General features: G+C 49.4%; 1 protein-coding gene across 1 annotated transcript; it reads left to right on the plus strand.

The window, feature by feature from the left end:
* Nucleotides 1–3,270: 3,270 nt before the first annotated feature.
* SEMA7A (semaphorin 7A (JohnMiltonHagen blood group)) lies at nt 3,271–55,424 on the plus strand. The gene is made up of 14 exons (XM_083630428.1): nt 3,271–3,496; nt 35,345–35,478; nt 38,386–38,430; nt 39,324–39,419; nt 39,894–39,978; nt 40,977–41,087; nt 44,641–44,786; nt 46,009–46,187; nt 47,737–47,845; nt 48,893–49,079; nt 49,484–49,599; nt 50,570–50,736; nt 51,214–51,281; nt 51,925–55,424. The coding sequence occupies exons 1-14, from the start codon at nt 3,349–3,351 to the stop codon at nt 52,305–52,307; spliced, it is 1,974 nt and encodes a 657-aa protein (XP_083486554.1). The 5' UTR covers nt 3,271–3,348; the 3' UTR covers nt 52,308–55,424.
* Nucleotides 55,425–58,531: the final 3,107 nt, after the last annotated feature.

Below are 58,531 nucleotides of genomic sequence, written 5' to 3' on the forward strand. Positions count from 1 at the left end.
ACGTTTGCTTCAGGTTAAATCTTTTCAGGTTGCGTCCCATGGCGACCCAGAAGTAACGGAACGGGTTACTTGTGGGTTTCGCTGCTCAGACGCTCAAAAGGACGTCACATGCATGCACAGAAGTGGCGAATCACGACCCACGCGGTCATGGGTTGCCTTCTGCTCAGGTTGCAAATGGGGCTCCAGAATGGATCCCGTTCGCAACCAGAGGTACCACTGTATTTAATTAATTCCAACGAAATTGATTAACTTCATCCAGTGATACCAGGTTTTCAGATTCATTTACACCCCCAGCTTCCCCGTGCTTTGCCTCTTAGTGACCTCCCCCAGGTAATCCCACTGCCCACTTGAGGAACCACTGGTCCAGGAAATTGCCGCTAGGGGTGTGTGAGAGACAATCCTCCCCCCAGCTGTAGTCTCCAAGAGGCTTGCCCCTACTGCAGCAATTATTCATTCATTCATTTAAAAATACAAGCTGCTTCTTATTCAGAATCTCAGAGTGGTTTACGATAAAGGAAGCAGAGCAAACTGCACAATTACATGTCCACATTTGAGAGGTCACTTAAAAGCCGGCCTCCATGTATTGGGAGAGCTCATGCCAAAAAACTAAGGGACTTTTTAAAGCACCCATGTTGTAAATAAAAATATGCCCTTTTCCCTTATGGGGGATCCAAGAGCCCATATAGAGTCCTTACATAGGTTCCCTATTGGTAGGAGAAAATAACAGAGGCCAACCAGAGAATATTGAGAAGCAAAGCTGCTAGTAAGCTTGATCTTTATAGATCTATTGCAACAGGGTGCTCCCATCACACGCAGGAAAGGAGGAGGACCCAGAAAAATAGTGTGCAAGGCCTTATAAAGACTTTTGAAGTTGCCACCCTGTAGATCAAGACCACCCCAGAAACATCATACATACATCACAGAAGGGGTGTAACCTAAGACCACCCCCCAGATACATCACACCTTCACAAAAACAAGCTGTCTAAAACAGAACACTTGCATGTTGTTTTTCTCCTGTCGCAGTTTATCTCCTGTCTGGCAAGTTACTTGATTGGATTGCCTTGGGAGCCTGGCCATTCTTTTGTAGTGGTAAAATACTTATTTCCTGGGCCAGGTCACAGGCTCACACCCTATTCATATCTTAAATGTGTCCTTAAGACAGGATTTGTGAGGAAAGAGACAATGGGGAGACCTTGCAGAGAAACCATTTGGTCAGTTTAGGAATCAAAATGGTTCCAGGTTGGTCCTCCTGTGCTGATCTATGTACGTGCGGTTATGAACATTATCATATATCTAAGACCATAAAATTCCTATCACACCCACCAGGAACAAACAGTCAAGTGCCTGTTGCATCGTAGGTAGGCACCACAGCTGCCTACACACAATACACGGAAAGCACATTCAGTCCCTCAAAGGATTCTGTGCACTGCAGTTTCCCCCACGCCTCCTGCCCCAACAGAGTTGCAAGTCCCACCAACCCTGAACAAACTGCAGTGCCCAGAATTCTTTGAGGGGGAAATGTGTTTCAAAAGTGTCTTAAAGGTACAGTGTGTCTGCAGCCAAAGAAATGCCTGTCTGGTGGATTTCTGTCCAAAGGTGGATTCATCATTTCATCATCATTTTTTAATTTGTATACCGTCTTTCTATCTTACAATACTCAGGGCAGTTTACAAGCTGAAGAAACCAAAAATGTACATCTTATAACGATCTAATGCAATACAAAAACGTGATAATAAAACTTTAAAATAGGCAACCTACATCAAAAAAGTAACATTCAATAATCATTAGAATAGTATTAAATAATAATAACATATAAAAGTTAAACAGAACTCCACTCAACAGTTACAATAAATAATTTCTAAACTGTAATAAGTAAAACAGCAGAAAGCCACAGTACATAAAATAATACAATACAAATTGAGAAGGAGGCCTTGCCTGATGGAGTCTCTCCCCTCCACTCAAAGGATTTCGCACCTTTGATAATTATTGGCTTTTAATAGAGTTGTAAGGACACATGACCGCCACCTGCTGGCCATAAAATGTTTTCTCCTAGACTAGAATCACCTGCAAAGCCTCGTGTTCCTTATTTATTGCATTTCTATCGGGCCTTTCTTCCAAGGAGCTCAAGGTGGAGTATGTAGTTCTCCTTCTCATTAAATCCACACAACAACCCTGTGAGGTAGGCTAGGCTGAAAGTAGTAGTGACTGCTGGGTTAGGGTCGTCCAGTGTGCTTCGTGAACAAGCGGGGATTCGAACCCTGGTCTGACACTTAACCACACCACACCGGCACACACTTTCTTACTTATTTACTTACTTACTTAATTTCTATACGGTTTTTGTAAGAACTGTGATTAGCCAGTGCCGGCGTGACAATCCTGGGCCCGACCCAAGGATGCCTTTCACAATAAAACTCTTTGGAGTCCAATGATGACAATTTAAGGATGTCCAGGCTCGCCCGACCCTCTAGCCCCTACGCCACACTGCATGTGAGCCCAAATCCTCTGTGGGCTGCGGTGGGCACCTATCTGAAGGAGCGTCTCCAACCCCATCGTTCTGAGGTCCAGCTCCGAGGGCCTTCTGGCGGTTCCCTCCCTGCGAGAAGCCAAGTTACAGGGAACCAGGCAGAGGGCCTTCTCAGTAGTGGCACCCCCCCTGTGGAACGCCCTCCCACCAGATGTCAAAGAGAAGAACAACTACCAGACTTTAGAAGACATCTGAAGGCAGCCCTGTTTAGGGAAGCTTTTAATGTTTGATATATTACAGCATTTAAAAATTTCTGGAAGCCGCCCAGAGTGGCTGGGGAAGCCCAGCCAGATGGGCAGGGTATAAATAATAAAATATTATTACAGTGGTACCTCGGGTTAAGTACTTAATTCATTCCGGAGGTCCGTTCTTAACCCGAAACGGATCTTAACCTGAAGCACCACTTTAGCTAATGGGGCCTCCCGCTGCTGCCGTGCCACCGGAGCACGATTTCTGTTCTCATCCTGAAGCCAAGTTCTTAACCCGAGGTACTATTTCTGGGTTAGCGGAGTCTGTAACCTGAAGCGTCTGTAACCCGCGGTACCACTGTATTATTATTATTATTATTATTATTGTTATTGTTATTGTTATTATTATTAATAATAATATCTCTGCCTCGCCCCCTCGCAGGGCTGTTGTGGGATGCAAACCCAGCAGCCGCGAGTTCCGCAGGCGAAGGGAGCGAGGGGATCCCGCGCGGCGCGCGCCCGCCGCTCCTTCCCCAGCCCCGCCCCCTCGGCTAGCCCCGCCCCTCCCCGCGCAGGTACTTCTGCCCGGCGCGATGCTCGGCGCGGAGGCTGCTCTCGCTTTTCCCGGGGGCGCAGATGGGATCCGAGCAGCGCCGCCGCCGCGTCGCCTCCCGCCTCGCCCGGTGGACCAGCCGCCTGCTGCTGCCGCTGCTGCTACCGCTGCTGCTTCCCTCCGCCGTCGCGTCGCGGCCGGCCGGGCCCAGGATCGCCTCGCCGGCGCTGGGTAAGCGGAGCACCGGAGAGGATCCTGCTGATCCGCTCCTCCTTTGGGCGCCGGCGGCTCGCTTTGGGAGAGAGGGGATTTCGGGAAGGGGCGCGCGGCAGTGTGGTATAGTGGGGAGAGCGCTGGGCGGGGACCGGGGAGAGGCCCGGGTTCAGATCCCGCGCTCAATGACCTTGGAGGCCGTTCAGCCTCGCCTACCTCGCAGGGTGGTTGTGCGGGGATTAGATGAGGCGCGGGAGAACGATATACACACATTGCCTTGAGCTTCGTGGTCGGAAAGGTGAGACAGAAGTGCAACCAGGCGATCAGTAAATATTGCTTAGCGTGTTTCACTACATTTCCTTCAATAGAATTACTGTACAGAGAAAAGGAAGGTTCAGCTTTTTAGTTCTGTTTTTTTAAAAGAAGATATTTATTAAGATTTTCCATTTTATACAAACCAAAAAGAAAAAGAGAAAAGGGAAAAAAATTAAAAAGAAAAAATATTAAAAACACATAAATTTCATATCATATTTTCCAATAACATATTTCCCTGACCTCCTCATACCTCCCCTTCTTGTATTCCAGTTCAAATTGTTCATCCAGCAAATCCTTATCTCATAGCATTACAGCTATAAACCTTATTTTCTATCCATCTTCTTAAATTATTGTAACTTATACTTTTACTTATGTACAAAAAAGAACTATTTTTTCATATTCTTTTGTACCATTACAGCTGATAACCCCTTAATTTCAATCCAACATCACTCAGTATTCCTTAATGTTACAATATTTTTGCAAATAGTCGTTGAATTTCTTCCATTCTTCTTCTGCCGATTCTTCTCCCTGGTCACGATTCTTCTCCCTGGTCACGGACAGCTTTTTAGTTCTTAAGCGTGCCTGCTTTGACATGACCTCTGCAGCGTTCAGTGGTGCCTCCTCTTGTGTAAAGGGCTCCAAGCACACTGGCCTTCTTGCAGTTAAGTTAGTGAGCTTAGTCAGGTTCCCCACCCCAAAGGCTGTAATTCCCTGTGTGCTTACCTGGGAGTAAGCCTCATTGAATTCAGTAGGACTTGCCTCTGAGCAGGTGCACACATGATTGTATGGGTACATTAGGGAAGGAAGTCTCTGTGTAGTTACTCAGAAGTAACTGCACTGCTTTCAGTGGGTTTACTCCCTGGTAGGGATGACTGAATCCGTCCATTTTGCTGTCTTGATTTTGCAATCTTAATTTCAGTTCTCCACATTAGTGTTCTTTTTATATATTTTTCAAGAAAAGGTACTCTTGAAAATTTGTCAGCATTTTAGTCTGTGTTTCTCCTAAAATGCACATTTCTTTGTACAGTATGTTGTTTTGCCTAATACATCTTTGCAAAGCAATTATCTGCATGCATAAGTTACTTTCACCAATATGCAGTTCTAATTGATATGGGACCCATGTGCCCACACTTACCCGGGAGTAATCCCCACTGAACACAGTGCAGTTTGGATCTGAGCAAACGGCACAGTTTGGCCTAGTAGTCTGAGTCTTTGCCTAAAAGCAAGAGAGCTGGGTTCAAATCTCTCTCCCGTGTGTGAGACCCACTGGACAGCCCTGGGCCAGCCGAGGACTCACCCTCTGCTTTAACCTCATAAGAGGGAGAGTCTGCACTGCGGGACACAAAGTGTTCAGCCTGAGTCTTTTCTGTGCCAAGAACTCACTTAGTGGTCCTGTGCGGTTCAGCCTTGGCTGCCTTATCCGCTCTAGGGAGACAATACTAGCCTAAATAAAGATCGGGGAAGGACTTTTCTTTCTGGCATATTTATGCCCTCCTCCTGCCAAGGACCCCTGGGTGCCTGGCATGTAATTTCCCTCCTTTCCCTTTATTCTCTCGACAACCCTGTGAGGTAGGAGGACGGGGGCTGACCCATGGCCACCCTGTGGATTTCATAGCTGAGCAGGGGTTCAGCTGGCCGTTCTTGCCTTCTGCCTATTGCTTGTGAAATGATTCAAACACTTCCAGAGACTCCTTGCGGGTAACCAATGTGGTGCCATCTAGACAGTGGCGTAGCGTGGGTTGTCAGCACCCGGGGCAAGGCAAGTAATTTGCGCCCCCTTACCCGTGGATTTGCGCCCCCTAACCCGTGGATTTGCGCCCCCTAACCCGTGGATTTGCCCTAACCCCAGATGTTGCGCCCGGTGCGGCCGGCCCCCCCTGCACCCCCCACGCTACGCCACTGCATCTAGATGTTGTTCCTAAGTGTATTGCAGGCACGTCCAACTCCCAAGAGACTGTGATCTACTCACTCTATACAAATACTGGCTGTGATCTACCCATGGTTATTTATTGACAGGCAAAGTTATTGAGCTTTTTTTAGAGGAGCCAAAGCATTTTCTGGTGGTGGGGGAGAAGAGATCTACCGTGATCTACCACAGGCGCCCAGTGATCTACTGTAGGTGTCCAGTGATCTACCGGTAGACCACGTCCTACTTGTTGAACATGCCTGGTGTATTGCATTTCTATACTGCCTCTTTCTGAGCTCACGGTGGCAGACCCCGTCTTCAACAACAACTCTGTGACAGGCCGGGTGGGCTGACAGGCAGAGAGCGGCTCAGGATCAGACCCAGTGGACTTCATGGATCAGTGGGAATTTGAACATGGGTGTCTCCAATGTTTTAGCTCCTCTCTCTCCCCCCCCAATACATTAAAAATAAGAATAAATTTATTACTTGCGCCCCAGCCACTCTGGGTGGCTTCCAACAGAATCTAGTAAGAACACAGCAAAACATTCAGACATTGAAAACTTCCCCAAACAGGGCTGCCTTCAGATGTCTATGGAAATTCATAGAATTGTTCATCTCCTTGACATCTGAAGGGAGGGCACCACTACCGAGAAGGCCCTCTGCCTGGTTCCCTCGTAACTTCACTTCTCGCGGTGAGGGAACCGGCAGAAGCCCCTCGGAGGAGGAGGACCTCAGTGTCCGGGCTGAACGATGGGGGTGGAGATGCTCCTTCAGGTATACTGAAGGTCAGAACCAACACTTTGAATTGTGCTCGGAAACCTACTGGGAGCTGACGTGGATCCTTTAGGACCGGTGTTATATCGTCCTGGCGGCCGCTCCAGGTTACCAGTCTAGCTGCTGCAATCTGGATTAGTTGTAGTTTCGGAGTCAGCTTCGAAGATGGAGAAGCAGGACTACTGTTTTTTTCCACTGTTGGGTTGCTTAGGAATGAGAAGTGGGGGAGAATGTTGGCTTCCCTGCAGTGTTTGCACGTAGACTCTTCTTCAGCACCGCTCTGCAGCAGACATACAGCGTTTTATTTATGTTACACAATTTATACAGGGAAGGCACCTGCTTGATGCCAGTAGGCAAGGAGTTCCAAAGTGTAGGCCCTGCCACGCTGAATGATACATGTCAAATAACCTCTGGATTGTGGGGGTGGCTCTCTGGAGGAATGATGATCCCTGCCCTATATCAGAGGAGATAAGTAGGTGAATCTCTGGCCCTTTGGCTCTTATATCCAAAGGACATTAACAGGGTTTTGGAGAGCTGATCCTTCTGAGCTATATCAATGAGGGTTGTTGTTTATTTTTTAAAAGAAGTGTCCCACCTTGTTTTAAGGGGGTGACAGACGACCCGGTCAGGGACCTATAATGTGGGGATCCATAGCATAGAAAATGGGTTGCAGGGGTCCCCAAACTAAGGCCCACGGGCCAAATAAGGCCCGAGGGACTCGTTTATCCGGCCCGTGGAGACGCCCGCTGCCGCTGCCCACTCTCACCGGCGCTGCGCTGCGTGGCTGTCCACTTTCAGGTTGGAGGAGCACCAGAAATAGCTTGTGCACATTATTTATGTATGCACAAGCATTATTTGCGTATGTGCAAGCATTATTTCCGGTGCACATCCGGGTCGGAGGAGGCCCGTGCACATGCGCACAAGCTATTTCCGGTGCTCCTCCGACCCGGAAGTGCACCGGAAATAGCGTGTGCGCACACGTATGGGCACGCGCTCCCCCGCCTTCTGGCCGGCCATGCGATCGGCGCTGGAGACACCGGCCCGAGGTGCGGTAAGTTTGCTGACCCCTGGATTAGGGGAATGGTCCAGCGAGTTCTGCTCAATGTATATATTTCCTGACGGATGACCCCTCTCGGTGTTTATTCTGTAGCTGCATGCCTGAGCCCACTTAGATTTTTATTTGTGCATCCCTAGCGAGTATAATTAACTTTGGCAATCAAGGAGGGTATTTCTCCTAAAATTGCACTGGCCATAATCACTAGGTTCAAATTATAGCAGTTGCTGGAAACCACTGGAGGGGTGAGCTCAGCTCCTGTGCCCTTCGGGTGCTGCTGCCAGTTTCGCAGAAGTTGCAACTGGTTGGCCACCGTGAGAAGAGGGTGCTGGACTAGCTGGGACCCCTTTGGCCTGACCCAGAAGGCTCTTCATAAATACACTGGTCTGGGTGGTAGCGGGGGGCGTACAGGCCAAGAGGTATATTTTTCCATGCATTGTTTTGGTGGAAGGGGTGTGTGTGCCTTTGGGTTGTCTGGTATTTTGACACCTCTGCTGGGGTTTAGTAAAGAATTATTTTGGCACATGAATGTTCTCTGCCGTGTCTGTTGGACATTGAGAGTATATAACAGTTGCTATGTTCTTGCTTCGGATGCAGGGAGGAGGATTCTGGCTTTTGGACCTCATCTCTATTTACTGCACTTGGTGTTTAACAAAAGTTGCGAAGGAGACTCATACAATGCACAATGTAATATGAGATCAGGAACTTTGCACGTCCGAGGGTCCTGCCTGTGTGGACAGAGCAGTAGTGAAGTTGGATAATCTTAGACCCTGGACTTATCAGTCTTGCTTATTTATAAAAATGCTTATATACCGTGTATCATTAAAAAAAATATCGCAGTGGTTTACAATTATATAAAACCATAAAACTGTACAGTAAAATTGTAAGAAAGTTAAAAGCAAAAGAATTACAAACAAATGTCAGTAGACCATTGTGGAAGATGTACTCCTGATTGCCTGCATAGGGTAACAGAATAGAAAAGTTTTCGGTAAGTATTTAAAAGTTGGCACAGAGGGCACCTGCTGAATCTCTAGTGGCAGCGAGTTCCACAGGGCTGTGCCTTGAACAGGAAACTGCCTTACACTGAGTCCATCTAGCTCCCAGTGCTCTATCACAGGGGTCAGCAAACTTTTTCAGCAGGGGGCCGGTCCACTGTCCCTCAGACCTTGTGGGGGGCCGGACTATATTTTGAAAAAGAAAGAAAGAAGGAATTCCTGTGCCCCACAAATAACCCAGAGATGCATTTTAAATAAAAGGACACATTCTACTCATGTAAAAACACGCTGATTCCCGGACCGTCTGTGGGCCGGATTGAGAAGGTGATTGGGCCGGATCTGGCCCCCGGGCCTTAGTTTGCCTACCCATGCTCTATTACATAAGGACATAAGAAGAGTCTTTGCTTCATCGGGCCACAGACCCATCTAGTCCAGCAGCCATGACTAGCCCTCGCCTCCTCGTGACTCCCCAGGTTTCAGGCATGGGGCTTTCCCAGCCCTACCTGCAGATGCTGGGAGGTGTGCCTTCTGCATGCCAAGCAGCTGTTCTGCCACTGAGCAGCAGCCCTTTCTGGAAAAAGGTGGGCCAAGGAGTTCTGTAGCTGCGCAGGCATATTCCTTCACTTGTTTTCAAAACGTGGGGAGCCGGCCCTGCTGTGTTTGGGGCCCGCCTGATGGTGCTGCAGGAGCAGAGCCCCCACCGACCCACATGTAGCCCCCCCTACCTGTTGCCGTATATGTTGCGGTCCAACCTCAAAGGATGCCTCCATCAGCCATGATACCAATTTGGTTGGCATTTGCATTTTACAGTGATATCACTTTGGTTGGCATTTGCATGTTAGCATTTGCATGTTACAGAGAGGCCCAGAGAGGCGTTTGGCTTCATGGCTCTTGCTTCTGAGAAAAGAGAAGTGAAAGACCAGAGAGCTGACCTGGAAAAGCACCTTTTCCTCTCTATTTCTCTTGAATCACAACTGCTTCTGTGTGCAGAAAGGTCTCCTGCCATGACTTTGTAGGGGGTTGGACTAGATGGTCCCTTCTGACTCTACAATTCACTCTCTCTCTTTCTCTCTGGGAAGAGCAGGAAGCTTTTTGGAATTGGAGAAACCTATTAGAGACAAAAGGGACGCGGGTGGCGCTGTGGTCTAGACCACTGAGCCTCTTGGGCTTGCAGATCAGAAGATCGGCCGGTTCGAATCCCCGCGACGGGGTGAGCTCCCGTTGCTCGGTCCCTGCTCCTGCCAACCTAGCAGTTCGAAAGCATGTCAAAGTGCAAGTAGATAAATAGGTAAATGGGAAGGTAAATGGCGTTTCCGTGCGCTGCTCTGGTTCGCCAGAAGCGGCTTAGTCATGCTGGCCACATGACCCGGAAAAACTGTCTGCGGACAAATGCCAGCTCCCTCGGCCTGTAAAGCAAGATGAGCGCTGCAACCCCAGAGTCGTCTGCGACTGGACTTAACTGTCAGGGGTCCTTTGCCTTTTTAATTTTTTATTTGAGACCAAGGATGTGGCACATTGAGTCCCAGAGTAGGCAGTGTTGCCCCCTGGGGGGCAGTGGGGCACTGGAGGCGAACCCCTCCAAGCATGCTGATTGCTTATTCACAATTGACCAGGCTGGAGCAGTGGCAGAGCAGGCTTTCACTGCGCCTGGGATGCGTGGCGCAGAGGGCGAACACAGCACTTCCACAGTAACCCAGTTTTGAAGTAACCAGTGCATGAACTATTGCAGGGAGGCTTTCAGTGATCAGTGAGTGGTTTCCCCCCCCTTATTAAAACCTGCACAGTGAGGTGGTGATCCCTTGCATCACTGATCCAGAATGATGAAAGGATTTGGCAGTCAATGTGGTTTGTAATCTGCCAGGATACTGAACAGCAAAACCAGAAAAGCTTAAGACAATGGGTTTTGTAATGCTTTGTGCTGCAGGCCTTGAAAGCCAGAGCTGTTAAAGTAGTACCTGATAAGCCTGCAAGGCATGCCAGGAATTGCATAACCCTGAGAAGGTGAGCCTGACTCATGACTGGGTTTAGGAAGCCTCTGAAGGACCTGCGTGTCAGGATTAAGATGTTGTTGTTGTAGTAGTTAAAATTTGTATACTGCCATTCATCTGAAGATCATGGGGTGGTTCACAACATAAACATGCAAAAATGAGAACACAAAATACATAATTAAACAACAAACAAACCAATAAGCTCCTTCCCACAGACACATTTAAAAGGCCTGGGACAAGAGGAATGTTTTTGCCTGGTGCCTAAAGATATGTAATGAAGGCAGCAGGTGAGGCTCCCTAGAGAGAGCATTCCACAAATGGGGAGCCACCACAGAAAAGGCCCGTTCTCAGGTTGCCACCCATTGGACATGAAAAAGGGCCTCAGAGGATGATTGCAGGGTCTGGGTCGGTCCATATTGGGAGAGGCGGTCCTCCAGGCCCTTTATCACTTAATGCCCAACACTGCCCTTCAGGTTTCTGCAGTGTCACCAGGTAGGAGGTGTGGCTGATTTGGTTTATGGGTGCTCCCCTTGCACTTGTTTAATTGCCAAGATCATAGACTCCACAATCTGCACATTATAAAGAAGCAATGGGTGCAGAATCCTGTGCATTTCCAAAAACAATTAAAAAAAAAGTTGCGAAGGCAGGTTTGAAAGTGCCTGGCGACATTTCTGAAGCAAAGAAGCAGGGAAGGTGCCTTCTCTTGAGTAAGGATAATGGGCATCTAGCTGAGTATTGTCTACACCAGGGGCTCCCGAAGTGGGTGGTAGTATCCCTTGGGGGGCAGTGGGGTTGCCTGCCGGGGTTGCTGAAGGTGTAAATGACTATTAAACTTTGCAGAGAAGGTATTGATGGATCATGCTCATCCATTTTGTTGAATTAACGGAACTAAATCACTTTAATTGGATTTTGAGTCAATGCGGCATTGATTCTTACAGTGTTGAATTTTCTTGTGTTACTGTCTTCCTTGGTGGGTTGGGCAAACCAATTTCCTGAGTGGGGATGAGCACATGGGGGGGGGGGATGAGCACATGGAGCCAAGGTGGGAATGGCCCCCAAAAGCTTGGGAACCACTTGTGTACACTGGCAGGATGTTGACGGCTGAACCCAGGACCTTCTCTCTGCAAAGCAGGTGCTAAACTAGGGCCCCTTCCCTGAGCCCTGCTGGCTTTGGAGTCCTGCACAGCTCTGACCCTCAATTCAACCAATTATTTCATATCCTTCTGCTGCTATGGGGAGTGTGCCTGTGTGGCAGAATGCCCTCCCAGGATGACCGCAGCCCTCCCTCCCTTCTGGGAGACAGACTGACCTCATTGCTGCCTTGCAGGGTGTTGCCTCATTGCTGACCTCTCCTCTCCGTTCTGGAAAAATGCCACACTTCAGCCAATGTTGTTGTGGATGACTGGGGAAGGGCTGTAGCGCAGTGCTAGAGCAGGGCCAGTCCTCCATGGCATCCTCACATAGGCCTCTCCTGGCTTGAAACTTCGGAGAGCTGTTGCCAGTCTGTGTGGGGAATACTGAGCTAGATGGACCCAAGTGTCTGACTCTGCATAAGGCATGTTCCACATTAAGATTGATAGAATCGTAGTTGATCAATAGGTAAAGGTAAAGGGACCCCTGACCATTAGGTCCAATCATGACCGACGGGGGTTGTGGTGCTCATCTCGCTTTACTGGCTGAGGGAGCCAGCGTTTGTCCGCAGACAGTTTTTCCGGGTCATGTGGCCAGCATGACTAAGCCGCTTCTGGCTTAGAGCCAGAGCAGTGCACGGAAACACCATTTACCTTCCCGCCAGAGCGGTACCTATTTATCTACTTGCACTTTGACATGCTTTCGAACTGCTAGTTGGGCAGGAGCTGGGATCGAACAATGGGAGCTCACCCTGTTGCGGGGATTCGAACCACCAACCTTCTGATTGGCAAGCCCTAGGCCCTGTGGTTTAACCCACAGCACCACCCACATCCCTAGGGGCCCAAAATGGAGCCCCCCTAAAACAGCTTGGGGTTCTCTCCTCTTCTGGCACACACCACACCAGCCCTGATCTGCACCCTCCTCAAGGGTTTTTACCTGGCTGGTATGCCTCCTCCCTGAATTCCGACAAAGAGTTGCCCCAAACATTAAGACGGTGCAGCAATAACAAAACTTCTTCCGGAAATATTGGACAGTAAGGAAATTTTAAGCACATGGCTACAGCCTGACGATTAACAGTGTCTGTTTCAGCATAACTTCCTCTGTAATTTCTGAAACTGCCACACATTTAGCAATTCTATTCTTGGGAGATCGCACTATAATCTGAACTTCTGCATTTAGTGAGCCGGTTAAAAATTAGCCATGGCTTCCTCCATTGATGGGTATGTAGCCTAGACCTTAGTGCTGAGCGTCTTATATACATTTACATAATGCAGCACATGGCCTTGATCCATTCTTTGTTGCTCCATCTTGAGCAATCTGCCACCCATTTGAGATTTTCATTTTAATGCCCCAGTTACTTCTCTGAAGTAAGCCTATGCATACAATTCCAAAGCAGCATCTAAGAGACCAGCTCATTGCAAGGGATGCTCTTTCATCCTGTTTGTTTGTTTATACCCTATCTGCTTGATTCCAAATTCTGATCCTTCACCTCTCAGGTTTTTAGCTTGCCCTGTGTTAATAACTTTGCCAAATCAGGCTTTGTTCCAAGATAAGAGCATTTTCCAGGAGAGTTTAATACACACAGACTAAAGTTGGAAAACCATGTTTAGTGTGGTTGTCGTCTCCTCCTCCTCCATTTTTCAGTGGCACACCACTTTTGTTGTGAAGTGAAAGCAGGCCCACAAAGTCGGTAGCATGCAATCAGTTTGCATTGAGACTCTGCAATGTTTTCCCATAAAAAGTAACCAGCCCCACCTCCCCACCCCAAATCCCAAGCTGCTGTTTGCAATAAATGGCAAATTAAAGGGGCAAATAGCAGCTGGGGGAGGGCAATTTGGGATGGGGAAATGGTGGAGAGACTCACTCCAGATTTGCAGCATGCTCCTGATGGAGGTTCCATGTTCCTGCTTTCTATGCATGCTACTCTAGGCAATGGAGCGCATAAATGAGCCCTTCTGGACCAAACCAAAGGTCTCTCCAACCCAGCATCTTGTTCTCAAAAGCAGGACTTGAGTGCGACAGCAGCTCTCCCCACTTGTGATTCCCAGCAACCAGTGTTCAGTGTTCACGGGTAGGCTGCCTCTGACAGTGGAGGTGCCAAACACACTAGTAGCCTCTGGAAGTCCAACCCTCTTTCTCCCTGTTCTCTCCTCCGTAGGGTGAGGAGGTAGCTAGCATGTTTGGTTAGCTGTGGATTGGGCCAGTAGCCCAAAGTTCAGGAAAGCTGTGAGCTGATCTGCTTACAGCCTTCTTGTTTCCATCATGGTTTTGAGGTTCAAAATAAATGTGCCCACAGACAGTCGCTGACTCATCTGCTGTAAATGTGTGTGCAGATCTATCTATTTTGGCCTCCCAGCAGACGGACTGAACTTCCTCTTGCGTCCCGTGCTGCTTACTTTTGTAATGGCTTTGTCCTTTTATCATTATGCCACAGTTTTAAAAGCCCTGTTGTAATGGGGACTATAACTGTTTTTAGGCTCCAGGGTTTCAGGCAGCGGGGAGCGGGGTGTCTCTCCCAGCCTGATGCGGAGACACCAGGGATTGAGCTTGAGACTTTCTACACGAGGCCAGAGGCTCTCGTACTGAGCTGTGGCCCTGCCATAATATAGTCTATTGAGGCATGCGCAGCTCTTGGCACCCTGCATTGGACTAGATTGGTTAGACTAGATGACCCTAGAGGCTCTGAGTTCTGCCCTGTAACTTCTCCCCTAGGGAAACCTTGCTTATTGATCACTCACCCTGATTTGTTTGTGTGTGTGGGGAGTTTAGCCTTGGCCAATGATTTATTGCCACTGAGTACACATTACCCCATGCTTTCCAGTGGATCCTCTTGCAACTCACCTTATCACAAAAATTATTTGGGGTAGGGCATTGGCAGTGGCAAAAGGTTTGCTGCTCCAGAGCACTCAATCAACTTTAGTTGTGCAACCAGGCTTTGTCAGGATGTGATTAAAACCCACATCGGAATTAGTAACCATCTAGAAGTGCCCTTTGTACACTAATCCTTGAGGCAGCTTCTGAAATAGGGTAGCCAGAGAGGCCTTCCTCACCTCTGGCAATTGCATGGGAGGCGCAGTTTCATCAGGTGTTACTGGTTAGGCTGAAAGTCCCTTTTCTATCCAACTATTAAAGCTGCAGCCCTGTGTTTCAGAAGATGTCTTAGCTATGTGCTCCTTAACTAAACTGCAAACATGGCACCTCACTAATGTCGCTTTATGCAGGCATGGCCAAACTTGGCCCTCCAGATGTTCGGGACTACAATTCCCAGCATCCCTGACCACTGGTCCTGTTAGCTAGGGATGATGGGAGTTGTAGTCCCAAACATCTGGAGTTTGGCCATGCCTGCTCTACAGCCATGGTGAGAGGACTCCAACTCCCATCAGCCCCTGAGCCAGCAAGATGAATATTCCATGTTCAGCTCATAGCATCCTCTCATTGTGACACTTTTTTTGGTTGCACACTCCTAGTTATAGATACCAAAGGTGTTTTGCAGCCCCCTTCACAGACCATGAAATTGGGAGCCATTTTGGTGGGGATGGGTGCACAGTTGTCAGAGCAGCGGGGAGACTCACTTGTAGCTCTGATGGGACTAGCAGCCACAGTCTTGTCCATTCAGGGGGGAAAGGCAAGCAAGGAGCTCCAAGCAGTAGGCTAGAAGCCAGTACACCTGAACTGGGAGAATTTGCCCAAGTTCTCTTCCATTTCTTTCCACTTTTGCTCCCTAGGGCTCTGAGGTCCAGCCAGCTCAATTCCAGCCTTGCTAGACACAAAATCCCATGTCATGGATGTGGCCTGCAGGCCACAGACCCAAGAGATTGCTGGTTCACACCATGGTGGCCTAATTGCTGTCCCCAGCTGAGGAAACAGCAGCCCATTCTCAGGAACCCTCAGCCTGCCTACAAGACCCTAGGCTTATTCCTAAAAGTATTTCTAAATTGTTTTCTCTGAAATATGCAAAAGCAACAGTTAAGGTTCAACAGTACCACCCATACAGAAGTACTAAATAACAGCTTAATTACATGTAATTGTAAACCATTTCAGTTTTTAAACAAAGGTATCACTCCACAAGTTGCCACATATCCTCAGAGGCCCCTAGCTCTGTTTTCTTGATGTTGCCTATGTTATAAAGCCATGTCAGGTGGATTGAAAAGGAGTGGGTTTTTTTTGTCCGTTTGACTCTCTCGGATGCTGGTTGTCAGTTTGCCCAGTAATACTCCGCTGTGGTCTAAACCACTGAGCCTCTTGGGCTTGCCGATCGGAAGGTCGACAGTTCGAATCCCTGCAATGGGGTGAACTCCCATTGTTCGGTCCCAGCTCCTGCCAACCTAACAGTTCGAAAGCACGTCAAAGTGCAAGTAGATAAATAGGTACCGCTCTGGCGGGAAGGTAAACGGCGCTTCCATGCGCTGCTCTGGTTCGCCAGAAGCGGCTTAGCCATGCTGGCCACATGACCCGGAAAAACTGTGGACAAACGCTGGCTCCCTCAGCCAGTAAAGCGAGATGAGCACCGCAACCCCAGAGGTCCTTTACCTTTACCTTTTAATACCCCAGTAGGTCTGCATTTAGAGTCTTCCACCCTTAATTTCTTTTGACTGTCTGCTTTTGCCTGTTGGAAGAGCAATGGAGATCTTGGCTAATGGAGGGCGGTGACTTGAGCCCTGTGAATAGTTAGCTGTTTGGACACAGCTCTCCACAGGCCAAGAACATGCGGCTGTGATAAACAAAAGGACCAACCAACATCCTCCGTGTCCCATGTTCCCGCAGAAGCTGTGCCAATCTTTGTCTGCAATCTGCTTCTGGCCCTCTGACCTTGGGACGTTTGCTCCCCCGCAGGGTTAGCTCCTGTTCCGGACATGATGCTATCTGACTTCCCACCCCAGATTCAGATCGGCAGGCCAGGGAGCCTTTTGTGAGAGATCCTTTTGTTTTTTGGAGCTTTTTTTTTTTTTTTGCAAAGGGAGTATTTTTAAAAAGACAATGCTTTATCACAGCATCATAAGTTGCCGAATTGTGAGGGATCCCCCAAGAATCACCTAGTCCAGCCCCCTGCAAGTCAGAAATCACAGCTGCAGAATACCTGGCAAATGGCCATCCAACTTCTGCTTGAATACCTGCAAGGAATCACAGAACCTTAGAGTTGGAAGGGACCCTTAAACGGTCAGCTGCAGTCTCCTTTCTTGTCCTTTGGTTCGGGTCCTCCCTTCTGGTAAAGGTAAAGGGACCCCTGACAGTTAGGTCCAGTCGTGGCCGACTCTGGGGTTGCGGCGCTCATCTCGCTTTATTGGCCGAGGGAGCCGGCATACAGCTTCCGGGTCATGTTGCCAGCATGACTAAGCCGCTTCTGACAAACTAGAGCAGTGCATGGAAATGCCATTTACCTTCCTGCTGGAGTGGTACCTATTTATCTACTTGCACTTTGATGTGCTTTCGAACTGCTAGGTTGGCAGGAGCAGGGACCAAGGAATGGGAGCTCACCCCGTTGCAGAGATTCGAACCGCCAACCTTCTGATCGGCAAGTCCTAGGCTTAGTGGTTTAGACCACAGCGCCACCCGCGTTCTGGAGCAGCCGACAATAAGCTGGCTTCATTTTCCAGCCCTTCAGATATTTGAAGATGGTTATTGTGTCACCTCTCTGTCTTACTTTGCAGCTGCATCTCCTTTGGCAGCTGCTTCAGAATACTTCTGCATGCCTACCTGGGCAAACAGCTTTTTGCTGTGGGTGGTGTGAGCAGTCACCCTCTCTCTGGTGGATGGAGGCACCTGTGGTAGAGGCAGAGGGGCTTAACTATGTCGGAGTTCATATGAGTTTCAAAGCCCTCTTAAAGAGTGGCAAGCCTGTTTGATTTTTTTCAGTGCCAATTGTACTGGTCCGGCTTGCAGGTTGGCCACTGTGAGAGCAGGATGCTGGACCCCTTTGGCCTGATCCTGCTGGCCCTTCTGATGTTCTGAGGTGTCCAAAGCATGAAGCACAAAATCTGTGTCCAGATGGAAATAGCAGTGCTTTGCATTCATGTCTTTGCTTTTAATGCAGACATATTTCAGTGGCCAAAAGACTTTGCTTTGCATCCTGCCTGACTGGCAATGATGGAAGGGCTATAACCGGGAGAAAAGTATCAGCAGAATACCCTGTGTAGGATGATATGCATTCTGTATCCTTGACTAAAAGCCACAGTAGCACAAATGGGTCTTAAGAGGCTTCTGTGTGGACGAAATGGGTCGGTCCTTCCTAATTGTTTATTTAAAATCCCAATGAGCAAAAATGTCCGGAAGAACCAATTATCGCAACCAATGTAACAACAAGCCTGACTTTGGCTTTGCAAGAGATTGCTGTTCCTTTGTCAACCCACTACTTAATACTTTGCTTCCTCTTGGTCCACACAGTTCTTTCTGCTCACAGTCTGTGCCCTTCCTTCCTCCCCCTCCCTCCCTCTCTGAATGCATTTTGTTCCCCAGCAAATGGATCCTATGACTCCCTTTGCACAGCACAAAGTGTTCATTCTTACCCCTGCTGCAAACCCTTCTGGGCTATCGCTGGCTTTGTGCAAAGGCCAGGGGAAAGTTCAGAGGGGACTTGCAGGGCTCGCTGATAGGTTTGACCCAAGGTGACCAGTGAATGCAGAACCTCAGCGGACCCTGATAGGCTTTATCCAGGGTGAGCTTCCGCATGCAATACATGTGGGGAACTTGCTTCGACTGGAGGCGATGATGGCCACCTACGTGGATTGGGCAGAAGGATGGAGGGCAAGGGGGTCAATGGCTGCTAGTCACAGTGCCTCTGCTGTGTCTGCATGCTTCTGAAAACCAGTTGCTGGAAACCCCAGGAGGGGAGAGGGGTCCTGTGCGCGGGTCCTGGTTGCAGGTTTCCCTTTTGGGCATCTGGTCGGCACCTGTAAGACGAGGATGCTGGACCAGATGGGCCATCCTGATGTTCTTACCAATGAATGGAGACCTTTGGCGGACAGTGATAGGTTTGACCCAAGGTGACCAATGAACAGAGACTTTGGGGTATGGTTACCAGGTGCCCCTGTTTCCTGGGGCAAGTCCCCGGATTTACAAATCTGTCCCTGGACAAAATCCGTCCCTGGATTTCATTTAATGTCCCCTGATTTATATTTTAAGTGTTGTCGATTTATTACACCCTCCCTTCAAATGTGAAGGAAATAAGCAGCTATCTTATCTTTAAAAGACATCTGAAGGCAGCCCTGTTTAGGGAAGTTTTTAATATTTAATGCTGTATTGTTTTTAACACTTGATCGGAAGCCGCCCAGAGTGGCTGGGGAAACTCAGCCAGGTGGGCAGGGTATAAATAATAAATTATTATTATTATTAGTAGTAGTAGTAGTAGCAGGGAATGAATGTTGCCTGATTGGTTCAACAGGACACATCATATGGGGACTTCCGGTGAGGCAAAATGGCGGACGCCATGGCAGCAAGCAGCTCCTGAAGCCAGCCAGAGCCAACTGTGCTACCAGGCTGGCTCCGGGCTGCTGAGACTGCCGCTGCCACTGCTGAGGGGGGACCGGGGACGCCTGGCGTGTCAACTGGGGGAACCGCTGACCCCCCCATGACCCAAATCGAGCTGGGAGCGAGAGCGCACGGCTGACTGCCCAGTGGTGCTCCGAGACAAGTAAAAATTTGAACTCATCCAGTGAAGCTGAATGTTAGAATATTCAGGACAGAAGAAAAAAGTGCTGCTTCACACAGCACATGGCTAAACTATGGAGCTTGCTTCCACAGCAGCCAGCGATGGGCACCAACTTGGAGGGCTTTAGAAGAGGATTAGATGAATTCCTGGGCTGCCGAGGACTCCAAGTCATGAGCTCTGCTCTGCCGCCACAGCTGGAGGCAGAAATCTTTGGAAGTCCAGTTGCTGGAAACAACAGGAGGGCAGAGGGGGCTGTTGTGTTTCGATCCTGCTTGCAGGTTTCCCACAGGCAACTGTTCAGCCACTGTGATAACAGGGTGCTTGACTAGTTGGGCCATTGGCCTGATCCAGTAGGCTCTTCTTATGTTCTTAAAGGCAAAGGGACCCCGACCAGTGGCGGGCGACTCTGCAGTTGCGGCGCTCATCTCGCTTCATTGGCCGAGGGAGCCGGCGTACAGCTTCCGGGTCATGTGGCCAGCATGACTAAGCCGCTTCTGGCGAACCAGAGCAGCACACGGAAACGCCGTTTACCTTCCTGCTGGAGTGGTACCTATTTATCTACTTGCACTGGTGTGCTTTCGAACTGCTAGGTTGGTAGGAACAGGGACCAAGCAACGGGAGCTCACCCCGTCGTGGGGATTCGAACCGCCAACCTTCTGATCAGCAAGCCCTAGGCTCTGGTTTAGACCACAGCGCCACCTGCGTCTTACAACTGGCTTAAAGCGGTTTGACTTTCAGATAAGAGGGAGCATTTTCTCCTGTCCTCATTATTTTTTCCTTCTGCTCATTTTTCTCTTTCCTAGGCTCTGCTTTTTTCTGCTATTGCTCATTTCCTCTTATCTCGGCTCCACATTCCTGCAGACTAGAATTTGGGAGTTGGCCCTCGTTCAGCTCATACCGAAACAAAACCACATTCCAAGACTTGTAGACAACTGAAGTGAGTGCTGCTTGGGCACCTGAAAACTTGTGTAGAAACACCTTTTGGAAAACATGGGATTTACTTTTGATTTTAAAGGTTTGTTCCCTCTCCCCGTCCTGGGTACACAGGTCATAGAGAGGCCAATCTTGGGTAGGATTAGAGGGTAGGATTCAAAGTCTTGGCTCCAAAAAGGTTGAATCTTAAAAGGTTCTATTTTCTGGTGCCTAGTTTCTAGTAATAAACTCCTACCCTGTCTGGTGTCGTTGGACCTGCTGGTGCAGATTCTGTGGAACCAGTCAGAGATGGCCTTCCAGATGTTGCCGGGCTGCAGTTTCTCTTCCCCTGAGTGCTGGACCTGCTGGCTGGGGCCCATTGACTGTTGTAGGGCAGCAACATCTGGGTGGCTGCAGGTTCCCCATCCATGCCTCCCGCTCTATTTGTCAGCTACAGTGGTACCTCGGGTTAAGTACTTAATTCGTTCCGGAGGTCCGTTCTTAACCTGAAACTGTTCTTAACCTGAAGCACCACTTTAGCTAATGGGGCCTCCTGCTGCTGCCACGCTGCCAGAACACGATTTCTGTTCTCATCCTGAAGCAAAGTTCTTAACCTGAAGCAATATTTCTGGGTTAGCAGAGTCTGTAACCTGAAGCGTATGTAACTTGAAGCGTATGTAACCCGAGGTACCACTGTACTCTAAGACCTGGTGTTATGGGAAGACTTATCTCCATCATGGGCTGAATAAGATGATGATGATGATGATGATAATTTATTATTATCATTTTATTATTTATACCCCGCCCATCTGGCTGGGTTTCCCCAGCCACTCAGTGCGGCTTCCAACAGAATATTAAAATACAACAGTCTATTAAACATTAAAAGCTTCCCTAAACAGGGCTTCCTTCAGATGTCTTCTAAAAGTCTGGTAGTTGTTGTTCTCTTTGACATCTGGTGGGAGCAGCGTTCCACAGGGCAGGTGCCACTACCGAGAAGGCCCTCTGCCTGGTTCCCTGTAACTTGGCTTCTCGCAGCGAGGGAACTGCCAGAAGGCCCTCGGAGCTGGACCTCAGTGTCTGGGCAGAACGATGGGGGTGGAGACGCTCCTCCAGGTATACTGGACCAAGGCCGTTTAGGGCTTTAAAGGTTAGCACCAACACTTTGAATTGTGCTCGGAAACGTACTGGGAGCCAGTGTAGGTCTTTCAGGACCGGTGTTATGTGGTCTCAGCAGCCGCTCCCAGTCACCAGTCTAGCTGCCGCATTCTGGATTAGTTGTAGTTTCCGGGTCACCTTCAGCTGCTCAGCCTCGCTCCTCCGCCATGGGGGTCATAAGTGCCTAGTAGACAGAGGAGGCCTAAGGTTGCCTCTAAGGAAGACTGGAGGGCGAGGGCAGGAAATCCCACTTGATCATCTCCTTGCCTTTGGGACATCTCTGTCCTTGAAGCCAGTATGGAATAGTCCAGGAGCGTAGGAAGTTGCCTTAATCCCAGCCAGACCAGCGGTCTTCTTAGCTCAGCAATGTCTACACGGACAGGCAGCAAGGGTCCTCCAAGATTTCAGACCAGGATTCTCGCCCAACCCTACTTGGAGATACCAGGGAGACCCCTGAACTTCCCTGAGACCCCCCTGGGTATAGGGCGGTATATAAATTCAGTAAATAAATAAAACCTGGGGCCTTTTGAGCTGCACCCCTTCCTTCCTTGGCAAGAGAGATTCTCCATACATTTTTAAAGCCAAAATATTGTTCAGGGATGGCTTTCCCCTCCCTTTCCAAACAAAGTACCGATCCAAAACTTAGCAATGATGTAAAAGCAGGAGCTGTTTTTCAGCACAGCCAAGGCCTCTGCAAGAGCTGTTCAGCTGTTCTCCCCTGAGGTGGTGACACATCTCAGACCACAGCATATTTCATCTAAATAGGAATAATGTGGTGAACCCTAGAAAGATGAATAATATACTTTCTAGACGTGGTTTTGGGCATAAATATTTATTTACGGTGCTGGGAGTGGGCGCAGAGGCCTCCCAGCTCTGAGAAAAACTAAACAGCTGAATTGACACAATGTCTGATCACCATATTTTTTTAATGGCTGTAAGTTGTTTTCATTTGTATTTAATGTTATTTTAAATTCTGTAACCTGCCCTGGGACCTTAGGGTGAAGGAGGGGTAATAAATAAGTACCGTATTTTTCGCCCTATAGGATGCACTTTTTCCCCTCCAAAAATGAAGGGGAAATGTGTGTGCGTCCTATGGGGTGAATGCAGGCTTTCGCTGAAGCCTGGAGAGCGAGAGGGGTCGGTGTGCACCGACCCCTCTCGCTCTCCAGGCTTCAGGAGAGCCGCAGCGCCAGCCCCACAAGGTTGGGGGACAGTGGGGAGGCGCAGCGCGTCTTCCCGCTGTCCCCGGACCTGTTCTGCAGGCGGGCGGCGGGGAGAAGAGCGCTTCTCCCCACTGCCTGCCCCGCAAGCTCCGGGGACAGCTGGGAGGCGCAGCGCGTCTTCCCGCTGTCCCCGGACCTGTTCTGCAGGCGGGCGGCGGGGAGAAGAGCGCTTCTCCCCGCTGCCTGCCCCGCAAGCTCCGGGGACAGCTGGCCCCACAAGTGCCTGGGGGGGGGGGAATAAATTTTTTTCCCTTTATTTCCCCCCCAAAAAACTTGGTGCGTCCTATGGGCCGGTGCGTCCTATGGGGCGAAAAATACGGTAATATCAGAAGGTTCCTTCATAAGCACCAACTGCCCTAAATCAATACCACCTTCTTGGGGGTCTTCATTTTTGCGGCATTATTGCTAGTCAGCGTGGACCTGTGTCGGTCAACCTTGGGTCCTCAGAAGTGGTTGGACTACAATTCCCATCATCCTTGGCCAGCTTAACCAATGGTCAGGGAAGGTGAGAGTTGTAGTCCAACCCCACCTGAAAGACCCCAGGTCAAAGGCCCCATGGAGCTGGCTGGGCCAAAGGTCTGAGTCCGTATAAGGCAGCTTCCAAAGCTGTTTCATTTTTTACAAATGAGAACTCACACTTGAAATGGTTCCATGTCCCACAGCAGTCCAATTTCCATACACTCACTCCCGAGTCAGGAAAAATGCTTTCCTCTGCCCGAGATGACTCTAAATACCAAATTGACCACAAGGCTTCCAGCTCTGTGAAAGCTTCCCCGGTCAGTAACCCCTGGCTGCCTGCCTGATTGGAAAGAAACTGGTGCATTATCTGCTAAAAGGGCATTTGTGCAACATCTTTGGTTTCTTGAGATGCATAACAATGGTGGAGAAGAGTTGCATGTCCTCTAACATTTTGCTGAAGATAATTGCGGGGGCCTTTTGCACACTTGTTGTGGGACGCGGGTGGCGCTGTGAGTAAAACCTCAGTGCCTAGGGCTTGCCGATCGCATGGTCGGCAGTTCGAATCCCCGCGGCAGGGTGAGCTCCCGTCTTTCGGTCCCAGCTCCTGCCCACCTAGCAGTTTGAAAGCACCCCTAAGTGCAAGTAGGTAAATAGGTACCGCTTTCTAGCGGGAAGGTAAACGGCGTTTCCGTGTGCTGCGCTGGTGCTGGCTCGCCAGAGCAGCTTCGTCACGCTGGCCACGTGACCCGGAAGTGTCTCCGGACAGCACCTGGTCCTGGAGGCGCTGGATGCAGCAAGCTTGCTGATGAGCAGATGAAAGAAGGGTGTGGGCTGTAAATGCAGCCAAAAATTAGTAATGAATAATAGAAAGTCAATATCTAACCTGTTTGGTACTTCAAGTTCAAATGAGATAACGAACATTCTAATACTACTTGATTCTAATGAAACATCAAAGTGGTGTGCTAAAAATAAAACGATGGGGGCTGTGCAACTAAGTTTTTACCCAGAGTCGAAATGGAGTAACTTTGGAAAGGGCATGGATGGCTCTAAACAGGAGCACTCTGGGTTGTGACTCGGACAGACTTACATTTTAATCCTATGCACACTTTCTTGGCAGTCAGCCCTCTTGAAATTCCCACTGAACGTGTGGTTTCCATAATAGCAGGGATAGTTTGATCTTATACTGGCCAGTTCATGAATCGATCTACGTTGACTGCAAGTAGCTCTCCAGGGTCTCAGGCAGGGAACATTTCCCGTGCTGCCTGGAGACGCTGCCGGGGTGGGGATGGGGCTGAACCCTGGACTTCCTGCTGTCAGGCTTGGCCTGCTCAGCTCTCCCATGGAGGTTTTGAACTTGAGGAATCAACTGGGAAGAAGAGGAGGTGGCTGTTTGGACATGTGGGTTAGAAGCGTCTTGGTTCTCTGCTTGCCAATGTGCCATTAACTCCCCAGTTGGCTTTAAAAGAGGATTAGACAAATTCATGGAGGAGGCGAGGGCGAGCAGCAGCTTCTGAGCAGGATGGCTTTGATCCTGCTTGCAGGTTTCCCACAGGCAACTGCGAGAAGAGGATTCTGGACTCGATGTTCTTCTGTAGGCTCTTCTGATGTTCCGGATGAAACAGCTCAGGGTGTGTCTGATGGTAGCCTCTACTTAAAATGTAGCCACAGACCAAGCTGTTATTACATGTGATTCAAGGGAGGGTGAGCAGGTTCGGCCTTGAGCTGACCATGTGATTTTAATTTGCTTTGCCCTGAATGCAGCCACTGTGATGATAGACCAGGCATTTGAGGAGACGCAACTGGGAAGCGACAGTGGGTTGACGGGCAAGTGGCTTTGCTGTTTTCAATGAGAAGAGCCCCTGTGCCTCAGTGTGCGATGTGTTGTGATGATGAACACCCCCAGTGTGGAGAGTTCCAGCTCTGGGGGCACACGGTGTAACTAGAAGTCAAAGTCAAAGGACATGAAAGAAGGATTTATATCTAGATGTTAGGATAGAGAGGATAAAGAAAACAGGAAAACAGGAAGACAGAATGAGAGATAAAGGAGGTGCTGTGGGATTGGTGGAAGTCAATGTCTTGTTGTTTTAGTGTTTATAATATTAACTTGTAAGATATGGATTTGTTTGTTTGTTTTTGTCTTTTTTAGTTTTCGAATGTTGATTTTTGTGTGTTGTGTATTGTTATCTTATGATATCTTTCGTGTTGTTGTGTGGAAAATACTAATAAAATTCATTTTTTTTAAAAAGGTCAAAGTTGAAAAACGGCAAACCATGAAATTATTTTTAAAAAGTGAACAAACGTTAACCATTTTAAGAACAGATATGCACAATAAAATCACTCTCACAGGAGGTTAGATGGTTTTGAAAGAGAATTGGACACATTCATGGAGGAAGAGAGGCCTGTTGACGGCTACTGGCCATGTGTCCATACTCTGCCTCCACAGCCAGAGGCAGGGATGCTTCTGAATGCCAGTGGCTGCAGGACTCTTGTGCTTGAACCCTCCTTGCTGGTTTCCCGTTGGGGCACCTAATCGGCCCCTGTGAGAAGAGGGGGCTGGACTAGATGGGCCTCTGGCCTGATCCAGCAGGCTCTTCTTAGGTAAAGGGACCCCTGACCATTAGGTCCAGTCGTGGCCAACTCTGGGGTTGCGGCGCTCATCTCACTTTATTGGCCGAGGGAGCCGGCGTACAGCTTCCGGGTCATGTGTCCAGCAGGACTAAGCCGCTTCTGGCGAACCAGAGCAGCGCACAGAAACGCCGTTTACCTTCCCGCCGGAGCGGTACCTATTTATCTACTTGCACTTTGACGTGCTTTTGAACTGCTAGGTTGACAGGGGCAGGGACCGAGCAACAGGAGCTCACCCCGTTGCGGGGATTCAAACCGCCGACCTTCTGATCGGCAAGTCCTAGGCTCTGTGGTTTAACCCACAGCGCCACCTGCACCCCTCTTCTTAGGTAGCCTTGCCTAAATAAATAATATCTTAGCAGGCATCAGTTGGTTCCTGCTTAAGCAACTGGATGAGATCATTTCCTGCAGGGAGGAGATGCACCCTTCCTGGAAGGAACCTCTGGCCGAGGTTGACCATGCAAAGCCCATCCTCCTGGCAAAAGGGACTGTGCGCCAGGCTAAGCTTGCCCACCTGATTTGACCCACTTTATCAGTCTCTCTATTATGTGAGGCTCACAGTTGGGGGACAGCCAGCCCCCAAATAGCAATAGAGTGTCAGTAAGTTGGGACCAGTTTACCTGCGAGATTGCCTAACCCCACATGCTCCCACCTGGCCACTTCAGCCTGTGGAACTGGCCCTGTTGCAGGTGCCACATATGACCCACTCCGCATTTGTAAGATACCACTCTGGAACTCCCTGCCTGGTGACATCAGTCAGGCCCCTTCACTGCACTCTTTTCAGCTAAAGGCATCTTTCCCCAGGGTAAGCCTATGCAGGCACTTAGAAAGCTGGGGTGAGTTTTAATTATTATTGTTATTTTAATTTTTTGAAAGTCTTAAACGAGTGTCTATTTCTTATTGTTTATCTCTTTTTCGAAAGAGCTTTGAGGTTTTGGCTTTTGTTTTTGTTTGTTTACAATCAAGCAGTACATAAATATCCACATTTTTACAAAGCCTGTTTTCCCATTACAAGGGGAGGTTTTCACTGTCTCTCCCTGGTGCCACCGCCCTGTGCCAAATTGAACCCCGTGCCCTGTTCCTGAGCTGCTTTTAAGCAGAGGGGAAAGACCCTGGGAGATCCAGTCATATTTAGCCATGCTCTTCCTGCTACAGACAGACCTTGGCTGCTTTTGGTTGCTCAGGCAGGAAACAGCTGGCTGTGCCTGTGCATAATCCTGCAGGCTTCTGTCCTCTGACATCCCCTGGGGCAGGGAAGGTGGAGAGACTCTGAAGCCCCAGCTCACACTTCTTGTTTCCTCTGCTCTTGCAGCAGAGAGAGGGATCACAAGACTCTGCTTTTGAGGGAAGGAGCCAGGCCTCTTCGTTTGACTCCCCACCTCCTGGGTCGTCTTCTTCCTGGGAGGGCCATCCAAACAGGCTGCTATGTGGTGCTCACCTTCTGAGCCCTACAGCATGGATCACAGCCAGCCCACCCATGAGGCCAGGTGAGATGACTGCCTCGGGCGGCAGGATCCACAGAGGCAGTGTCTGTGTGAAGTTAGCTTCACTTTTCGCTGAGAGCGAGAGAGAGCGAGTGTATGGCACAGCATGTGTCCAAGTTCAGATGGACTTATTTGTTTGGCTTGTAAATAAACGCTGTTAAAGAGAGAACAGTGTCTGGACTTTCCTTTCCTTCTTCTCACATGGAGGCAGCTGCTGCTGCTCTGTTACTGCTTGCAGATGTTTTCCACAGAGGCTTGCGCAGACAAAACGTGCAGAGTTTTTGTGCAGAGGAAATGCACTGGACAGGCAGAAGTTCCACAGGTGCTGCTGGTTTCCCACTGTTATGTGCTGAAGTTCTCACCCTGGGCCAGCAGGAGGATACTGTAGATAGTTTTCACTCAGGTCCACATATGCAAATAAGGAATTGAAAGTGACGTTCAGTGATTGGATAGTTACAGAAAGTTGTTACTGTTGCGTTGTAGTGGAGCTCTATATAAGCAGGCTGGCTGAACCCTTCAGTTCAGTTCTGTTCTGGCCTGTGAATAAGCAAGAGCTGTCTGAAGAATTTGTGTCGTCTGATATGTTCACCCACAGCTTAACACCCACTCCCAGGGAGGAAATGGCCAGAGCTGCCCTCTGGGGTCTCTCGGTATCTGCACCCACCTGGTGTGATTCGGAACTTGTTTTCTGTTGGCGTGGAGGTCAAGCTCTAAAGCAGGGGTCGGCAAGGTTTACCTCGCCTGGGCCGGTTCACTCCAGTGGAGATCCCTTCGTGGGCTGGATAGTGTGTGTGTGTGAGTGTCCACAATTTCTGGCATCTGTGCAGATGCGATTTCCGGTGTCTGCGTAGATGCGATTTCTGGCACCGCGGAAGTGAGTCCCCGCGCTGCGCTGTGCTGGTGTAGAGCAGCGCGCAGGGACTCACCGAGTGGGCAGCTCCGTTCGGGAGTGGCTCGTGGGCCAGTTAAACGACCCCTGTGGGCCGCTTGTGGCCCATGGGCCTTAGGTTGCCAACCCCTGATCTAAAGCAACAGATTCAAAGGGCAAGAAAGGAGATTCTAACTAAAGGAAGAACTTTCTGATGGCCAGAAAGCTGGCAGTGGAAAGGACTCTTTTGAAAGGTGGTGATTCTCCCTTCGCTGGAGGTTTTTAAGCAGAGTTTTCAGAAATCACTGGGGAGGGGGATTGATGGTCAACCTCCCCGGGGAATTGTATCTCTGTGAGGGGCAGTGGCGTAGCGTGGGTTGTCAGCACCCGGGGCAAGGCAAGTAATTTGCGCCCCCTAACCCGTGGATTTGCGCCCCCTAACCCATGGATTTGCCCTAACCCCAGATGTTGCGCCCGGTGCGGCCCGCCCCCCCTGCACCCCCCACGCTACGCCACTGGTGAGGGGGAACAGGGGTCTCCTTCTGAAGTCGCCATAAGCTGTCTATGCAGCGCAGCTGCCTTTGGCCCTCTGTTAGGATTAAAATTTGCCTTTGCAACTTTTCTGCCTGCAGATTTAGACCCTCTTCACTTGCCGAGCATTTAACTTGTTTGCTTCTAGGAATGCAGTCCTTAAAAAAAAAACCAACAACCCGCAGCTTTTACTAGATTTACACAGGTCAGAGGGCCACGAGTATCTGACAAGGGGCTCTTAGATCCCAGCTGGCAACGTCAACCACCAGGCTGGCAGTGACATTTTAAGAAGCAATGACTGCAGGGTGGTTTGTATGGGGAAGTGTTGTTCAGCTGGCTGATCAGGACTTGGCAGCTTTAAGGAAGGAAGCAATAAAAACGTCTGCGCTCTGCAATGACAGAGAGAGAAAATTGCAAGCACTTTGCCTGCTTTGTGGTTGCTCTTTCCCCCACTGAATCAGGCTGTTCTGAGCCATGCCGTCGTGTGCTGCCTGCCCCCTAGCCTTTGTGCAGCTATGACATCCATCAGGGGCACGTGGCGGCTTTTCAGTGTTCTGTTGTGTGTGAGCAGCCACATTCCCGCCACCAGTGTCACTTGTTTGGCACTCCTGACTAAATTGCCAAAATGCCAGGAGAACAAAGGCCATCATTTTATTTTTGCAGACACACACTTAGTGAGGCACCACTAAGCGCCTTGTTCGAGGCTTATAGCTGGTGGAACAGAAAAGACCATGAACCTGGGCGATGGGCCCCTCCAGATGGGTAGCAGCTGGTGGGGCAGGGGAGCCTTAGTTCACCTCCTGAGAGGGGCGAGGCAGTGGCATGGTCAGCCCAGTGCAGACACACCGGCAGAGCCAATCTGGTGCTCCTGCCCATGGGTTTGCACTCTGCCAGCCTTACCTACTGGTTTGTCATGATGGGGAGTAATGATGGGGAGAGAACCACATACACCATCTTGAGGTCCTTGCAGAAAAAGGTGAGATCAAAATGCAAAAAATGAAAATAAAAATCCATAAATAGCAATATACAGTGGTACCTTGGTTCTCAAACTCAGTCCGTTCTGGAAGTCCATTCAACTTCCTAAACGTTCGCAAACCAAGATGTGGCTTCTGATTGGCACCGGAAACAATGCCAACAGCCAAAACGGACATTCGGCTTCCAAAAAATGTTCGCAAACTGGAACACTTACTTCTGGGTTTGTGGCGTTCGGGAGCCGATTTGTTCGGGAGGCAAGCTGTTCGGGAACGAAGGTACCACTGTAATAGATTATTGTCACTAATACATATGCACTCTTTATCCTAGTATATGCATTTTTGGCTGGAGAAACCACATTACAAATTCCAGAGAATTTCTAAGGGTGGTTGTGTTTGGAAGGAGGAGAGGACAGGAGAAAGAAAAAGAAAGAAAGAAAGAAAGAAAGAAAGAAAGAAAGAAAGAAAGAAAGAGAGAGAAAGAAAGAAAGAAAGAAAGAAAGAAAGAAAGAAAGAAAGAAAGCTGTGAGTGGAGAGGGCAGCTGAATGGGCTGAGCAAATACCATCCACCCTGGACCTGCTCAATCTAGCTTGAGGCTCTTTCCAGGAGCTCTTCTCACTGTGAGACTTTTGTAGGTGAGTCGAGTTTGTTTGGACCAGGAGGTTTTTTGTACACCACTTAGAGATATTTTAAATATATTAAGCAGTGTAGAAATCAAATAATATAATCGTTTGAAAAATGCAAGGTCCTCTTTATGTTGTAGGGGGTTGGGCCAAATGGCCTTAAGGTCTGCAATTCTATGAGGAACGGAATCGAATTTCTCCCACCTCTCAAGGGATTGGCAATAAGGCGCATCCTTGCAGGCTGTCATAGTGAGGATCTGCTATGATAATGAGGGTTTCCTTCCCCTCCAATTATAAGCAGTGACTCAGAGATCTCAGGAGAAGAAAGCTTTGCTGCCTGTTGCCAGAATGAGGTAATATTCCCTGGGTAGACAGGAGCCTGACGCGAGGCTCCTCTGATTCCGAAGGGTGTGTGTTCGAATCAAACTTTGGTTTCCATAGAGCTGTTTGGCCTTTCTCAGTCCCTAGGCAGTGGGCAGGATGGGGTGAGCCTTGTTTTGGAAGGCAAGTCATTAGCCAAAAGGTTTGCCGACAGGAGGGGGCGAGGGAGAGAAGGAAGATCCCTGGCGTACTATTTAAAAAACAAAGGTGAATAGTGGAAATTGGCCCATGAAGCTTTTCATGGTGCAGTGCTTGAAATGTGACCTGCTTCTGTTCCCAGTGTGATCAAAATCAGGCGAGCGGCGAGATCAGTTGCGCAGTCCATGCTGTCCTCACACATTGCAGCGGGTTGGACTCGATGACCACTGGGGATCCCTTTCAGCCATGCAGTTCTTGTCAGGAGCTCGTCCTACACTCGAGTAGGACCCTGGCAGAGACACATGCCCGACTGGCATGTTCTCTCCCTCCTGGTCGTTCATTTGGGAGCTTCAAAAGCTTTCTTCTGCCCGAACATCACAGCGACCGATGCCAACAGACACCGGCACACATAGAGATCCGCAGAGTCTTCGCAGCTTGCGTAACAGACCTCAGCAACTTAGCATTTTGGCTAATCTACTTTATTCACATATAAACACACACGGAGCACTGCAACATGGCTCCCTCTCTCTCTAGCATCAGACAGCAAAGAGGAAAGAACAAAGGACAATAGTCCCACTTCATGGAACACAGTAACACAAATACCTGTCTCCATCACTTCCCACTCTGTGGAGTCAAAACATACATCGTCATGTGATAGACAAAAATCCCATGACTGCAATCATGGAGCAGGAATTCTAACAGTTCTATGATTCTGTGAAACTTTGCCCACGCTAGGGAGCAGCAGGCCCAGAGGTCAGGATTTAACAGGCCCTGGTGGGCAGGGATGGGGCCTCCAGTAGTGATGACCCCCCCTTCTGCTGGATATGCAAGGATCCCCGAGCCCTAGTGGTGCGGCAGACAAGTGCCAGAAAGTGCAACTGCAGCTTGATGCGATTTGGGAAACTCCCTCCATCTCCCAGAAGATCGTGCCTGGTTCCAGTGGTAGCTGTCACACTTCTAGCAGAGGAGACGGGATCCTGTGACCCCACCAAATGTTGCTGGGCTCCCAGTTATGGCCACCCTGATCCACTGGCCATGCTGGCTGGAGCTGTTGAGAACTGGGGTGCAATCAGACGACAGACACAGAGCCTTGGCAGCTGAAGTTCGGTGGCAGGCGGGTTGGTCTAGTGCAGGGGTAGGCAACCCAAGGCCCGGGGGCCGGATGTGGCGCAGTTGCATTCTCATTCCAGCCCATGGACAGTCTGGGAATCAGCGTGTTCTTACATGAATAGAATGTGTCCTTTTATTTAAAATGCATCTCTGGGTTATTTGTGGGGCATAGGAATTCGTTCATTTAATTTTTTTCCCCAAAATATAGTCTTCACATGGGCCCACCACATGGTCTGAGGGACGGTGGACCGGCCCACGGCTGAAAAAGGTTGCTGACCCCTGGGCTAGTGGGCAGGCAGATGGAGGCAGCAGTTGAGGAGCCTGTTGGAGGCGGGCTCTGACCCCTCTTGTCTGGTCTTTGCACGTGCTTCCACCCAAACTGCCTAGTCCACCAGGGGGGCACACCCCCTTTTTCTTTTTCGCTGGGTAAGAAACAACACTTTAATAACCCATCAGGCAATGCAAAACACTTATAAAGATACAGCATAAACCGTTTCAGCTCATCTGGTAGCAGAGGTTCACTCATTCTCTGTCACCGTTCTCATCCCAAAGACTTCCGTATGCAAAGGCGGCACAACTGCATCAAGGAGAAGGACCCTCAATGAATTTGCAATACTTGCTCCTCCCCGGGCACCGGCAACCCATGCTATGCTACTGCCTGAGCTCAAGGGCACTCTGCCCACTTCTGCCCCCCCCAGCTGGTACTCAAGGGCATACTGCCTCCCTGGGCAGTGACAGACTGTGGGCTCTCAACTTCCAGTGGTGTCCTGTGCAGGTGCCCCTCCCCGCTCTGTTATGCAGCAGCATTGTGCCGCCCCCTCCATCACAGCGCCCAGTGTGGTTGCACTGGTCGTACACTGGATTTAGAACGCGCCCATTGTGGCCGTGTCCTGTGAGCTCTGCCCTTGCAGCTTCCAGGGTAGAACTGCGTGGGTGTTATTATTTCTCCACCCACCCATCTAGGAGCTGGGTCAAGTATGAGGAGGATGAGTTGGGAAGTGGGCTTTTTGATATTGGCGTTGTTTTGTTTTGCCCCGGGGCAAACTGCTGTTATGCCTCTGCTCTCTGTCTTTCGTGGCTAATTGTTCTGACCTACTTCCCAGGATCAGAGGAGGCTGGGAGTGCCCGGCGGGAACATTCTGGAGGGAACTGGTTGTGTTTTAAAGAGGAAAATCGCTGTACACAAACAAACGTTCGTTGTAGCCAAGTCCTCAGTATAGGTATAGATTGCAGCTGAAAGCTGCATACAGGACTGTGTGCCTCACAAAGGACATTGCCAGATTGTGAATTAAGTAATCAAATACTAGGTGTGTAGCTCCACCCCTCCTCCTGTAGGAGTGCAGGGTGGCAAATACGTCAAAACCGGAATGCAGTGGAAACTTCTAACCAATAGCTTAAAAACAACCTTCTAAAAAAAAAGTTTAAATGCTTTAAATAAACCCTAAGCCAGTCACCTCACAACTAATAATTTATGGTTTGGCAGGAACAGATTTTTCCACTAACAGAGGCCTGGGGAAATGGGAATATTGTTTGATTCTTCTTCAAATAAGTTAATGGATGAGACAGGTGCAGTTTGCTGGGGGGGGGGGGAGGGCATTCCACAAACCGGGAGCCACCACTGAGAAGGCGCCATCCTGCAGGTCCCTCCCCATGAGGCTGAACGAGAGACAAGCAGGGCATGTGGGCGGCCTGATAACTTAGATGCATCACAAGATCCAGTTGGGTGTGTGCCTGCAAACAGCTCAGTGCAGAACATTCCTTCCAGACTTTGGAAATGGCATCGGCTGCTGATGGGAAAGCTGCAAAGGAGGCGCTGGTTTCTAGAACCTAGAGGATAAAGAGTAGTATCTGATCATCTCAGCAGAATAAGAACCTAAGGAAATGTGATGTGCAAGCCTAATAGGGTTCCTGGGATTTTCGACCTATCCCATGTTGTTGTTGTTTTAAGTGAACCAACCAGGTTCTCTCTTCTTGGACAATCAGAAGGAGCAGGGCATATTTTTGGGTGGGGTCACTTTTCTGAATTTTGCAATTTGGCTCTTGGCTCAAAGTATCTAACTGCATATTTAGGATTTTTTTTAAAAAGCACATGCCAAAATAATTGCAGATGTTTGTGCTGTTTTCAACCTCAGTAAATTGGAAACTGGATGCTGCCACAGGACAGGATGCCCTTCTGAATGGATTCATGAGAAATGGATGCTGTAGAGCAAAGTCTAATGTATTGACTCTGTCTGCAGACTAATAAAATCGAATGTATTGAATTTTGCCGCAGGCCAAAGCAAAGACACACACACATACCTCTAAATAAATAAAAGGATTCTTGCATTCCAGGGGGTTGGACTAGATGACTCCTGGGGTTCCCTTCCAACTCTTTGATTCTATGATTCTATGTTTCTATGTAATAACATCTCAAAATCACGTCCCCTCCTGCATTTGGCTTTTATTTTATTTTTAATTTTTTGGGGGCCAGTGATTTTGGAGTGGAACAGGTGTTGAGTCCTGGAATCATAGAACTTCAGAGTTTCATCTAGTCCAGATCTCTGCAAAGTAGGAATTGTAGCACAAGAATCCCCTGCAGGTGGGCATTCGACCTCTCTCTCCAAATCTCAAAGGAGGAGGAGCCCCCCACCTTCCAAGGGAGTCTGTTCCACTGTCAAACAACTCTTACTACCATGCTTCAAATAAGTACCTGACCATTAGGTCCAGTCGTGGCCAACTCTGGGGTTGTGGCGCTCATCTCGCTTTATTGGCCGAGGGAGGCGGCGTACAGCTTCTGGGTCATGTGGCCAGCATGACTAAGCCGCTTCTGGCGAACCAGAGCAGTGCACGGAAACGCCGTTTACCTTCCCGCCAGTTTATCTACTTGCACTTTGACGTGCTTTTGAACTGCTAGGTGGGCAGGAGCAGGGACCGAACAATGGGAGTCAGTAGTGGGGATGGTGAGGCAAAAGACATGCATATTGTATAAAGGTGCAAAGCCCTTCTTTCGCACCCTGTGAAATATAAATGCGCAGAGTTTTTAAAAAACTGGGCAACGGCTAGGCACCCGCAACTCCGATCAGTCAAAACAAAGGGGGAAGGGGGCAGGAGATCTGTACCGCCAGACGTCCCTGGTTCTCCTTTGGCAGTTGCGGCAGCAGCGGCAGTCAGCAGCCCGGAGCTAGCCTGGTAGCACAGTTGGCTCTGGCTGGCTTCAGGAGCTGCCCGCTGCCATGGCGCCTGCCATTTTTCCTCGCTGGAAGTTCCGTCGAGGAAAAATGGCGGGCGCCACATCAGCGGGCAGCGAGCAGCTCCTTAAGCCAGCTAGCCAGAGCTGAGGCTGCCGCTGTCACATTTCCCGGGGACAGATTTGCAAATCTGGGGACTGTCCCCGGGAACCAGGGACATCTGGTAACCCTAGGCTAATGGTCTGACTCAGGATGAGCCAGCTTCCTCTGTTCTCAGCTTCCTGAGAACCAGTCGGTTAGGTATGCCTCACTGCTGCACAATTCCCCTGTAGAACGTCTGCAGAACCTGCCTCTCCGGAATTGGCAATGCGGTGTCGAATGTTCCCTGTTTCCTCTTTGTATTATTGTAGGTGAGAAGAGATTCCGGTTTGATCCCAGGGAGGGCCACGTTGTGCTCTACCATGAACAAGGGGCCCCCTCGGTCTTTGTGGGGACAGTCGGCAGGCTGCATTACTACCACTTTGAGAACTCCACCAGCTTTACGGTAGGGAGATGGAGGACAATGCTTCTTTTTTGCTTTTAACTTTTCATTTATTTAATTCACAAAAAGTGCAAATGTAACAAAAAGGAAGGGAAAAGAAATAATCTGAAATTTAAGCCATGGAATATACAAAGTACAAAGATGCAGCACAGCTCCAAAGGGATAGGAAAGTATTAACTCCTACAACGATTCACTTTACAAATAATAAGTATAAACACAGAAGCATCTTCCACCAGTGAGTTCCATCATTATTGACAATAAAGGTTCTGTAAAGGCTTCGGTTTTCCAGATATTCACATAAACTGGTGGCACTGAGTCACCACATGCCTCAATATTTGTATACGGAATAAAATCACGTCATATATAAAAAAACCCAGTCATTTGAGCACTGCCCTTTTAGTTTATGAGATACCTTTTCAAGAAGGGCAATTTGCCAAACCTCGAATACCAGCCATCCAAATGGTTAAAGGTTTTCCAGGAAATGCAGCCTGGGGTGCTGTTGAGAGAGGAGAAAAAGGTTACTTACTTTTCAAATGGAGTGTTAGGGGAGGGGTAGTAGAAGAGTTTGGATTTGATATCCGTCTTTATCACTACCCTAAGGAGTCTCAAAGCGGCTAACATTCTCCTTTCCCTTCCTCCCCCACAACAAATACTCTGTGAGGTGAGTGGGGCTGAGAGACTTCAGAGAAGTGTGACTGGCCCAAGGTCACCCAGCAGCTGCATGTGGAGGAGCGGGGAATCGAACCCGGTTCACCAGATTGCGAGTCCACTGCTCTTAACCACTATACCACACTGGCTCTGTACCTCTGGTGGGGCACATGTTCTGCTCCTTCTGGGGTAATTGTCCACCTTTGGTCCCCACCCTGCACTCAGCTCTCCCCTGCGGTTCCTAGAAGCTGTCAGCAGGCGACAGTGGCCACATTCCCAGGAAATGGCTTTGACTGGCCAGCTAAACCAGATGAGGGCAGCCAGTGAGTCTCAAACCTTCATTGCGTTAGGGAGCTGCCCTGCGTGCGAAGACAGACTCCGGCAGACTGAGCAGATGAGACCAAGAGTGGGTTCAACGGTCAAGAAGGCAGTTTCTGCCTGTGCTGTAGAGGGAAGTGGAGGGCAGATGGGGCTCATCAACCTGTCGGAAGTTCCGTACGACTGAGCTGAATAGCTCTCTTCCACATCGTATTTTGGAATCCATCAGGCTCTCGTCCTCTGACGGTGATTAACGACCTAAGCCTTTAATGAGGCTTCAGGCACGTTCCCATTATGCAGAGTATCCAAACAGCAGCAAAAGGAGCCAAGAAATGTGTGCTATATTGCTAGGTTTATTGCTAACTATGCAGGACAGAAAAGGAAAGCGTCTGCTCTCTGTGAGAGTCAGTGAACAACTGGAAAAGAAACAGGAAACCAGTAACATCAACATCCGTCTCCCGTCTCCCGTGAGACTTCCAACAGTCTGGAATGTAAACAGAGTCTTGTGACTCCAAAAACTGCACAGTGTCATAAATAGAAACCTCAGAAGGTAGCCCATCTAGGAGAAAGAAATTTTGATCCTATGCCTCTGCTGCCTTGTGGGATACCTTTGGGGGAAGAAAAGGCTAAGGAGTAAAGCCTACACAAATCCAGAGTCCCTAAAACAGTTGGGTGGCACCTTGTACGCCTCCTTCCAGCAACACCTGCAGCCAAGCTGGTGCCAAAGGTGGTCTTCTGCTTTCCTTTGGACCCCATCAGTGAGGCCAAGAGGGGGTCTTGTCTGGGCAGCCCAGGACCTCCCTGCACATTGACCAGGCCTGTGCCCCGGGGAGGTCACTTTGGTGTTGCTCACGCAGTGGTTTGACTTCACCTCCAGAGAAGACAGATGGCAACAGCTTTTCAAATCCTGCTCTGTTTCCAACTACATTTTATTCAGAGAAGACTCCTAAGCACAGATTTAGATCTTGGAGTTGTAGTTTCCATTTTAATTCAGAATAATCCAGCCGTTTGGAAATCTGCCTAAATTTGGAAAAGGGTCTCTCCTGTCAGTTTCATGTCAAACAAATGTTCTTCTTGCAGACTTGGAAGAATCAGTTCCCTCAGGGAGCTAGCTGGTCTGGAAAAATGTCAAAGTCTCAACGACGAATTAATTGCTTTGGTGTAGCCTCAGGGAATGGAGAAGCTGTTAACTTTCCAGCACTCATAATTTCCCAGCTCTCATGGTAAACATCAGGACAAGTGGGACTACTGTGGCAGTGCAGAGTTCAGGCTGCCAGCCAGGCCTTCTTTGTTCTGTTCTCCTCCCCTAGGCTGTCAGGTTCCCTATCCAGGGGAGCAGCCTGGACCTTGAACCCAACTCCAGGGGGCCAGCCAGATTCCCCAGTCCCAGCAGCAATCATAGAATTGTAGAGTTGGAAGGGAACACAATGCAGGAATCACAGCTGAAGAATCCCTGGCACATGGCCATCTGACCTCTGCTTAAAGATCTCCACCACCTTCTGAGGAAGTCCGTTCTGCTGTCGAACGTCTCTTACCCTCAGAAAGTACTTCCTAATATCATGTCTTTCAAAACTGGATGACCGCAATGCATGGGACTTCCCTCACATTTGATCCGGAAGCTGTAGTGAGTTCAGAATGCTTCAGCCTGGGGGCTGACACGGGTGAGACCCTGTCAGCATATTGCTCCTCTGCTCAGAGATCTGTACGGGTTGCCGATTTGTTACTGGGCCAGGTTTTGGGTGTTATTATTAGAAGAGGAAGCTTGTTTGTGCCCCCTCAGCCAATTTGATCTGTGGAACTGTGGCACCTGCTACAGGTGCCGCCTAAAATCCAGTCTGCATTTCCTCCCGCTGTTTCTCTATTGTGGGAGGCTGTGAACTTTTAGGCACCTAGACAAGCTGACCTAAAAATGACGTGGGCATCTTGTCTCCCCCTTTCATTCAGGTGCTTATTGAAACCAACAGGACGCTGTCCAACTGCAGGAAACAGGTAAGTTTGCTTGTTTGTTTATTATAGTATTTCCCCCCACAGTATCATAGAAATATATGGAAGAGGTTTACAACAGTATAAAACATAGATGTTTGGAGGAATTGCTGCAGCTAATCTCCCACCATCTGTAGAAAGGTGTTCTCCTGCGCTGAATGATTCAGCAGGTGGATTGGGCCCAGAGCTCAGTGATGGAGCCGGTGCTTTGCATGCAGAAGGCGCCAGTTGCTGTGACGTTCTCCATTCCCACGCCATGGGAGATTCCCCTTCCTCTCTTCTTCTTGGCCTGATACTTTGCAGCTCAGCCTTGCAGAGAGTTTCTGTCCCTCTGCTAGATCTGCGGGTGCTTGGACTAAATGTGGATTTGACAGCCATAAGACAGAGGTCTTTCTCAGCCCAAGGGCCACATTCCCTTCTGGATGACGTTCCAGATGCCAGTGGCAGGCAAAAGTGAGCAGAGTGCAAATTTGGCCCTTGTGTAGTAAGCTAGTTTGTACACACAGCCCTCTCTGACCTCTAACTTGACAAGCGAGTGGCAAAAAAGAGAAGAGTTCAAGGACAGAGTCCGGATGGGCAAAACCACTCCAGGAGAGTGTGAAGCAGGTCCTGTGAGGGGGTGGCCTGGGGGAGAATTTCAAGAGCCACATTTGGCCCCTGGGCCTGAGGTTCCCCACCCCTACCTTCAAATTAAGAGGTCCTGCTGTGCAGGCCTTGGGGAGACAGTCTCTGTCTTGTTGGTGGGATTTCCAGGATGGGAGTGGGTGGTTGGGGGTCGTTTTCTGGTCCTCTTCATCATAGCGGGGGGTGGGGTGGGTGGACCAAATGACCCTTTGGGGTCCCTTCCAACTGTACAGTTCTATGATTCTTCACCTTAACCGCCTCCACTTCTCTTCCAGGAAAATGCCAAGAACTATCTCACACTCCTGGAAAAATATGAGGACCAGTTGCTGGTCTGTGGCACAAACGCCTGCAGCCCCACCTGCTGGAATTTGGTATGCAGCTTCTCCTTGCCCCTCTGCTCATTAATCCTGAGACATCGCTGCCGGTCACCCTACCTGAGCCTTCCCTGTGGGCTCGATCCAGCAAGCCTCTTCTTATGTCCTGATCCCTGACCACTGGCTCGGCTGGGGCTGATGGGAGACGTGGCTGTGGGAAGGCTCCTTTGCTCTAGCTGGGCGATGTTGGCGATGACTTCATCTTCTTCCTCCTGCTTTCCTCTTCCCTTGCTATGTTTGCTCCCTTGTGCTGTTCTTTTGGATTGCATATCCCTTGGGGGCCAGGATCCGCCCTTTCGCCCTTTATCCACCCCCAGGGTATGCAGATGACACTTTCACCACTGCCACCAAAGTCATGGGTGTGAGAAAAGGGGAGTTTGAAAGTCGTGTCTCTCTCACTCTCCCTGTATTGGTGAGACCCTGGAAAGGTGGGAAATATCTGCTCAACTTCTCTTTTCCCTCCTCCTGCAGGTAGATGGGAAGGTGGAGCCAGGGATCAGTGCCCAGGGCCTGGCTCCTTTTGCCCCTGATCAAAACGCTCTTGTCCTCATTGATGGTAAGCTTTCCTGCATTAATGCTGAATGAATTTCTGGCCCAGCCGGGACCCGCAGCCAGGCCTCTCGCTCGAGCACCATTCTCCTCCCCCTGAGCTGCTGTGCTGTGCAAACCCAGAGTTCGGGCCCTACATTCTCGATGGCGTGGCAAGGGGTCTTGAAGTGCCCTCCCCACCAGGCCTCTCCAATAATAATACAGTGGTACCTCGGGTTACATACGCTTCAGGTTACAGACTCCGCTAACCCAGAAATAGTGCTTCAGGTTAGGAACTTTGCTTCAGGATAAGAACAGAAATCGTGCTCCGGCAGCGCAGCGGCAGCAGGAGGCCCCATTAGCTAAAGTGGTGCTTCAGGTTAAGAACAGTTTCAGGTTAAGTACGGACCTCCGGAATGAATTAAGTACTTAACCTGAGGTACCACTGTAACAATAAAATAAACCACAAATTAAATTTACATTATGGGCAGCCACAGCCAATTAGGGGGCATGTGCGGTTTTTTCAGGAACTCTCAAAAGCAATGAAAATGTTTAAAAGGTGATTTACAAGCAGTTTAAGGCTGCATACATAAGAATGAATTTGTGTTTTGTGTGTGTGGATACACATACATGTATACTTCCCACAGCCTTTCAAAGGTTAAACAAGATCTGCTGGATTGCATCCCATTTCACACTTGATCACAAGCAAACTTGGAGAATTTTAAGCAATTGGTAGCTGTGGGTCCTCATCTCTTGTTTGTTTGTCCCCCCTCCATCAGTCTTTTTTTTTAAAAAATATATCTTTATTAATTTAAAATAAATACATTTATATTTGTATATATTCTCCCCCCTATCAGTCTTGTTGAATAAACCATGAGAAGCGCAGTTTTTCAAATTTGAGAAGCGGTGACTCAAGGTTCTTCTCGAGGTCTTCCGCTCTCGTTCACTGCATCTCAAGCCGTGGCCTGACATTCTCATTTCTTTTTGCATTCCTCTTTACCACTGGTCTCTCTTCCCATCTCGCAGGCAAGGACATCTACTCTACCATCAGAAAGCACCAGTACAATGGGCGGACACCTCGCTTCCGTCGGATTCGAGGATCTGCGGAGCTCTATACCAGCGACACCGTCATGAATAGTGAGTGTGGCAGGTCTTGAAGGGATGGGGTGAGTGGGTCCCCAGTCTCCCTAACCGAGGGGCTCCCCAGACTGCTCAGCCTCTCCCCTGTCTTCCAGCAGCACACCCACGAGATAGTTGAGGGGCACTTAATATGGCCGCTCAACAGTAGCATGGTGTTGTCAAGGCTTCAGAGCATTTAACCTGCCTTCTCTAGTTGAAATTCAGGATGTGCGTCTTGTGGCCTTCCAGGTGTGGCTGGACCCCAGCTGCCACCCCCCCTTGACCACTGGCCGAATTCATTGGGGATGATGGGACTTCAGCCCTCTGGGTTCAGCCCAGTTGGTAAAGAGCGAGTCAGGGTCGGCACTGGCATGCTGTATTCTTGGCCAACTGCCGCCCCTTAACTTTTCCAAAAGTGCCTGGTAGCTGCCCCTGAAACCTTTCCCAGTGACGCCACCCCAGGGGCATTAAACTGGCAGCTCCCAGCTGCCCAGACTCATTCGGAGTGTTGCCACTGCCTGCTATTTGGGCCAGAGGAGCTCTGACGGGGTCCCCTGCGAGGGGATTTCATTGAGAATCCTCCTCAAACCTGGAGCTGGTTTTAGTTCTTAGCCGTGATTTCAGCATAACAGGGGGTTGGGCTAGATGGCCCTTGGGATCCCTTCTGACTCTGAGTTCTGTGAGTCTATGAACCGGCTGCCAGGAGGTCTAGAACTGGAGTCCCTTCCCATAGGGGGCATTCACACATTACACTGATCCAACAAGGGTACTTCCTGTGCCCTTCTGTGTACCCCAGTAGTTGAGCTGTACGGTGATTCGCAGGTACCCTGCAGCAAGTCTGCATATGCAAGAGCTTAGTTGTGCAAATCAACACTGTGTGCTGTTTTACACAAGCATTTGCACCAGTGTAGAGACACCTTGAAGTTATACCTGTGTGGGGCATAATGAACCAGCCTTATGAGGTATTAACACAACAAACCTGCTCATGGGAGGGAGGAGGAGAACCTGGAGATTTTCAGGGCTTCCCCACTTGGAAACAAGCCTCATGGCTAAGGGAGAGGAGGAAGTTGCCGCATTAAAACCAACACAACCCTTGCCCCAGAGGGAGCGGCTCAGAGCAGGTGATAACAGCACAGCGGGTGCCTCTTGTGCCAGAAGCGTCACGGAGGCAGAGTTCCCCCAGTGCCAGGAGGATCCGCCACAGTGAGCCTCAGGTGACATTAGTGTTCCGCTCAGCGGATCCCTGTGGAGGACCTTCCCCCTCTGAGATCACGTAGGGAGTGAGGGGGTTGCCAGGGGCATTTCCAGTACACAACACAGGTGAGGCTTTCTCCTCTGCGGGGACACCTGCGTCATGGGCAGCAAAAAGAGTGATCTCAGTTCTCCCAGGTGGGTTGTTAGGTAGCCACATCCGCCCATGACAGGGAGATGTTTGCAGGCCTGGGGAATTCTGGGAGTTGCAGAAGCACAACATATCTTGGAGGGAGGGGCAACTCTGAGGGAGAGGGAAACACCCTTCTGCCCCAAAATGAGCCTGATGAGGACTGAGCATGCTCAGAGGCAAAAGAGCGCTGATTGGCTAGCTAGGTTGGGTAGGACCAGAGCCGTCTTTCCCATTGGTCTTAGTGGTGCGTTGCGCCAGGGCACCGGCCTCTCAGGGGCGTCCTAGCGAGTGGGGGGGGCTGCGTGGCTTTGCCAGCAGCCTCCCCTTTCCCTGCATGCCCGCCAGCTGTGCCCCACCAACTATATGGCTGGCAGGCATGTAATTTCCTTCCCAAGTTTCTGCATATGCTAACGATGAGGTCGTCGTTCTCCTGCTTCCTAGTGAAAAGCGGCGTGCAGCATTCCTGGTCTGCCTTCTCGGGCGCCCCAACGCCAGAGAGCATGTCCACAAGCACGTTTTCCTGCTTAATCACCACCACCACGCCAGGGATCGGGGCAGTGGGGGAGGCAGAGGACATTTCCCCCCACCCCCTCCCTTGTTTTGTAGTTGCCAGGGCAGGGAGCGCAGGAGGGATCTTTGCACCACAGCGCCAGATATGCTTAAGACGGCCCTGCATGTGTAGGAGGCAGCATGGAACGGCACCTCATGGACACTCCACGCAGCAACATTTTGTTGCAGCTTCCACTGGTTCCCTCTGTTTGGGTCGTGTATGCCGCCTCCTTCGCCTCATCCCCCTCCCTCACATTTGTATCTCTCCTCTCCTCTAAGGAGCTCCAGGTGGCTTACGCTGTTTTCCTCCTTCCCATTTTATCCTCGCAACAGCCCTGTGAGGTAGGTTAGGCTGAGAGTGAGTGACTGGCCATGAGGTGACACCCCATGAGTAGGGATTTGAACCCTGGTCTCCCAGGTCCCAATCCGACAGTCTAACCACTAGGCCACACTGGCTTTTGATCATTAACTTGTGAGAAATAGTCGCCTCAGTCTCACTGTGGTGAGATATTGCCATTTCCCCGCACACTCTGTTTGTTGTTAAGGTGGGTGCCCTTGCTTATCTGAGAACTGCATGTGTTCATCGGTGCTGAGCTCTGTGAGGGGTCTCCTAACAACTCTCTCAGCACCTTTAGCAAACTACAGTTCCCAGGACTCTTCGGGGGGGGGGAGCCATGAAACGAAACGTTCAGAAAAGGGCAGCCAAAGTGGTGGAGCGACTCCCCATGAAGAAAAGTTGCAGCGTTTGGGACGTTTTAGGTTGGAGAAAAGGAGAGGAGGCGGCGATGCGATAGAAGTTTGTAACATTATGGCTGTCATGGGGAAAGTGGGCACGGAAAAGCTTTCATCCCTCTCTTCGTAACACTAGAACTCAGTGAAGCCGGATATTGGGAGATTCAGAAATGGCTTCTTCCCCCAGCACAGAGTTAAACTATGGAACTCCCTTACACAGGAGGAAGTGGTGGCCACCAGCTTGGATGGCTTTGAAAGAGGACTGGTCAGCTTTATGGAGCTGGAGGAGAAGGCTGTCCATGGCTACCATCCACAATGGCTCTTCTCTGCTTCCACAATTGGAGGCAGCGATGCTATAACAGTATTATTATTAATAATTTATTTATACCCTGCCCATCGGGCTGGGCTTCCCCAGCCACTCTGGGCAGCTTCCAACAAAGTATTAAAATACAGTAGTCTATTAAACATTAAAAGCTGCCTTCAGATGTCTTCTAAAAGTCTGGTAATTGTTCTTCTCTTTGACATCTGGTGGGAGGGCGTTCCACAGGGAGGGCGCCACTACCAAGAAGGCCCTCTGCCTGGTTCCCTGTAGCTTGGCTTCTCACAATGAGGGAACCGCCAGAAGCCCCTTGGCGCTGGACCTCAGTGTCCGGGCAGAACGATGGAGGTGAAGACGCTCCCTCAGGTATACCGGACCGAGGCCGTTTAGGGCTTTAAAGGTCAGCACCAACACTTTGAATTGTGCTCGGAAACATACAGAACGTACGGAAATTGAATGAGCCACGGGCCTGATCCAGCGGGCGACTCCTATGCTCTTAAGATGTCTCCTCTGCCCAAACTGCCCTAGTTGAACGTTCTGCTTAGTTCCTTCCTGCCTTACGGTCTCTCTGTCTTGTCTGCCTGCAGATCCGAAGTTTGTGAAGGCTGCCATCATAAAACAAGAGGAGGCTTACAATGACAAGATCTACTACTTCTTCCGAGAAGAAAACCCCGACTGGCCGAAGAACGCAGCTGCCCCAAGGAATGTCTCCAGGGTGGCTCAGCTGTGCAAGGTGTGTGTGTGGGGGGGGGGGTGTCTGGGAGGCTGTGCTGGGGTCTCTGGGTGCTGCATGAGAAGCCGCGGGATCAGCTGAAGATCAGAACCAGGGGCCACTTACTCAGAGTAGACTCGTTGGTGTTAATGAGCAGGACTCCCTTGGGCTAAGTCATGTCATTGGGTCTCACACTAAATACTAGTGGTTTGGGAAGAAGTAGCTGCGGTTACTTTAGGGTCATTTTTAGCCTGAGGGCCCAATCCTCTCATGGGCAACGTTCTGTGTTTGTGTGTGCCAGAGGCAGGGGTGGGGGTGAGCAGCAACTGGAGGGGGGAATGCAATGCTTACCTTTTCATGGTAGGCTATATTCGGCCATTTACACACATCCAGCTGAGATCACACACACACAGTTGCCCATGGTGGGTGGCAAAGGGAATATTTTCTTCCCCTTGAACCATAACCACCAGATTCCCAGCTTTCATCTTTTTCAAAAAGTGTTTCTAGCATTTGTAGAACCTAAGATAAGAGGCAAAATGTGTAAGTACGTGTCTACACACACAAATGTGGTGTGGAAGCCAAGCCCTGTGAGGAACAGTTGAGGGGGTTGGAGAACAGAAGACCTGAGAGCTATCTTCAAATATCTGAAAGGTTATCACATGAAATATTGTTTTTTCCTGCTCTGGAGGTTAGAACTTAAACCAGTGGCTCCAAATTACAGTGGTACCTCGGGTTACAAACGCTTCAGGTTACAGACTCCGCTAACCCGGAAGTAGCACTTCGGGTTAAGAACTTTACTTCAGGATAAGAACAGAAATCGTGCGGCGGCGGCGGCTTGGCAGCAGCAGGAGACCCCATTAGCTAAAGTGGTACCTCAGGTTAAGACAGATTTCAGGTTAAGAACGGAGCTCCGGAACAAATTAAGTTCTTAACCAGAGGTCCCACTGTATAGGAAAGGAAATTCCGATGAAACATCAGGAAGAACTTTCTGATAGCAAGGGCCGTTTGACGGTAGAACGGTCTCCCTCGGGAGGTGGTGAACTCCCCTTCCTAGGAGGATTTTAAGCAGAGGTTGGACAGTCACCTGTCCTGGCTGCTTTAGTTGACATTCCTGCAGAGCAGGGGGTTGGGCTAGATGACCCTTGAGGTCCCTTCCGACTCCACTATTCTATGTTTCTGTGAAACTGTGCTGCCATGCATTTGGCCAGCTGCCAATCCCTGACCACCGTTCCTGTTTCTACAGGGAGACAGAGGAGGCACCGGCTCCCTCTCGGCTGCCAAGTGGACCACATTCCTGAAAGCCACCTTGCTCTGCGTCGACTCTGACAACGACCGGCACTTTAACCAGCTGCAGGATGTCTTCATCCTGGAGTCTGCCAACTGGTCGGAGACGAGAATCTACGGGCTCTTCTGGAATGAGTGGTGAGTGCCTTGCTCCGTGGTGAGGGGCAAATGAACGCTAAGGTCACATCTACACTTGGTGGAGGGTTTTTTGTTTGTTTGTTTCTCTTAGCCCTGGGGATGCGCGTGGTGCTGTGGGTTAAATCACAGAGCCTAGGACTTGCCGATCAGAAGGTCGGCAGTTTGAATCCCTGCGACGGGGATTCGGTCCCTGCTCTTGCCAACCTAGCAGTTCAAAAACACGTCAAAGTGCAAGCAGATAGATAGGTATTGCTCCAGCGGGAAGGTAAACGGCACTTCCGTGCGCTGCTCTGGTTCGCCAGAAGCGGCTTAGACATGCTGGCCACATGACCCGGAAGCTGTACACCGGCTCCCTCGGCCAATAAAGCGAGATGAGCGCCGCAACCCCAGAGTTGGCCACAACTGGACCTAATGGTCAGGGGTCCCTTTACCTTTACCTTCTCTTAGCCCTGCCTGGAGATCCTATTAGGGCTTGGCCCTGGGACCTTCTGCATGCAGACGGGGGCTCTGCTATTAAGCCCTGGCCCTTCCCCAAAGGGCTTCCTGCCTGCTGGCAGGAGATCCTGGTACCTGGATGGGACCCCACCAGGAACAACCATGTGAGCATCATGTGTGACTTCTAACATGGAAGAAGAGCTTGATATAAACATAAATGTCCCTGGGCATTGAGAATGGCGTTTGTGGGGGTGGGACAGTTTTCTGCCCTATGCAGAGGTGGGTCATTTGTCCATCTATCTCAGTGATGTCTGTGCTGGTTGGTGGTGGTTCTCCAGAGTTTCTGACAGAGACCTCCTTTCCCTGCCCTGCCTGGGGAATGAACCTGGGGGCCACGTTCAGGCAGAGTAGCTGCTCTCTGACTGAGCAATGACCCCTCGGTGTCACTGGACGGGTGTCTTTCAATGGTGGCACCCAGGTTGTGCAAGGCCCTCCGGTAGAGATCTACCTGGCTCTTTCTTTTAAAAGGTAAAGGACACCTGACAGTTAAGTCCAGTCACGAACAACTCTGGGGTTGCGGTGCTCATCTCGCTTTACTGGCCGAGGGAGCCGGCGTTTGTCCGCAGACAGCTTTTCTGGGTCACGTGGCCAGCATGACTAAGCTGCTTCTGGCAAAACCAGAGCAGCGCACGGAAATGCCGATTACCTTCCCACTGGAGCGGTACCTATTTATCTACTTGCACTGGTGTGCTTTCGAACTGCTAGGTTGGCAGGAGCAGGGACCGAGCAATGGGAGCTCACCCCGTCGCTGGGATTCGAACCGCCAACCTTCTGATCGGCAAGCCCAAAGCTCAGTGGTTTAACCCACAGTGCCACGTCCCTCCTTCTAAAAAGTTGCTTCTGAAAACTTGTGAACATTTCAACCAGCTTCTAAGAATTGATCTGATGTATTAAGAGATTATCATAGTCACTGGTGAAATGCTTGTGTTTTTACCAGTGTGTTTTTAACATTGTCATTTTTCTTCCCATAAGCTGCTTTGGTAGTTGTGCTGACAGAAAAGCAGAGCAACAACAAAAATAAATCGGATCCCTTGCTTCTCATTCTTATCCCCAGGGAATATTCCGCAGTCTGTGTCTATTCTGTTGGTGACATCAGTAAGGTCTTCCGAACATCGCCTCTCAAAGACTACCACGAGAAACTCCCCCCTGTGAGGCCTGGGCAGGTAAGGGATGCAAATTTGCTTATCTTGGTGGATTTATCACTGGGGCATATCCTCTAGCCAAGCGGTTCTCAAAGTTTTGGGGGCCACTGCCCCCTTGATTCCACAAACTCCTCCCCAGTTCCCCCTCTCCCCTCCAAAAAACATTATTCAGCATAGCAGTTTGCATGGGCCACTAATGAAGATAATAACCCAATTCAGAACAGTCACAGTTAATTGCACATTTATTCAAAATCCAACAAAAACAATAAATTGAACGAAATGAATGACGTTGGTCCAGGTATACCAACTTTTCAAAGTCTGATAGTAATTGAGCAAGAGTCTTCAATACCACATTTAGTCACAACTTCACTGTTTTTAATTCAATGTGGTTTCCCAATGTTTGGTTTAAAGTCACTTAGCAGGAGTCTTAAATCCCCAGCTCCTGCCGCCCCCTTGCCTCTTAGTGCCCTAAGAGGGAATCCCCCCTCCCCTGAAGGGATCACTGCCTGCCACTTTGGGGAGCCCTGCTCTAGTCAAAGAGTGACTAGACGTGCAGAACTGAAAGGAGACTGAGAGCTGGTGACTGTGCCGTTTTTGCTGCAGTTTTGCCCGTAACTGACAATGGGTAGTGATGACCTTTAAATCTGGAGGTGGGGAGTTTTGAAAAGAACTGTACAATCCTGTTATGCATTATGTAGCAAAGGTTGGGAGGTTGGGAAGAGAAACTTGCAAGCTTTCTGGGGCAAAAATTCCATATCACTGGCATCTCACACAGTGCAAGCTTTTTTTTTTTTTTAAAGGAAAGCAAGTTTCTAGTGCTCAAGGCTCAGAGAAGCTTGCAGAAGTGCCTGTTGCCAGGGCAGAAGCCAGAAAGGTCGTTAGAGCCAGGAGTGGGCCATCTGTGGTGCTCCAGCTCTCACCATCCCTGACTGGGACCCGTGCTGGCCATGTCTGGTGGTCCAGAGGGGGCCACTGGTTCTCCATCTCTGCCTGGTAGCATCCAGGGCTGGTGCTGTAGCTCCTTCTTGTCACCCCTAATCTGGTGGCCTTATCTGTCCCTCCCAACAGTGTCTAGAAGGAGAACAGCAGACCCCCCACGAGACCTTCAAAGTGGCCGACAGCCATCCTGAGGTGGCGCGCAGGGTGAAGCAGGAAGACATCTTGTTTCACAGCAAGCACCGTTACCAGCAGATTGGTGTCCACAGAGGCCCAGCAGCTGATGGCGGCACCTACAGCATCCTGTACCTGGCCACAGGTATGGTCAAAGCTGCTCCTCGCTTGGCATCGCTGCCCTTTGGCGTTGCTGAGCAACTTACTGTCCCTTTCTCTGAAGCCATGGGAGGGAACCTGCGGCCCTCCAGATGTTGACTACAACTCCCATCACTCCTGGCTGTATGGGCCATGTTGGCTGTTGGCAGATGAGAATTAGGGCCCAGTGACATCTGGGGACCACAGGTCTCCCTCCGCTCAGGCTGAGGAGCAACCAGCCCAAAGCAGTACTGGGTCAGGATTTGAACCTAGGTCTCCTTGGGTCACATCTGGAGGACTACAGGTCTTACCTTACAGCCTTCATCCCTGCTCTGTCCAACCAGCATCATTTCCCACATTCCCGTTACCTCCTTCCAGCTTCCCAACCTTTTCTTCTGCCCTTTTACGCAGACAGAGGAACCGTCCACAAAGTTGCTGTCTTGCCCACGGGGGCCAAGAACGTCCTGGAGATCCAACCTTTCCTCTCTCCTGCTGGCATTCGGACCATGACTCTGGACAGTGAAAGAGTAAGGAAGAACCTCCCTTATTTTCCCTTTGCCTGCTCCAGGCTTTATTTCATCAAAATTCTAGACCGTTTGATTGCAAACTGCAGGCCTCCCCTGACTTGTTCCATACTGGGTCGCTGGAATGATGCTGACCCACCAGGCCATGGCAGAACAGCAGTGGCTGGATCAAAAAATGTGCAAAGGATCTGAAAAGTGCCACCTCGCTTTTTCTGTATGGGCTGGAAGGGCCTCATCTCAGAACGAACATGCAGATATCATATAATGCTAGTGTTGGAAGGGATCGTCTAGTCCAGCAGTTCTCAACCTGTGGGTCCCCAGATGTTGGACTACAACTCCCATCATCCCTGAGCTCTGGCCTTGCTAGCTAGGGGTGATGGGAGTTGTAGTTCAACAACATCTGGGGACCTGCAGGTTGAGAAAGCTGGTCTAGTCCAACCCTCTGCAATGCAGGAATCTTTTTTCCCTGTGTGGGGCTCAAACCCACAACCTTGAGACTGTCTTGTGCTCTTTTTTTCTGAACACGGGGAGTATCTGTTCTAAGGGTGACATAATAGGAGTCCTGCTGGATCAGGCCAATGGCCCACCTAGTCCAGCCTCCTCTTCTTGCAGTGGCCAAGCAGGTGCCCATTATGGGAACCCCTTGACAAGTAGGACTTGGACCCTAGAGCCTCTCCCAACTGTGGTGGCAGAGCAGAGCCGTCCTGGCTAGGAGCCATTGACAACCCTCTGCTCCTTGAATACACTGGCATGGAAAAGGGATCCCCTTCAGTCCCCTGTTCCTCTGCAAAAGTAGGAGCAATTCCTGTGCGTCACTCAGTGGCTGTTGCTTTTCCTGTTAGACTGATGTTACTCATTCACTGGGTACAGATAGGCTAGTCCATGATGCCCTTCAAGAGTATGCACGACTCATCTCTTAGTCCTGCTGTTTGGAAGGAGCTCAGTGCAGCTGTTGCTTTATTTTATCTTGCAGAAGGAGCTGTTTGTAGCCTCTGAGAGTGAGGTGGTTCAGCTGCCCATGGCTATGTGTGGGGCGTATAAGGACAGCTGTGAGAGCTGCATCCTGGCGAGGGATCCTGACTGCGGATGGATCAACGGGAGATGCACTTCTGTTTATGACCGTGACCAGCATGGAAATGGGTAGGTCCCTCTGATTTTCAACCCTCCTCCCCCTTCATTTCTATTGTTGACAGTTGCACGTTCTAGATCTGCATGTACTCCGGCGCATACAGACATGCGGCAGAGCAAGGTGACAAAGCAGACTTGCGCCATCCCATTTGAGTGCACTTCTGGGTGACACCTTCCTGCATGCAGAAAGTGATCATCTCAGGATGAGACGTTCTAGCCCCACCTTGTTGCTGCTGAGCTAGCTTTCTGCTTGCAGGGAACCCTTGGCGAAGCATTAAAAATGCATTTGTTACTTAAATACATTTATGTACCACCTTTTCCTCCAAAAAGCTCAAGGTGGTGTCCATGGCTCTCTTCCTCCCCATTTTATGCGAGTGCCTGCATGGATCAAAACCTACGGGGAAGAGTTGCTGTGCTCACTAAACACCAACACCTTGTGAGTTCTTGGGCTCTCCTTACATTCTAATTCTCTCTCTCTTTCTCTTTTAGCACATTGCTACAGGCTCTAACACACAACCCTGTTACGGATATTTGTTCATCTCCAAGCCACGCTAAAGGTAATGTTTCCAAATAAACCATTTTCTTGCCCTTCCTAAAGATCAGGAACGTGGAGCCATGCAGCCCTCCAGATGCTGCTGGACCTCAGCTCCCGTCACCCCGACCATTGGCCGTTCTGGCTGGGGCAGATAGGAGCTAGAGTCCAGCAGCTTTTGGAGGGTCACAGGTTCCCCCAGTCCTGCTTTAGATTTGAAGGGAAGCCAGTTGGCCAGCTAGTCCAAGCATGGATGATGCACCTTTTGATCAGCATTGGCCTTGCTAAACAATAGCAACCTGCCTGTTGGGCTAGCGGTGGTCCCTGATCTTGACCATTGAGCATGCTGGCTGAGCCTGGTGGGAGTTGTAGTCCATCAGGTTGCAAGAGGTTGATTTAGGGACCCAGAGGCCATCAGCACAACATCTAGCAGTGCTCTTATATTCACCAACAGCTGGCGAGCAAGGAGATGGATCTCTTGAGCAGGAATAATGCACTGTGATTCAGTAGCTAGGGATTTTCAGTCAAACTTGGTCCCATCACGACACCACAAGCCCCACAAAGGCCTCCGGACGGTTGTTGTTCCACACCGGGGTGTGCAAGGGGTGACCTCTCAATCTCTCTCTCTCACTCACTCTCTCACCATCTGCTCTTCCTTCCTCTTCCAGGTGATGACAACCAGCACTGTGAGATTGTGACCGTGGCACCCGGCGCCCGCTATTACCTCAACTGCTCTATCAAATCCCACCATGCCACTTACACTTGGCTCCGTGACAACCAAACGGTTGCGCACTGTGGACCTGGCCATCGCCACTGCATCCACTTCATAGACAATATGACGGACGAGCTCTATGGCACTTATTCCTGTGTTTCCCAGGAGGATTGGTTTAACCAGACCCTTGTGACAGAATGCCTGACAAAGCCCTCCAGTGTGAAGATGCTGCTTGAGGAGCCCAGGAATAAGATGGCAAAGGACTGGGCCACCCAAACATCTTTGTCCCTCTGGCTGGGGCTGTTGCATATGGCGGCAGTCTTCTTGCTCACCCATTGAGGACTTGACCTCCTGACTGCCTACCAGCACAAGTGACCAAACTGTACCTCTTTCTAGTTTGTCTTGTTCCATCTCAGAAGTGGGTCCCTCAATAGATATAATTCTTCCCTTGGGCTTAGAAGCCACCTATTCTCCACTTGCCTAGAGAAGTGGCAACCTGGTGGTGCATAGTTGGTAGCAGAATGAAGGTGAGGTTGGTGGCTGTTCTGTCTGCAGAAGCACCAAGATCCTGAAATCTTGAGCAGGATGGGTCCTGCCAAAATGAATATGATGATATGAACATCTGGGTGAAGAAGTAGAACCAGTGCAAACAACAAGGCATGGGGCAGCTAACGGGGCAGAGGGTATGGCTGAGGTGGCCCAGAAGGTCTACGTCAGGCTTCTTCAAAGGCAGGCATCAGGACCCAGCACAGAGCTCACGTGCTAAATAAAAGTTTCCTCAGATTGGAGAGCAAACTTTCAGGCCCAAGGTTTATAAGACTTGACGGTCTGCTGCATCTTTTTTACATAACTGGCGTTCTGAATGTTCTTTTGACGTTTCTGACATTTTCCAAGCAACAATACATGCTCAGGATCTCTGAACAGTTATAAGGCATAATTAATGTATATCAAGGCATCTCCAATATGCACCAAGATCAAAGAAACATCTTGTAGGTTCAGATGAAGAGCCACCTAGTCTAGCATTTGGAAGATTCCCCATTAGCAGTAGGAGGTCAACTGGCAATTGGCCAGTGGCCTGTCAAGAGGCCACCACCTGGTCTGTCCTGCCTAGTCCCAGATTCGCCTGCTTCTATGCCTGTCCATCTGGCAAGGGTGGAGAATGGGTTGGCACAATTGCCTGGGCTGTGGGGTGTCAAGGACGCAGTTTCCTGCCTCAAACTGTGGGATGCAGTTTCCTGCCTTCTGATCCTGCATCAGAGCAGGAACTGAGACGGGAAGTTTCCTGGCTGGTTAACTCACAGATGTTTGGAAATCCTTTGTGTGATTTCACTGGATGAAGGATATTTATTTTTATTTATTATATTTTTCTTAAAAAATCAGATCCTCTTTTTGTGGGGAACAAAATTAACAAGCCTCAGGGCCACTTGTAGGCAAAGATGTTGGAAAGCCTTTGAAGGTGATTTTTTTTGGGGGGGTCTTAATTTCTGGAAGTCGGTTCATATAGAGAAGAAAGAGGGAGATCCCAGGGTGTTCACAAGGCTCAGTTCTACCTCTTACATTGTGTACATGTGCTTGTGAGTAGACCAGCAATCTGGATGTGGGTCTGTTTTTCTTCTTCCTTGTGAGGAAGCAGTGTCATGGCTGGGGGAGCTCAGGCTCTGCATGCAAAAGTTGCAATTGCTGGCATTAAAAAGAAAAGAGGCTCCTGCCTTCTGAAACCTTAGAGAGCTGCAGCCGGTGGCTGAGATGATGCTGAGCAACGTGGTTCGGTGGCTGATTTCAGAGTAAGGCAGACATCTGTTTCCTGTCTTGGTCTTCTCGGCTGGCTGGCTGGTTAGCTGCCACCAGCACCTACAAGGGATTGGCAAATGAGTCTATTTCATTTCAACCCCCACGTGAGTCCCCCTTATCTCTGTTCTAGCCAGTTTTGGGGAGGGAGAATCCACATTTAAGTGTGTATCTAAAGACAAACTACTTCATATATTCTCCCTCTTCCAAACCAGAACCAGTGTGGTGTTGTGGGTATACTGTCAAACTAGGACCTGGGAGAGACCAGGGTTTGAATTCCCTGCTCTGCCATGAAGCTCTTGCTGGGTGAGACAGTCACAGTATCCCTGTCACTAACCTACCTCACAGGGTTGCTGTGAGGATAAAACAGGGTGGAGGGGAACTGTGTACGGCCCCTTAAATGAAAGGTGGGGTGTAAATGATAAAAGGAATAAACAAAAAATGGGGGGGGGGGCACAGATTCCTTATTCCTGTTTTGTGCCTTCAGTTACATCAGCAAAAAACCAAAATATTTAATCTGTATCTAACACCTTGCATATATATTCCAAGTATGCTTTCCTTGATGTCATAACCAGACTTGAAAGCTAGCAACTGAAGGGTTTTGCAGTTGGGTTGTAGCTAAACAAGGAGGGTTATTGCATGGGCAGCAGTTGCCAAGCGAGGCTGCTGGCCGCCTCTGCCACAGGTGCAGGCAGGCAGCATCCTGACACGTTGGGAAAACCTTCCCCACCAGATTAGTTTTGAGAGCAGCAACTTTGCCGGGGGAGCGTTAGCGGGGGACGTTTGATTCGCTTTGCCTTTAAACGCAAACCTACCTCATTCACACTTCCCCAAACATCTGTCCTTGGAAGTTTGCACTTCTCCAAATTTTGCAGCGCAGTTCTCCAACCAAAGAAAGTGTCTCTTTGGGGGGAAAGCATGGCCAAAAATGCATGGGTTGGTGAAGATGGCATACCCCAAAATGCTATTATGCTAGGGAAATTAGCTTGCAAAAAAGTCAGTCTGTGGAGGAATGTAGATGTTTGCAATGTTCTGGACTGCTGTAGATGAGCATTTGGGTCACTTCCAGTGAAAGTTCTATGAAATGCAGGCTAAAAGTTGATAAATTTTCATGCAGACTTTTTTAAAAAAATTGCAAAGTGATGTAGAAATGTAGCAGACTGAACTTTAAGACTGAAAAACTTAGGAATGCAGGAAAAAATGAAACTGAGAAATGCAAAAGCCCCTGAAAGCCCCCTCTGCATAGCAAATGGCTTTTGGTGACTCCCATGTCACCTGGAGCAAGGAGGCCAGTTTCTGGATGAGGTGTAATCTGTGCCCTCTGCCTGCTTGCCTTTGCTTTGAGCCACTGTTGAGTCACCATCTGCGAACGGGTCCCCTCAAGTGTAAACTGTGAAATTTAAGAGTGTTCCTTTTCGGCTTAGCAAGGGATGGTTCCGTAACTTTGCTTTCCGGCCAAGGAGACAACACTCCATTGCACTACAATTTAAAAAAAAATGCGTTTGAGCTCCATTCCTCTTAATTGCAATGAGTTTTCTCTCCGCCCATGCACTTTAAAGTAGTATGAATTATTAACATATTAACATATGATTTGTATTTTGCTTTGCAGCGGCATTGTAGCAGAAATAATGTATTTTTGTTATATAAATAAAGCTTTGTCAAAATCAACTGGAGAAAACGTGTTGCTTCTTTGCTGTCTATGGGTGCTTTTAAGTCACCTTTTCACAAATTAAGGTTTTGTCATTGTAGTTGATTGGGAGGTGTGGCACAACAAACCCACTTTCATGGAGCAGAGGGCTATTGATGGCTGCTACCCCCATGGCTATGCCCTTTCCCAACAGTTCGAGGTAGCAATGCTTCTGGCTACTTGCTGCAGGAAACCACAGGAGAGGAGAGGAATCTTGGACTCAAATCCTGCTTGGGGGTTTCTCACAAGGGACTTCTGGTTGGCTACTGTGAGAATAGGATGCTGGACTAGAGTGGTCATCCAGGGGCGTACGAAGTGGGGAGCGGAGGGAGTGGGTCGCCCCAGGTGCCACTCTGGGGTGTGTGTGTGTGTGACAAGATGGCCGCTGCCTCCCCCCAGCTGTAGAGCGGCCGAGAGCGTGCGCACTCCGTATGGGATGCCACTTGCACGGCAGTCGATATGGTTGCTGTGCAAGTGGCATCCTGTACAGAGTGTGCACGTGTGGTGGGCTGCCGCATATGCACACTTTGTATGGATGTTGTGTGTGTGTGTGTCACCAAGTGGTTTGCCCCGCCCCGGGTGCTGGAGAGGGTTCCTCTGCCACTGGGGCCATCTTTGGTCTGATCCAGCAGGCTGTAATGTTCTTGTGTTCCCCAAAAAGAAAGTGATGGGAGCAATGCGCTAGAAACTGGGGAAACGCTCTGACACAATGGTCAATATCCGTGCCATATGTTTGAAGCACTCAGAAACCACTTTAACAGTCATGGTCCTTCTCCCCTGCAAGAATCCTGGCCAGCTCCACCAGGCACCACCCCAGCTCTATTGCGGGGGTTTCCACATACAGAGGAAGCAGAATTCTGTTGCACAGATCATTGGACTTCCCACCCCTGGGGAGTGCGGAACATGGGTATTGTTGGAGAACAATACATTTCTGTTAAGTCTTGGGGAGTTTCCATCAGAGTGAGACGGAGGGATTTACTCTATCCTCCTCCGGTTTCTCAAGACTGCTATCCTTTAGATTTCCTGCCTTCCTTTCTTTAAAAGCCCAAAGCTAATTCCATAGGGACTAGAAGCTTGGGAGCTGCTGCTTTGGATTTGGGTCCATTCTTGGCTGTGGGCTTGGACCACTCATTTCTCTTTGGTTAATTTTTCTTTCTCTCTGTTTCAGAGGTTTTCTCTTTCTTTCTTTCTTTCTTTCTTTCTTTCTTTCTTTCTTTCTTTCTTATCACACTTCATCTGAGAAACACAGGGCAGTTTACATTATAAAAACACAAAAATACACAAGATAGTAACAGCCAAAACAATAACCCTCCCCTGCCAGAGACGCATTTTAAAGGCTATAGAATGTTTATTTAGCCAAAGGCCTGGTTGGAGAGACGTTTTAACTTGGCGCCTGAATAAATGTAAGGAAGCAGCCAGGTGGGCCTCACTGGGGAGAGTATTCCACAGGGGAGCCACTGAAGAAAAGGCCTGTTCTCATGTTGCCCCCCCCCCCAGTCCCCTCGTGGGGTGGGGCACATGAAAAAGGGCCTTGGATGATGTGTCTTGCATCATTTCTCCCGCGAAGCTTATTTTGCTCCAAGCAAATCCATGCAGATTCCCCCAGAAGGCTCAGGGCGTGAAAGAGCTCCAGCTTCAAGGTGGAGTTTAAATGCTGATAAACGGTTTTGTGGTGGTCTTCCCTTGCATGGAAATTATCTGAAACTGTTGGGATGGAAAATACCCCACTCTTTATGTGTGCCAGACGGATGATCCCTGTCCTAATTTTCCTGGGCTCCATGTTCCAACACACAAATATATCAAGCTGCCTTGAACTCAGTCAGACCATGCAGCCGCATGGCTGGGATTGCCTCCTAATCTGGCAGGCAGCCAAGGCAACCCTCTGCATATGAAGTCTGGGCTGTGCCCCTGAGCAACAGCCATCTCCTCCCCAAATCCAGGATTCTCAGCAGCTTGGCTGGCATTCCGTCTTGCACCCTAAGCAAGAGTTGTACCCCTAACAATGACAGCACGCAACTTGCCCTTTTGTATGTCATTTTCACTAAAATACTCATTTTTATGCACATGTTTCCCCAGTTTAGGCATTGTTTAAAATGTTGACTGCCTGGAGAAAGGTGGCTTTTGAAGAACTGCTGTGTTGCAGTCATCATACCTATTTGGAAGGTGCAAATTTGATAACTCAATCAATCAATCAATCAATCAATCAATCTTTATTATGGTCCAGAGACCCAACAGATCGTTACAAGGAAATGCACAATTCAGACCGCCTACCTCCAGGTTAAACAAGCATTTTGTTCAGACTTAAAGATAGGGATCATTGGTTCTTGCAACCACCGATAAAAACTTTGCCACTGCTAATATTCTAGCATTTGTCCGGTCTTCCAATAGGAACCTGACATAGTGAGCCTCTGCTTTTCCCGGGAAAGGTACCAGCAAGGTTAATATCAGTTCAGACCTGGCTTGCTCATATTTCGCGCAGTGCAGCAAAATATGTTTTATGGAATCGATGTCTTGAGCACACGAGCAAAGTCTGTCCTGGTAGGGAACTCCTCTCAACCTGCCATCCAAGACTGCAAAAGGAAAGACGTTTAGTCTGGCTTTGGTGAATAACCTTCGATAATTTGGTACTGTCAGGTTTTAAATGTAAGATGGTAACTTAAAGACAAGCCCATATTGTACTCCGACTGCCAGCGGACTACAGACTGCGTGTGATCGAGATCGCAAGTCACTGTGTGCATTATCCCATAATCTTTGCTTTAACGTCTTTAGGGCGCCTTAAGCACCTCTAACAATGACAGCAGGTGAGTTGTCCTTTCGTATGTCATTTTCACTAAAATACTCATTTTTATGCACATGTTTCCCCAGTATAGGCATTTTTAAAAATGTTGACTGCCTGGAGAAAGGTGGCTTTTGAAGAATTGCTGTGTTGCAGTTATCATACCTATTTAGAAGGTGCAAATTTGATAACTTTTGCTGTTAAATGTGAACTGAATTTCTCCCTCCTTCCTGGAGGGAGGGTGTGTCCTGGGGAGAGTCTCACGGGTCAGTCAGAGAGGGGGTTCCCCACCCCCAGATTTATCCCCTATAC

This window comes from Podarcis filfolensis (assembly GCF_964270895.1).
Source record: "Podarcis filfolensis genome assembly, chromosome: 9".
Lineage (NCBI taxonomy): Eukaryota > Metazoa > Chordata > Lepidosauria > Squamata > Lacertidae > Podarcis > Podarcis filfolensis.

Bases quoted from the DNA above. Each gene is read 5' to 3' on its own strand.
- SEMA7A (XM_083630428.1), top strand. From the start codon at position 3,349: ATGGGATCCGAGCAGCGCCGCCGCCGCGTCGCCTCCCGCCTCGCCCGG. The intron at 39,979-40,976 runs GTAAGCTTTCCT...CCCATCTCGCAG, and splicing joins CGCTCTTGTCCTCATTGATG to GCAAGGACATCTACTCTACC. The intron at 46,188-47,736 runs GTGAGTGCCTTG...TCTTATCCCCAG, and splicing joins GGGCTCTTCTGGAATGAGTG to GGAATATTCCGCAGTCTGTG.